Genomic DNA, 72,089 nt, shown 5'->3' on the forward strand with positions numbered 1-72,089 from the left:
AATGTCTCAAAAACCTATAAATCTCTAACAAAGACATCATTGTCAGCTTCGATGTTGTGTCTCTGTTCACTAGGATACCACTTCAGGACACACTCGATTCAATCAGTGAAAAATTTGGTGGAACTGTGTTGGACCTTTTCAAGTATTTTTAACATCGACCTATTTCCTATGTGGAGGCCAATTTTATGAACAGACTGAAGGAGTGGCGATGGGTAGTCCCTTATCTCCGGTTGTGGCAAATCTGTTTATGGAGAGATTCGAGGATGAGACACTTACAACTGCTGCCTACAAGCCGACCTGTTTCTATAGGTAGGTTGATGACATGCTTGTCATCTGGCCACATGGTTGAGAAAAACTGCACGAGTTTCTTGACTATCTGAACTCGAGACACCCCAGCATTAAGTTCACAATGGAACTAGAAAATAATGGTCAACTTCCTTTCCTGGATGTCCTGGTGAAAAGGAAGACAGATGGCACATTAGTCCATAGTGTGTATAGAAAGCCTACACAAACTGACTTATACCTACAGGCTGACAGCTGCCATCATCCAGCACAGAAGAATGGGGTGCTGAGAACACTTGTTCACCGAGCCAAAACACTGTCTGACTCAGACAGCTTGGCGGCAGAGTTAGAACACCTGCAGCAAGTGTTTGCAGACAACGGATACTCAACAAGGGACATCTGTAAGGTGCTACATCCCTCCAGACTACCTGACACTGAGGGAGAAGAACAAGAAGAAGAGACCAGGAGGGTAGCCTTTCTACCGTATGCAGGACCTATATCTGCTAAGATCAGCAGAGTACTGAAAAAGCATAACATCAAGAGTGTGTTCTGCCCACCTAATAAGATCAGGGCACTTCTTGGAATGGTTCAGGATGATCTGGGATTGAGAAAACCTGGTATCTACCATATACCATGTGAATGCAGTATGTCTTACATAGGCCAAACCACCAGGACCGTTGATTTAAGACGTAAAGAGCACCAAAGGCATACCAGGCTACGACAAGCCACTAAATTGGCAATAGCAGAACATTGCTTGGAACTTGAGCACACCATGAATTATGATAAAATGAGGATCTTATCTCAGACCCCCAAATTTTGGGACAGAATCATGACTGAATCGATCAAAATGAGGATGACAGAGAACTTGATAAACCAGGAAGCTGGATAGCAACTCAGCATGGCATGGAACCCGGCTTTGGAACTATTACAAAAACAACGTAAGAAAACACAAGACCAGAAGAATGACAAGGGTGCTGGAGAAAGTCGGAACAGTCATCAACAGCAAACGCAGCCTGTCGACACTGCGAGGTATGCTCATGGAGGGTGGGGTCCTAGTAGGGGACGCCATTGTGGTGTGCGTACTGTAAGACCTTCGGTACCCACACCATCAGATTATTTGACTTGTCGCTCTAATGAAGTAGGCGAGTATCAACAATATGTCTCGTGATCTTATCGTGACATGTTTATCTTCTGCCATTAGGTCAGACGATAGAAATACCACTTGCGTGCTTAGAGTAGCAGATTGACGGTGACCAACTTTAAACAGAACTTGATTAATTTTCACACATTTATTAAAATAATAAAAATCATTGACAATTGCGTAACTTGATTTACAATTGACATTCTGAAGTTCCTTTGGTCTTGGTACGTTAATCCTGTTCTCACATATCTCTGATACTTGACAAAGTGTCTATTCATTTCATTTCATGGCTATGTACAGGAATATGATAATCTTATTTGGCGCCGACTGAAACTTGACTACAGACTAATGCAGACTGACTAATCAGAGGTCTGTACACTCGTTATAATACCTCACGCGTTCAGGTATCACTGCGCGAGTGTGATCCACGAGGAGAAAAGGTTCTACATTAGCAGCAATCTCACTGGCAGCTTTACATATTAATATGCGGATCGGCGGAAGCAGAATTTGGTCCATCTCTATACAGCACCATCTCGTAGTGCAGAGATGGATGAGCGCTGCGCCTGTGCTGTTGTGCTAGCAGGGCGCGCTCTAGTGGGAAAGTTGTGTACGCGCTGACTACGCGGAACTATGTACACAACAGCCATGATACGGCCGCCACCGGGGAAAATGGCGGAAGCGGGCACGGACAGATGGGACATCTGGTGACCAACTGATACGGTCGCAGCAGGAGTGGGTGGCATAGGGAATGCCAGACACCATCCAGACATGAATACGGGACATGGTCAGCCTGTTGTTCAGTCACAGGAAGCACCTGATGAAGACACTGAGGTACGATGTCGAAATATTGTGTTAGATAAACACAGACCACTGGCAGTATACCAAATTCAACGAGATGTCACAAAATTGCCGGGAAAGTCTAAGAAATTATAAGTGATTCTTCGATTCATGAATAAGTGTCTTTTGTATTCGTACTGTCAATGATTCCTTAATCATCAATGAAGACTTTATTTGCTTATATGAGACCCCCAACACTGACTCATAAGTTCTGTTTAGTATTTTAAAAGATGTTTTTGTTCATCTTGATTTCCCATATATGCTTTCACCAGTCAAATTTTGAATGATCTGAATAACCGAACACCACCCATTGGGATTTTTTGTGATCTCTCAAAGGCTTTTGATTGTGTAAATCATGAAATTCTGCTAGACAAGCTCAAGTATTGTGGCATGAGTGGGACAGTGCACAAATGGTTTAATTCATACCTAACTGGAAGAGTGCAGAAAGTTGAAATAAGTAGTTCTCGTAACATGCAAAGATCAGCACATTCCTCAAACTGGGGAACTATCAAGAATGGGGTTCCACAAGGGTCAGTCTTGGGTCCTTTGTTGTTCTTATTATATATTAATGACTTGCCATTCTATATTCATGAAGAGGCAAAGTTAGTTCTCTTTGCTGATGATACAAGTATAGTAATCACACCTGAGAAACAAGAATTAACTGATGAAATTGTCAATACTGTCTTTCAGAAAATTACTAAGTGGTTCCTTGTAAACGGACTCTCACTGAATTTTGATAAGACACAGTACATACAGTTCCGTACAGTGAATGGTATGACGCCATTAATAAATATAGACCTTAATCAGAAGCATATAGCTAAGGTAGAATATTCCAAATTTTTAGGTATGTCCATTGATGAGAGATTAAATTGGAAGAAACACATTGATGATCTGCTGAAACGTTTGAGTTCAGCTACTTATGCAATAAGGGTCATTGCAAATTTTGGTGATAAACATCTTAGTAAATTAGCTTACTACGCCTATTTTCACTCATTGCTTTCATATGGCATCATATTTTGGGGTAATTCATCACTGAGGAATAAAGTATTTATTGCACAAAAGCGTGTAATCGGAATAATAGCTGGAGTTCACCCAAGATCATCCTGCAGACATTTATTTAAGGATCTAGGGATATTCACAGTAGCTTCTCAGTATATATACTCTCTTATGAAATTTGTTATTAACAACCAAACCCAATTCAAAAGTAATAGCAGTGTGCATAACTACAATACCAGGAGAAAGGACGATCTTCACTATTCAAGATTAAATCTAACTTTGGCACAGAAAGGGGTGAATTATACTGGCACTAAAGTCTTTGGTCACTTACCAAATAGTATCAAAAGTCTGACAGATAACCAACAAGTATTTAAGAAGAAATTAAAAGAATTTCTGAATGACAACTCCTTCTACTCCATAGAGGAATTTTTAGATATAAATTAAGAAAAAAAATATTAAAAGAAAAACTAAAATAAAAAATAAAGAAAAACAAAAAACACAAAAAATAAAGTTGTTATATTAACTTAAGTATGTTGTTAAATTAACCTAATTATGTCATGTATTGGAAAATTCGACTCGTTCCACATCATTACGAAATATCGTATTCATGATCCATGGAACTAGTATTAATCTAATCTAATCTAACTTAAGAGGACAGTGCTACGATGGTGCCTCGAATATGAGAGGTAAGTTCAAAGGACTAAAAATGTTAGTTTTGGATATACAACCAAAAGCGCGTTATGTGCACTGCACTGCTCACAGTTTAGACTTGGCAGATGTAGATACTCTCTGCCATCTTACGTCTATGAGGGATATTATGGCTTTAGACAAGGACTTAATAAACACTAGAAGCACACACTGTGAGAGCGCCAATGACCAAGCTGGTCTATGACCCCTCTGCCCGACTCTATGGGCTACGGGAGCTTCTAGTATCTTGAGAATATTGAAAAACTTTGAAGAACTTCTAGAGTTTTTTGAAACATTTTCTCCAGAGGACAAAACAGAGGCAGGTTACAAATGTGCAGTCTACCTTGAGGCAATGTTACAATTCAAGACTTATTTCTTTTTACGACCTTATTGCCATGCATTGAACCCAGTAGAGGATGTCAAAGAAAAAATTCAGTGCCCTCACCTAAGTGTCACTGATCTGGAAAAAAATATATGAGGGCTTGATCTGTATATTGAGTGGAAGGTGTGATAGTTTCAAAACCTTTGGGAATTGTGTTTAAAAACAATAAAAAATAAATAAATAAAAAAAACCTTCACAAGTTGATGAGCCTTCACTTCCTCAAATTCAAAATATACCAAAGAAGTATGAAAACAATGAAGGCAGCTCACCGCACACTTTCAAAACCCCAAAGGAATACTACAAAGCTATTTACATTAAAGTTTGTGAAACAGTGCAATCTTGCATTACTGAGCTGTCTGCTTCAACTGGACTCACACAGGTCATTGCAGTTGAACAAGTGTGCTTGCTTTTAGTAAACAGAGGTGAAACAAATTTGGAAAAATCAACTGAGTTTTTAAAAATGACCTAGACATTGAGAGACTGCGCTTACATTTGAATATGTTAGCCAATATCACTAATAAAAAACAACTGGTCCTAAAAAACATGCTTGATGTAAGAAAGTGCATTACACAAGAGCCTGCAGTTGGAGAAATGTTATGTGAAGTAGTGAAGTGCATTAAGCTTCTCCGAGTAGTTCCAATCACGACAGCAACAGCAGAATGGTCATTTAGCACCCTTAGACATTTGAAGTCATATCTCTGATCAACAATCGGACAGAGCGACTGAACAACTTTGCTTTACTTCATGCCCACCAAGATGTTTTGGATGAACTGGATATCCGACCAGTCATCAACAACTTCATATTCAGTAATCCAGTCAGACGGTCGACATTTGCACCTTTCCAAAGACACTCTAGTCCTAGTAATGGCATTTAGAGCAATATTAAAAATCTTTATAAAATACAGAATTAAATACATACATAATGTTAAATTTTCAGTTTCGAAATATTAGTACCAGTTTAGTACTGTGTTCTATATTACTATAACACTGTATTAGTTATTTTCAAATAATTAAATATTTTTATGGTGTAAGACCCAATTAAAACCCGCTATTTACATACTTTTTGACTGAAAGTATTAGTCATACTGTATTAATTTTATTCACTGTATTAAAGCATTAACTTTGAGATATTGTTTTTATTTAATGAACCCTGGGCCAAATTATCTATTTCAGTTATTAATCAAAGTGCTATTACTGTGTGACAGCAATACTTTATTCTTTTAATGATAGTTTAGGATTTATTTAAATATAATTTCAGTCTTTTCAGAGCTACATATTCACTGCTCTGTAATAACCTATAAGCATGATTATTACTGTAAATTAAATTAGCTTTTTATGAAAATACTATGCTTGTTTATGTTTTGTTTCTTTTTTCAAAGCCAAAAAATGTTTCGGACTTGTCGAGTTTCCCGGAGTGTCGAGTTATCAAGAGTCCAGTTTTTGGGGTTCTAATGTTGATCATATGACTCTAAAATGCTTAAAAAAAACTTTAAAACACAATTTTTCACCTAAAATTTAGGAAATTTCCCAGGGTAAGAACCTCAATATGCCCCCCCCCCCCCCCCAATATTTTTTATAAGTCGGTGCCTCTGTGAAAGTACCCATGGTGTCAAGAATGATACCTAATATGTACATAGTTCTGGAACCACTGACAATTTTCACAATTTAAAGGGCTCTATTGCTTGCTTTTCAGAAGCCATATTGGCTCCTGTGGATCTGCTACCGATTGCACAGGTGATGCTCCTGAAGCTTATCCAGAGTGTTCGACAGGCATATCAGTCTGTAGTTCTCAGGAGCAGGCAGATCCTTATCTGGATACTTGCTTAGTATTATCACTTATGATACTTTCCAGGTTGTGGGGATCCTTCCCTGTAGTAAGCCCTTATTGAAGGGAATGGTTAACAATAGGGTATATTTTGTCTGAACCTGGTGACTTACAGTTTTTTAATTTCATGAGTTCTTTAATTTCATGCTTGTATTTGCTGCCACCTCTTGTGCTAATGGTGTTATCATAGTTAGTTATAATCCAGCTCTAATGCTTCCCTGCGTCTTACATCATTGGCAGTATTAACTTCATCAGGAAGAAGCAAGCCAAGCAGAACCACTTCTGAATCTGTCAAACCTGTTGTTATATTACGATCTGCTCTTCTGATGGCAGACAGAGCTGTTGGACCCTGAGCTTACTCTGTAATCAATGTATAGGGTTGCCAACATACATCAAACAGTATTTTTCCCCACATGTATTTATACTAGTGTATCCACATTGCTTCAGACAACACTTTTATACTCTTCTTTACAGTTTTTCTGTACTACTTTCAGCTTTTCTGTTTGTGATCTACTTCTTCCTGCTTTCTGTCTTATTAAACACTGGCACATTCTCAACATTCTTCCTGAGGCCCTAAGCCTTGGCCTTAAGTGCAATGGCTCTATGCTTCACAGTGTTGTAGCCAGTATACCTACTCATTTCTTGGGGCTATAGACTTCTTCAGCATTTTGAATGTGCTGCGTGAGCAACTGTACAACCAAATCAACATGAAGTAGTATCAGTCTATCAATCTTAAAGGACAGGAACATTGACACAAAGTTATTTCCATTACTGCTTATTTTGTGGATGTAAAATAGATGCCATTCCAAAGAAAAATCCCAACAGTGCAGTCAACTAGTGAGAATAGTGTTACCCTCAACCAATGAAAACATTTGGCATAAAGTGACTGGTATTCACTTCTGAGATTTATAAAACATTTATGAGTCAGTAGAGAAAAAAAATACTCATCATGAGATGAGCTAGTCACAACTTGCACCTGCTCATATTACCCCAAAGCCTTGATTCTCCATGGCATTTAATACTTTGTGTTTGTTTGTTTGTTAATGTTTTCTGTGGAATTCATTAAATGTGTGAATATGACATAAGTGACTGGTGAAAGTTACCATCTGTGGCAGGTGACAGGATAAACATCGTGCATCAGGTATAAATACAACTGGTTGTGAAATGTGTGTACTATCTATTCATTACAGAAAGGCGTTTTACGTATCTGAAAACAAATGAATGAGGAGCTAACATTTGGCCATCAAAAAGGTGCATTGTTCGCTGATGGCATGACATCTACAACACAAATAATTTTATGTACTTTTGATGTAACAATACATTTATCAATATTTGGTGTAGCATTTTGGGCAACAATGGAGTCAATTATGAAGTTTTGTGTTTCTGTGCTAAAGTTGTGGGACTTTCCTTTAATAGCACCTATCATTAGCATACCAAGTTTTTGTATTGTTTCAATTATCTGTCCAGCTCTTGCTGTTTTATAACTCTGTACTGTAACAAAATCTCCAGTCTTGGCCAGAGTGTGCAAAACAAGAAGAGTCTACGAGATATATCATTGAGAATTCCTGGTTTATAGATCTAAACTGTTTCTGTAGCTGACACAATATGTAGGCAAGAGTCATTAAGCAAGTTTCTGGATAAATTATACTGGGTGATCAAAAAGTCAGTATAAATTTGAAAACTTAATAAACCACGGAATAATGTAGACAGAGAGGTAAAAATTGACACACAAGCTTCGAATAACATGGGGTTTTATTAGAACAAGAAAAATACAACGTTTACAAAATATTCGACAGATGGCGCTGGACAGCAAAACGTCAGGAACTGCTACCGTGACGGGTGAGAGGTACGCCGATATGTTACAGAATCGCATCATCCCCAGCCTGGCTGATAAACACCTCCTGGAACGTCCGATGTTTATGCAGGATGGCGCTCCACCCCATATTGCTAGAAGAGTGAAAGATCTCTTGCACGCATCGTTTGGTGATGATCGTGTGCTCAGCCATCATGTTCATCATGCTTGGCCTCCCAGGTCCCCAGACCTCAGTCCGTGCGATTATTGGCATTGGGATTACCTGAAGTCGCAAGTGTATAGTGATTGACCGACATCTCTAGGGATGCTGAAAGACAACATCCGACGCCAATGCCTCACCATAACTCCGGACATGCTTTACAGTGCTGTTCACAACATTATTCCTTGACTACAGCTATTGTTGAGGAATGGTGGTGGATATATTGAGCATTTCCTGTAAAGAACATCATCTTTGCTTTGTCTTACTTTGTTATGCTAATTATTGCTATTCTGATCAGATGAAGCGCCATCTGTCAGACATTTTTGAACTTTTGTATTTTTTTTTTTTTTTTTTTTTTTTTTTTTGTTCTAATAAAACCCCATGTCATTCCAAGCATGTGTGTCAATTTGTACCACTCTATCTACATTATTCCATGATTTATTCAATTTTCAAATTTATACTGACTTTTTGATCACCCGGTATATCAAAAGTATCCACAGCTCCACAGTCTGTGCCATCCTTCTTCAGATAACTTATGTTTGCTGTGTAATGTTATCTTTTACATCCCCAGTCACCCATTCTGAGATTTAATGTAAGGAAAGAAAAAGAAAAATTAATGTTATAATACTTGAGGCACAGTTCCTGCTTTTGTCACACAAAACGAACAGTTTCATGTTTCAGTTGAGGTGTGCAAGTGTCAGTCTCATCTAGGACTTATATGCTACAATAGCTTAAAAGCTTGTGACATCAGATATTTTCACTGTATACCTGTGGACCACAAATCAGTTATCTACTGGTGAGTAATTGCATGTCTTTGGTTTCTGTTTATAGTGTCAGATTATAGTAATTTGTAATTGGTTGCACATTAAGATAACAAACTAAGAACTAAGGAAAATCCGGGAAGAATGTAACAATATTATGAAAAGGACAGTTGCTACTCACCATATACTGGAGATGCTGAGTCACAGATAGACAGACAGGCCTCAGCAGCGAGAGACTGTGGTCACGTGCATGCGAGTTGCGTTTGCATCAATGAGAGAGAGAGAGAGAGAGAGAGAGAGAGAGAGAGAGAGAGAGGTTTTCTATCTCAGACAAAGACATTGTTGGCCGAACACTAATTTTCTGATGGACTTTTTGTTGTACCTATCTGCGACTCAGCATCTCTGCTATATGGTGAGTAGCAACTATCCTTTTCATAACATTGTCACAAACTAAGAACTAACAATCATCAAATGTGGGTGGAAGAATAAGTTGACTTGTTGGCAACAAGTGCAGCTTATTGAATTTTCTATTGAAAGAGAGACATCACTTGACAGAAGATTCAGATGTGTCAAAAGGAGTGTGCAGTTGAAAGATTTCATGCAACTGTAGGGTGTCAGCACTTTGCTAATTGTGTATGGTTGATCTCTTGTGGCTCCACTGAAAACTCACATAATGCATAGTTGTTTTATCAGTTGAAATGGTAACCTTGCTAATCGGTCACATATTGTACCAAAAGTCTGAAATTGATGACATACAGTTTTACAATGGCTGAAGATCCTGCTATCTAAACATTGCTTTAGAAGGAATAGTGAGCCTCTACCAGATGCCGTAACTTTGTGGGTGTCATTTTAGACCATATAGGATGAACCCTTACCATGTTTAATGTTTAGTATGGTCATAATGTTATTTTGAAAGTACTTGCTACTTAAATGATAGTCTTTATAGCTTGCAGTGTAGGTTTCTGCTTGTGATTCATACATTGTAATATGTCTGCATTGTGGAAACACAAAGTTTAAACTGATGGCAATTTATGAAAATGCAGCTTACGTTCATCAGATAACTGTAATTGTACAGTAAAAACTGTAATGGTTTCTCACCCAAATCTGATGTCATGATGGTTCTGGGGCACTGCACCTAAAGTAAATAAACCATTTATTCATCAGAAGCAAGCAGTAAGAATTCTGTGATAAATAGGTAACCGAACACCTTGCATCTACGCCTTTTCGAAGACACTGAAATTTTCGCACTCACTCACCAATATACTTACTGCATCTTGGTTATTGTTGCTGATGACAAAAATCAGTTTCAGCTGAACAGTGTTATGCACAGTCAAAATACAAGATACAAAAATAGTCTTCATGTACACATTGCCTCCTTGTCCAGGTTTACGTCTGGAGTTATATACTTTTGTGGTAAGAAATTCATTGAGTTCCCACCTGACACAAAGCAAGAATAGAGAATCTATCTGAAATCTAGATTCAGGGATTGAAAATATCTGTTAGATATTAGCTATATATCTGTTAGATATACAGCAAGTAGCAGTGTTCGTTATAAAGCTGTATAACAAATAGTAATGTTTTACATATGTAAAAAATATTTTGATCTAAAAATACCATTGTAATTATGTAAGTATTAAGATCAAAAATATGCAGACATCTCAAGATGTTCCAAAGCAGTTTGGCAACACATGGCGTAAGGTGTACGCTACGTTGTGATGAAACAAGTGCTATATCATTGAGAGAGATACAGAGGCAAGCAAGTGTGTCAGGACTTACCCAGTTCACTTTTACTAGTGCCATGTCATCATAACATGCCAGAGCATAGCATACAAAGTATTGCACCATAATCTACGAGTGAAATTAAAAATTGAAATAGCTTTTCCTAACTTTGTCAGTATATGCTTCAGTTTATATACTTCAGAATGATAAGATATATAAATTTTGCTAAATATGTGATTTTAAGAAAAAAATAGGTGGCACTAAATAATGTTGCTAGAAAGCTAAAAATTGTTCAGAATGTGCAAATGTATGTCACAATCAAAAGCTCAACTTGACCGGTTCAATATTTTGGTCGAAATTGGTATTTTTATGAAAAATTGAAGGCACCAAATATTAAACTCAGAAAGATGAAAATTTGTATGTAGCCTCAGTTTCATATAAAAAACATTAACTCAATAGTTTTCAAATTATTTGCTAAAATAAGCGCGTGACTGCGTGTGAGATTGCTCTCTAAGTTTTCATATATTTTTAGGTTTCAGATATAAATTTTAATGGTTTTTGTGATAATATTTACTGTATAAGTGACTTATTAGTGGTTTCTTCATTCACCTCTGCCTTTCTCGTGTTGTGACCTGATATTTGTGAGTGTTTCGTATCGAGCAACTTAACCTCTTACCCGTGTTTACATTCCGCGCTGACCAGTTGCAGCTGTAGCAGCGCATCGAGAGCTAAGTACTAATTAATTGTTTGTGTATAGTGGTTTACTTAGGAACTTTAGTAGTCTTCAAACGGTGTTCTTGGTGTTTTCTGGTGAAATAATTTCAGAAGAAATTTTTGAGAACTGCTTTCAGTTTCATTACTGTGTCATTAGACGTTTGATTTTCTTTCTGTGTTAGTCTTTTGTTATACTCTCATTTGTTGCTGATTAATACTGTCAATAATAGTAGTTACTTCCCTTATAGAGCAAGTTTGTGATTATTGTAGTCAGTTTTTAACATCTTATTATTGTAGTAGCAGAACTTAGATAAAGTTGTTTTCTTGTTTCAATAGCTGTAAAATTTTACCATGAGTGAGAAGTGTGGGCTTTGCCGTAGGTTCGTGAGTAGTGGATTGCAGTGTGAGACTTGTTCGAAGTATTTTCACTGGGAGGGGGGGGGGGGGGGAGGAATGCAGTGGGGAAGCCATTGGGCATCCTCTCCTGGAACTGCAGGTTATGTATCAAGAGTAAGTTGATAGAGGGGCAGGAGCATAAGATCTGTGCCCTTCAGGTGTAGTTGAAAAACACACAGGAGAAGTTAGATAGAATGAGGAGGGAGAAGGGGGTTGGGGAATGGGAGCTGGCTGTTAGCAAGAGATCTGCTAGGAGAAGGAGATTTGCAGATAGTTTTACTATTGGTGTTTGCAATAGATATGACCAACTGTCAGAGTCTAGTGGAGAGGAATCTCTAGTAGCTCTAGATGTAGGAAGTGTGCAGCAGACCTCAGCAGTTGCGGTGGCTAGGACAGTTGCAAAGTCTAAGAGAAAGAAGAAGGTTCTGCTGTTAGGTAGTTCTCATGGTAGAGGTGTAGGCCAGCAGTTGCAGGAAGTGTTGGGGAGTGAGTACCAGGTCACCAGCATTGTGAAGCCTAATGCAGGATTGGCTCAGGTGACTGTTAACATAGGGAGGTTATGTAGGGATTTTACTAAAGAGGATCAGGTAGTGATTGTGGGTGGGGCAGGTAATAGTATTGACAGGGATGGGGAGTATGATATAGATGGTGACCTGGAAAAGATAGCCACTCAGACTGGCAACACGAATGTGCATTTTGTGGAACTGTTTCAGCATCATGATCGGCCTCATCTTAATACAGCCATCAGGCGTAATAACATGAGACTTGGGGGCGCGCTGATGACAGAAGGCATGAGTCACATTTCAGTGGTGTCGGTGGAGTCTATCAGCAGGATGGGTTTCACTAGACATGGCCTGCACCTCAACAGGTATGGAAAGGGGAGGTAGGCAAAGCTTATAGGTGACAGCATAGGTGGGGGTGGTGGGATCACTCATGGGAAAATTCCGGTAGTTGTGGGTGTTACAGCTGTACCTTTTTTAGATTGAAGTTAGCTGACAGGTATTCCTGCTTAAGGGAAGTCTCTCTAACAAAGAAACCACTTTCGACAAGGCTTAGGTATCCGGTAAATGAGGGAATTAGTATATTTCATCAAAATATACAAGGTATCAGAGATAAAGTTAGTGAACTGCTTATAGATGTTGACTCTGAAATTATTGGTATATCTGAACACTTCTTAACTAAGGAGATAATTCAGAGGCTTCCTTTACCAGGATACAGGTTGGCTGGCAGCTTTTCTAGGAGCTCTTTGCGGTGTGGGGAATAGCCATGTATGTGAAAAACGGTATCCCATTTGAGTCAATTGATGTTTCAAAGTACTGCACTGAAAAGGTGTTTGAATGTTGTGCAGGTGTGGTTAAATTTAGTGGAGCTAATCTTCTTACTGTTGTTATTTATAGATCCCCGGACTCTGATTTCACAACACTTTTGCTACAGCTAGAGGAGGTTCTTCGTTCACTTTATAGGAAATACAAAAAGTTAGTTATATGTGGTGACTTCAATATTAATTGTATAAGTGATTGTGCAAGGAAAAGGATGCTGGTAGACCTTCTTAATTCATATAATCTTATGCAAACCGTATTCTTTCCAACGAGAGTGCAAGGGAACAGTAGAACAACCATAGATAACATTTTTGTTCATTCCTCATTACTAGAAGGACATTCTGTTGGCAAAAAGGTGAATGGCCTTTCAGATCATGATGCACAAATTTTAACTCTAAAAGATTTTTGTGCTGCAACACATGTTAAATATAGTTATCAACTTTTTAGGAAAGCTGATCCAGTTGCTATAGAGACCTTTGTAAACCTTATCAAGGAACAAGAGCGGCAAGATGTTTATAGTGCTGATACAGTAGATGATAAATATAATGCTTTCCTCAAGACTTTTCTCATGCTCTTTGAAAGTTGCTTTCCATTAAAACGTTCAAAACAGGGTACTAGCAGAAACAGGCAGCCGGAGTGGCTGACTAAAGGGATAAGAATATCTTGTAGAACAAAGTGGCAATTATATCAGAACATTAGAAATAGTCACAATCTAAATGCAGCAGCCCATTACAAACAGTATTGTAAGGTGCTTAAAAAAGTTATTAGGAAGGCAAAAAGTATGTGGTATGCAGATAGAATAGCTAAGTCTCAGGGTAAAATTAAAACCATATGGTCAGTCATAAAGGAAGTGGCTGGTCTACAGAGACAGGTCGAGGACATAGAATCAGTGCATAGTGGGAATGTCCGTGTTAATGATAAGTCACATATATGTACAGTATTTAATAATCACTTTCTGAATATAGCAGGTGAACTAAATAGAAACCTAGTCCCAACAGGGAATCATATAGCGCTCGTAGAAAAAAGTGTTCCGAGACTGTTACCTGAAATGCTCCTCCATGATACTGACAAGAGGGAGACTGAGTTAATAATTAAATCACTAAAGACCAAGAACTCTCATGGATCTGACAGGATATCTAGCAGAATACTGAAGTACTGTTCTATGTATGTTAGCCCAGTACTTAGCCATATCTGTAACTTTTCCTTTAGAAGTGGTCGGTTTCCTGACCGATTAAAGTACTCGGTAGTGAAGCCACTTTATAAAAAGGGAGACAGGGATAATGTTGACAATTATAGACCTATTTCTATGCCATTGGTTTTCGCTAAAGTTATCGAGAGGGTTGTATATACAAGGTTACTGGAGCATTTAAATTCACATAATTTGATGTCAAATGTACAGTTTGGTTTCAGAAATGGCTTAACAACTGAAAATGCTATATTCTCTTTTCTCGGTGAGGTTCTGGACGGATTAAATAAAAGGTTGTGAATGTTAGGTGTTTTCTTTGATTTAACGAAGGCTTCTGACTGTGTTGACCACAAAATATTACTGCAGAAGTTGAACCATTATGGAGTAAGGGGAGTAGCTTACAATTGGTTCGCCTCTTACTTTAAGAATAGAAAGCAGAAGGTAATTCTCCACAATATTGAGAGTGGTAGTGATGTTCAGTCCCAATGGGGCACTGTTAAGTGGGGTGTTCCCCAAGGGTCGGTGCTGGGGCCACTGCTGTTTCTTATTTATATGAATGATATGCCTTCTATTATTACAGGTGATTCCAAAATATTTCTGTTTGCTGATGACACCAGCTTGGTAGTGAAGGATCTTGTGTGTAATACTGAAACAGTATCAAATAATGTAGTTCATGAAATAAGTTCGTGGCTTGTGGAAAATAATTTGATGCTAAATCACAGTAAGACTCAGTTTTTACAGTTTCTAACTCACAATTCAACAAGAACCAATATTTTGATCAGACAGAATGGGCATATTATAAGCAAGATGGATCAGTTCAAGTTCCTAGGCGTTCGTATGGATAGTAAGCTGTTGTGAAAAGCCCATGTTCAGGATCTTGTTCAGAAACTAAATCTGCTTTATTTACTATTAGAACATTATCTGAAATAAGTGACAGTTCAACACGAAAAGTAGTCTACTTCGCATATTTTCATACGCTTATGTCATATGGTATTATTTTTTGGGGTAATTCTTCTGATTCAAAAAGGGTATTTTTGGCTCAAAAACGGGCTGTTCAAGCTGTGTGTGGTGTAAGTTCGAGAACCTCTTGTTGACCCCTATTCAATAGTCTGGGAATTCTGACATTGCCCTCACAGTATATATTTTCTTTAATGTCGTTTGTTGTTAGCAATATTAGCTTATTCCCAAGAGCTAGCAGCTTTCACTCAGTTAATACTAGGCAGAAATCAAATCTGCATGTGGAATGCAGTTCCTTGACTCTTGTGCAGAAAGGAGTGCAGTATTCTGCTGCATCCATTTTCAATAAGCTACCACAAGAACTCAAAAACCTTAGCAGTAACCCAAACACTTTTAAGTCTAAACTGAAGAGTTTCCTCATGGCTCACTCCTCCTATTCTGTCGAGGAGCTCCTGGAAGAGCTGAAAAATTAAGCAAATTCCAGTGTTACATTGTTGATTTTCTTTATTTAAACTTACGAATTGTCACCTGAATGTGTTTCTCGCATTTCATTTCATCTGTGTTTACTATCGTGTTATAATTTCATGTATTGACTTGTTCCATGACCATGGAGACTTCTCCTTAATTTGGTCCCACAGAACAATAAATAAAATAAAATCCAAATCTGGAACAGAAATATCCATATTCATATTAGATTAAGTATCATTTGTAATTGTTAAAGAAATTTATAATAACAGAATTCAATTACATTAAGGAAATAACACATCTGTACAAAGTTTCAAGACTTTAGTGTACATAACAATCAATACAAGGACTCTCAAAAAGGTAGTTCAGAGGTCATGTTCTACTGTCGGTTCTGTTCTAAAAATTCTAGCTGGCAGAGTTTAAATGCAGTCAAGCTGAAACATTTTCCGTACCTAAAGCCAACTTAACTTTAATTATATAAAAATTTTGAAGATTGTAAATTGTTACACAAATGATATTAAATAATACGTGTCCAAGAAAATGGTCGTTTAGATGCTGCTACCTGTGCCTGCAGTGACTTACAGCAGATGTTCTGTTGGACAGTCCACCCATATATAAATATATGGCCAGAGAGGCAGTAAGAGGATATACTTTGCACTGAGCTACGAATCTGTCCTCGCCAGTCAAATGCCAGTATATGCTCTACCTCAGATTACATCAGAGCTAGACATCTACCAAACACACGTTTTCAGTAAAAGTAGGAAGTGAACTCGCAAGGACTGTGCACTGTCCTGGATCACTTAGATTTCACAGAAGTAACTGTTTGTGTGCCACTTGTGGTGCTGACAAAACCATGTGACAAGTGGTGAGATTATTTTCCACTTTTATGGTGAGCAATTAACTTTGATCATTAGAAGTCAGGCTGTTAGACCATTTTACTTGGAAATCACCATAGAGGTTGCCTCTGAACTGCCAATAGTGCTGTTTATAATAGGGACATTATTATTATAAGGCATATGTATTATTATGCTTGTGCATGAGTACTTTTACTGACTACATTAATCAGTTAAAACTCAAAACTTTTATTTATAGTCATAGTTCCTGATACTGCTGAGTAAATAACTAGTCAGAACATTTCCTTTCAATGAGCACAAGAAGAATGTGGACTTGCAGACTGGAAATTATGGTCAGTACGTTCTCCACTGCTTTCTGGCTGACTGCAAAAATAGTTTTCAGGCTCTTGTAAAAGTGGTGACAATGTAATCATATAAATGCACCTGCCATTCCACAATATGTAGGAAGAAAACTTATAAGAAGACAAAAAATACCTTATTGCTGGATAGCAGTCTCAATAGGGGAATGTTATACATAGTTAAGAGCTCTTTGAGGAGTAATTACCAGGTAAATAGTATTTGTAAGCCAAATGCAGGACTCAGTGATGTCAAAAATGATTTAGGTAGAGCTTAGAAAAGACAAATGTGTAGTAATAGTAGGGTGCGTGCATTACTATTTGGACTCTAATCTCTATTTTACAAGTGAGGATGACATCAGTCAACCACATTGTTCAGAATGCTCCCCACACTTGTGTGAAGAGAGAGTCACTGTATGACAAAAATGATAAGCCATGGACAAAGTGTTCTGTAGAACATGTTAAAGCAGAGCTTGGAAAATCACTCAAGGCAGAGTGACATTCACATGCATCCATTCTGACCAAAGCAGCATCCATCCTATATTAGTGATTTCAAATGTGTTCACTAGGCCTTTTTTAAGGTAAGTTCAGCTGAAAGGTAGAGCTGCAGAATAAATCTAGGTACAGTTAACACAGCTATCCAGCACAACAAAATACTGCAACTTGGACTATGTTCGAGGTATTTGTCCACTCAAGACAGAGGATCAGTGCTAAGAGGGAAATGTGAAAAATTTTATACTACTTGGAGCACAGATAACTACATTTCATGCCTGTGTAATGACCTTCTCCACATAGTCTGATTAATTTGTGGTAAACGCTGCTGCAGTGCAACACATTGTTTCGGGTGTCAGTTTAAACACATCTACTTTGTGCTGAGTGTATTATAAGAAAACCTTTGAGATGGGGTACCAGTAAGCTTTGGTCTTTATAACAGGAGTCAGTATGAAGAGAGATGTAAAGCCATCAAGTTCCTGTTGTGTCAAATCCCAAACTCACCTCCGATGGACACTAGGCATAAGTACTTGCTTTGCACTATGGATCTCAGGGGGATTAAATTCTTTTTACTCACTCTGACAGTTAATTTTTTTTAATATTCTCATGGTCATAAGTCAGTAATGTAAATTTGTAACAGTTTCAAGAAATGGCCCTACATTTGTCACTAATCACTTCCTTGTGTTTGATTGAACAGTGAATCTACCTGACTTATTTACTGAATATTGTTAAAAAGGTTTACAAGAAGTAGCTTTAGCATTAAAATTTTATTATGTAGTAATGTGAAAGTAAGGAAATTGTGCAACATGTATACAGTGCATTAACTTCATTACTAAGAAAATTGGAAATAAAAAAAAAAGTTTTATACCTGCACTATGCTGAATGAGATACATTACTTCAGAAATGAGATTAATGGATGAATGTTGTATCGCCACTCGTGCACTGTGCAATAACGCAAATGCTTGTGTATTTTGCAGCCTCACACTATAAACGAACAACAGGAAAGAAAAACAAGCTACATAGAAAAGTTACTCTGAAATATGGGCTTTCAGCAGTAACTGGTGACATGGGAAACAATAAAAAAAAATAGTTCTGCAATTTACTCCAATTTTACTGTTGCAGAAACACCACTTTTAAAGTCATTTTCAAATGTTTCTGTAAAATTGATGCAAGTCTATGCAAGTTGGACAAAGTCTCTCATATTCCAAAGAAAACAACAATTTTTAAAACAGACATTCTCTACATATTACAAACAAAAATGACATTTCTCCCTAAGAACCCATACTTTTGAACTTTCTCACAATATGCATTTTTGGTGTGGCATTAGCCAGGATGAAAGAAAATTTATAAAAATAAACCAAAAGGTACAGTTTCACCAAAGATTTTCAGAAATTCTCAAATATTCTCCTCCATGTCCTTGCAAATACATTTTAATAGTAAAATTATAATGAAATGTTGGTTTACACTTTGGAGATCAAGCCCAAGCATAGCTCGGGCCACAACTCTGTGTTGAAAGACTGCACTCAATATAGGTTGGACCATGATTTTCTCAATGCATGAGCCATGTGTTGTCTGAAAATGGGCTCATTGTGTATGAGAACATTGTGTGGATATCTCACTACCTGTTCCTTGACTGGTACTGCCTTCTGTTGTCAGTTTCTAGAATTATTTTGAAAGCAACATTAGCTGACTTCACAGCTGCTGTCACAAATGGCTGGGACAATATGATAGCACTGATGTAATTTCATGTATGTACTCATTAGGCTTCACAGTTTGCTGTAATTCTGTCACAAATATGTCATGTTTGTTGAGTGAGCACGAAATTTTGGAAGCTCAAGAGGAAGAAATTACTCAGTAATCTTGCACTTTTTTCTTGGGACAATAATTACAGTTTCTGTCATCATTATTTTAAAATTTGTAATCTATCAAAAAACGGAAGTAAATATGAAAAATAAATCTCAAAGTTTGGTCCTTTTTTAGTATGTATGACTCTTGAGAATACATCAATTACATGTGTGCCAGTAATACTTTAAGAAACAGAAAAATGGCCTATTTCCCAGGACAGGTCCTGTTCTAAGTGTCCAATCTCCAAAGTGTTAATTAACTATATGGCATCCAAAAATACTGCAACACAGCATTTCCCAAACAACTTGATCGTTTTCAGTCAAATTTGGCACACATGCTGCTTGCTATACAAGAATCAGCATTGTGTGGTTAGAACCTCCAAGATCTGATAGGAGCAAAGATACTGGCAAAAAGTGTTCTCTACCCCTTTCATATTGACTGCACCACTGTGTGACAGAAGTGTCATGGCACCAAGTATCAGCATGGCTTTCAGGAGTTACATGTTTAAAAGGGCATGGCTGAGCACAGAGAGGGGCAGGACTTGGATAGTGAAAAAGGAGGAGAATGAGGTGGACAGAGAAAGGAGGAAGTAGGAAATGGGCATACAGAGAGGCAGAATATGAGTTGGAAAGAGGGAGAGAGAGGGGGGAAAAGAAGATGGAAAAACAGAGCATTTCCAGAGGATTTCCTTGCAAATGCCTGGATAGATTTTGACCAAATTTAGTATGTATACTGTTTGTCCCACAAGAATCAGCACTGTGATGATTAGACCATCCTAGTTCCCATAGGGATGGAGATCAGGTAAAAAAAAAATGGGTTTCCAACCCCTGCTGTGTAGGTTACCATGTACAACAGGTGGCTAAGGTGGGGATAGTAGTGGCATGTTCTATCAGACTGAGTTTTTTTCACATCTGGCACTGTGCATCTTGTGTGCTAGATTTTACCATGCTGCATCAGTCCACAGTCATCTCACATTGTTACAAGAGAAGGATTTCATGCCAGGTAATAACCAGCAGATTATGTACATTTTCTGGGTCCACCATTGCAGTCTACATCTACATCTACATCCATACTCCGCAAGCCACCTGACGGTGTGTGGCGGAGGGTACCCTGAGTACCTGTATCGGTTCTCCCTTCTATTCCAGTCTCATATTGTTCGTGGAAAGAAGGATTGTCGGTATGCTTCTGTGTGGGCTTTAATCTCTCTGATTTTATCCTCATGGTCTCTTCGCGAGATATACGTAGGAGGGAGCAATATACTGCTTGACTCTTCGGTGAAGGTATGTTCTCGAAACTTTAACAAAAGCCCGTACTGAGCTACTGAGCCTCTCTCCTGCAGAGTCTTCCACTGGAGTTTATCTATCACCTCCGTAATGCTTTCGCGATTACTAAATGATCCTGTAACGAAGCGCGCTGCTCTCCGTTGGATCTTCTCTATCTCTTCTATCAACCCTATCTGCTACGGATCCCACACTGCTGAGCAGTATTCAAGCAGTGGGCAAACAAGCGTACTGTAACCTACTTCCTTTGTTTTCGGATTGCATTTCCTTAGGATTCTTCCAATGAATCTCAGTCTGGCATCTGCTTTACCAACAATCAACTTTATATGATAATTCCATTTTAAATCACTCCTAATGCGTACTCCCAGATAATTTATGGAATTAACTGCTTCCAGTTGCCAACCTGCTATTTTGTAGTTAAATGATAAGGGATCTATCTTTCTATGTATTCACAGCACATTACACTTGCCTACATTGAGATTCAATTGCCATTCCCTGAACCATGTGTCAATTCACTGCAGATCCTCCTGCATTTCAGTACAATTTTCCATTGTTACAACCTCTCGATACACCACAGCATCATCTGCAAAAAGCCTCAGTGAACTTCCGATGTCATCCACAAGGTCATTTATGTATATTGTGAATAGCAACGGTTCTACGACACTCCCCTGCGGCACACCTGAAATCACTCTTACTTCGGAAGACTTCTCTCCATTGAGAATGACATGCTGCGTTCTCTTATCTAGGAACTCTTCAATCCAATCACACAATTGGTCTGATAGTCCATATGCTCTTACTTTGTTCATTAAACGACTGTGGGGAACTGTATCGAACGCCTTGCGGAAGTCAAGAAACACGGCATCTACCTGTGAACCCGTGTCTATGGCCCTCTGAGTCTCATGGACGAATAGCGCGAGCTGGGTTTCACACGACCGTCTTTTTCGAAACCCATGCTGATTCCTACAGAGTAGATGTCTAGTCTCCACAAAAGTCATTATACTCGAACATAATACGTGTTCCAAAATTCTACAACTGATCGACGTTAGAGATATAGGTCTATAGTTCTGCACATCTGTTCGACGTCCCGTCCTGAAAACGGGGATGACCTGTACCCTTTTCCAATCCTTTGGAACGCTAAGCTCTTCTAGAGACCTACGGTACACCGCTGCAAGAAGGGGGGCAAGTTCCTTCGCGTACTCTGTGTAAAATCGAACTGGTATCCCATCAGGTCCAGCAGCCTTTCCTCTTTAGAGCGATTTTAATTGTTTCTCTATCCCTCTGTCGTCTACTTCAATATCTACCATTTTGTCATCTGTACGACAATGACAATCTAGAGAAGGAACTACAGTGCAGGCTTCCTCTGTGAAACAGCTTTGGAAAAAAAAAATTTAGTATTTTGGCCTTTTAGTTGTCATCCTCTGTTTCAGTACCATTTTGGTCACACAGTGTCTGGACATTTTGTTTTAATCCACCTACCACTTTGACATAAGACCAAAATTTCTTAGGATTTTCTGCCAAGTCAGTACATAGAACTTTACTTTCGAATTCATTGAACGCCTCTCGCATAGCCCTCCTCATACTACATTTCACTTCGCATAATTTTTGTTTGTCTGCAAGGCTTTGGCTATGTTTATGTTTGCTGTGAAGTTCCCTTTGCTTCCGCAGCAGTTTTCTAAATCGGTTGTTGTACCACGGTGGCTCTTTTCCATCTCTTACGATCTTGCTTGGCACATACTCATCTAACACATATTGTACGATGGTTTTGAACTTTCCCCAGTGATCCTCAACACTATCTGTACCTATACAATTGCTGTAGCAGCTTGACATACTTGTGAGAGTATTTAGCCAGAAGCAGGGGAAACTATTTGGTATTTTAACAAAAGGCATGTTTTGAGATGATGCAATGTTGGATGTACATGACTGAATGGCAGAAGCAAGAACTACCACATTCAGATAATTTATTGTGGTTGGTGAACAAACAAGTCTGGATTCCACACAAGATCCTGAACTTCTCAGATTGGTAAAAAAGCATGTGAATCATGGTCCATGTGGCAATATACCCATTTTCAATGTGTATGATGGTTAATAACTGCACCCAGAAACATCTGTGAATAATGAACAAGGAAACGCAAACTGAAAATGATGAGCATCCCCTGTACTGATGTCAATGACAGGAAGGTGGAACATTCACAATGACACTGCATACACACAGCCACATACAAGTGCAGCTTAACAGAAAATGGCCCAAGAGTTTACTTCAACAAAGGCAATAACTCACCACATACAATGTTGTCAGAGTTTTTTCAACTATGTCACATGGCCTCATTTGTGACAATTTTACGTATTCATAGGTGCCTAAGTATTACACATAGTACACACCAAGGAAAGTTTTCTGCAGCAGAAAAGTTGTCCAAGGTGACCCTGGACATAGTACAGTCAGTAGTGATGCTTTGAGTGGGATAAACACAGTGCATCCAAATACCACAGAGTGATACTTCCTCACAATGCTTCTGCATGTGGTTCACAGACTATTACTTTCATGCAGTTGGAAACAGCGAGGTGTGCACAACATTTAGAGAGGCATGTCATGAGTTCGGGTAACTTGAAGGAGACACACACTGTGATAACACATTGCAAGACACTAAATTGGTCTCTTGCCTCAGCACATTAAGAATCTTTTTGCTGTATAATTCGACACACATGATGCAAAAATCGCAGGCTGATGAAAATATTTTGAAGTTAGATTTACATGATGTTCTGGAGAGAAGAGCTGGTGGCCAGGATTTCTATTGTCAGCACTGAGCAAGCAGTGAGAAAGGGAGGATTAACTCATATACTAAACTACTAAACAGTAGCAAACAAAGAAGAGGTATCAGCAGCTCATCCATTCTGAAGTACTGAATCTGGACTCTGGCAAGAATTTAAGACTTACAAAAGGTGGGCATTGTTAAATACATTTATGATGTGTACAGATTCAATAAAAATAAAAAGTCAACTAAAATTTTATCAATAAAACGTAAAAGTTAGAAATTACAGCATAACTAATAACTAGAGATTGGATATTATGCATCATAAAAACTTTCAAATATGCATGCAGATATGCATAAAAAACGCATGAAAAGTGTCAAAATATGCAAGATCAAATAATAAAAAAACAAAACATGGTAGTTACTGTGTGTGCCGCGAGGTCTAAGGTGTCTTGTCACGGTCTACGCGGCTCCCCCCCGTCTGAGGTTCGAGTCTTCCCTCGGGCGTGTGTGTGTGTGTGTGTGTGTGTGTGTGTGTGTGTGTGTGTGTGCGCACTAATGACCTCAGCAGTTTGGTCCCATAAGACCTTACCACAAATTTCCATTTACTGTGTGCATTGTACCTCAAAGTCAAACCTGTGCATATCGATTATGAGGAAGAGCTCTGGTCATGTGAAAAATGGGTACATTTAGAACACTGATATCATTTACTGAATACTTTCTGGTAGAGGTTAGGAAGGGGGCCTTTCTGGGATTATTTTCTACAAATCTGCAAAATAGGGACACATACCATGTTTCTAGAATTGTTCCTTCTTTGCTATTGTTGTTGGTAAAAAGCAGAGGCGATGTGAGTGAGCCACAGCAAAACAATCAATATGTACAGGACCAACTTCGAGGAACAAAGTTTCACTTTGATGTCACGCTACAGGCGACATAGTACTTTTTAATCTACTGATGTGATAAGAAAGTTTTTTGACTTCCATTCTTGGGAATCAGAGATGCAGTCTTCCACCTAGTAATATTCAGCTACAAGTGGGACTTGCAACTTTCGAACAACCAGTGAATTGTTAAATGATTGGAGACTCTGCCACCATTCATGCTACATTTGATGCAAAAGTGACTGCTATTTAATATTTATTATTCTATAATATTGTTTAAGTATATTTTGTAGGACAATCATTTCTGAATAAATTTTCAGACTTGCGCAACTCCAAAAATGTGGTACTGCTTACATTAATTTGCAAAAAATTTCAAATTTCATTATTTGTGATCATTGCTTGTAACTGCAATTTATTATTATTAATTAATTCACTCAACTTGCCCGTGCTTAATGTATTAGATCATAAGGTCACAGTTTAGAACAGATTAGTTATCTATCTTAGTTACTGGGCTTAGAGCATACGTGGATGCATATAGCTTAACTCTTTGACATCAGCAAGGCACATTTTCAAATGGAGCCATACATATCCCAATACTAATTCTTACTGCTAACTAGCACCACTGAGTGTGTAGGAAGAGTAAGAAAGTAAGTTGCAGCTATAATATTAACAACATGCTGCCCTGACAATCAGGATATACTGTGAGAAAAGTACAAGGAGGCATCAATTGATGACACTTTTGCCACCCATTGGGGAGAGAATCCGACTGTGACCATTATGTTTGGGAAGGACATTTTCAACCAAGCACTGATTGTAATTGAGGACCAATATGTGGGCACGATCAACAAAACAAAACATTACCTCAATTTGGCCTACCAGCTACAAAATGTGATCACAAACAAATACTTCAGGTGGAGCACATACGCGAAAGAAATTACAATGTCGACAACTTGTGTGCATACATAGCAACCGAGAGGCAGCAACTGAATGAGGACTGGGCACAGACATATCATGTGATCGGGGTGGCACAATTTTTCTTGATGTATCCAGAGGCATGAGGAAAATTATTTTACTAAATTTAATTCTGCCCAAAGTCAGTGCACAGAACGAGGTTGCTCTCGCTGTCACCACCTCAGGCATTTCAGTGATGTTACTTGAGGGCAAAAGGACTGCCCATACTGTACATAAGCTACCACTTGACATATTGTGACACAGGTATTCATGATGTAAGGCCAGTGGTTGGGTACTGCTGCTCAGGACATGTAAATCGTAAAGTAGCTGTGTGGGATGAGTGCACAGTATGCACAAGGGTGTCATTGAGGCGCTGGATATAACTTTGACAAATATTAGAGGTAACAAGAACATGATGGGTGACACAGTGGTATTCCTCTATGCAGACTTTCAAGAATTTATGCCACTCATCACAAAGTCTATGTCTGCAACACTTGTGTAAGAAATTCATTTCTGTGGAGTCAAGTGCAGAAAGTGTTACTGAAACAAAACATGGTAGTGTGTCTATGGGATGTTCTTGGAACAGTTACTAGCAGCTGGAGAAGAAAGAATGCCTGTCAACATAACTGGCACTGTACACCTGACATCCAGTCTTCGCACTGTGGTAACTTCCATTGCAGAGCTCATAGATGGTGTTACCCAGATATTGTGAATAACCTTCACTCTATGCAATGGTTGGGAGAGAAGGCAATTCTTGCACCCAGTAATGACAGTCAAAGATGTAAAGAGTTACAGAATACATGTTGTTGGTGCTGCAGTGGATGTCAACAAGACTATGCTGTTTCTGGTGGAGTTTCTGAACTCACTTGATCCTGCTCGTCTGCCGCCACACTGTGTTTCACTCAAAGCGGGCACACCTATCACATTTCTTTGAAACCTGGATGCTCTGCACCATTGTAGCTGAACACAGCTGAGTGTTGGGACGACACTGGCCAATGTGGTTGAGGCTACCATCTTAATAACAAAGGGGAAGAGCAAAACTGAGCACATCCTATGTACACTACTCATTACAACAGACTTCCCCTTCACCTTCTCAGACTGCAATTTCCTGTACAACTTGCATCTTTGATCACAATAAATAAGGTTCTCAGGAGCAGACTGTTCAATACAGTGGAGTGGATTTGTTGCTGTTATGTTTCTCCTACAGACTGCATGTTGTGTGATCTAGGGTGAGCTCATCCCACAACTTGTACATCATAACACCTAGAGATTAAAACATAACACCTTTCATGGTTACCTAACTGGATACTTAACTTAATTTTGTAACTGAGTGTGTATCTTTTCACTGCAATTTATCTCCTTGTGGAAGAAAGTTTGCACTCTTCATATGTCAGGATCAACATGGCATGTTAATCAAATGTAATAAACAATATGACATCATCATCATCATCATCATTTAAGACTGATTATGCCTTTCAGCGTTCAGTCTGGAGCACAGTCCCCCTTATAAAATTCCTCCATGATCCCCTATTCAGTGCTAACATTGGTGCCTCTTCTGATGTTAAACCTATTACTTCAAAATCATTCTTAACCGAATCCAGGTACCTTCTCCTTGGTCTGCCCCGACTCCTCCTACCCTCTACTGCTGAACCCATGAGTCTCTTGGGTAACCTTGCTTCTCCCATGCGTGTAACATGACCCCACCATCTAAGCCTGTTCGCCCTGACTGCTACATCTATAGAGTTCATTCCCAGTTTTTCTTTGATTTCCTCATTGTGGACACCCTCCTGCCATTGTTCCCATCTACTAGTACCTGCAATCATCCTAGCTACTTTCATATCCGTAACCTCAACCTTATTGATAAGGTAACCTGAATCCACCCAGCTTTCGCTCCCATACAACAAAGTTGGTCGAAAAATTGAACGGTGCACAGATAACTTAGTCTTGGTACTGACTTCCTTCTTGCAGAAGAGAGTAGATCGTAGCTGAGGGCTCACTGCATTAGCCTTGCTACACCACGCTTCCAGTTCTTTCACTATGTTGCCATCCTGTGAGAATATGCATCCTAAGTACTTGAAACAGTCCACCTGTTCTAACTTTGTTCCTCCTATTTGGCACTCAATCCGTTTATATTTCTTTCCCACTGACATTACTTTCGTTTTGGAGATGCTAATCTTCATACCATAGTCCTTACATTTCTAATCTAGCTCTGAAATATTACTCTGCAAACTTTCATTCGAATCTGCCATCACAACTAAGTCATCCGCATATGCAAGACTGCTTATTTTGTGTTCACATATCTTAATCTCACCCAGCCAGTCTATTGTTTTCAACATATGATCCATAAATAATATGAACAACAGTGGAGACAGGTTGCAGCCTTGTCTTACCCCTGAAACTACTCTGAACCATGAACTCAGTTTACCGTCAACTCTAACTGCTGCCTGACTATCCATCTAAAGACCTTTAATTGCTTGCAGAAGTTTGCCTCCTATTCCATAATCTCGTAGAACAGACAATAACTTCCTCCTAGGAACCCGGTCATATGCCTTTTCTAGATCTATAAAGCATAGATACAATTCCCTGTTCCACTCATAACACTTCTCCATTATTTGCCGTAACCTAAAGATCTGGTCCTGACAACCTCTAAGAGGCCTAAACCCACACTGATTTTCATCCAATTGGTCCTCAACTAATACTCACACTTTCCTTTCAACAATACCTGAGAAGATTTTACCCACAACGCTGATTAAAGAGATACCTCTGTAGTTGTTACAATCTTTTCTGTTTCCATGTTTAAAGATTGGTGTGATTACTGCTTTTGTCCAGTCTGATGGAACCTGTCCCGACTCCCAGGCCATTTCAATTATCCTGTGTAGCCATTTAAGACCTGACATTCCACTGTACTTGATGAGTTCCGACTTAATTTCATCCACCCGAGCTGCTTTATTGCACTGCTATCTATTGACCATTTTCTCCACTTCCTCAAACGTGATCCTATTTCCATCATCATTCCTATCCCATTCTACCTCGAAATCTGAAACATTACTGATCGTATTTTCACCTACATTGAGCAACTCTTCAAAATATTCCCTCCATCTGCCCAAGGCATCCACAGGATTCACCACCAGTTTTCCTGACCTGTCCAAAATACTTGTCATTTCCTTCTTACCTCCCTTTCGAAGACTGCTAATTACACTCCAGAATGGTTTTCCAGCAGCTTGACCCAGTGTCTCCAACCTGTTTCCAAAGTCTTCCCAAGATTTCTTCTTGGATGCTGCAATTATCTGTTTGGCTTTGTTTCTTTCTTCAACATAACTTTCTCTGTCTACCTGAGTTCTAGTATGTAGCCATTTTTTATACGCCTTCTTTTTCCTTTTACAGGCTGCCTTGACTGTGTCATTCCACCAAGCTGTTTGCTTCCTCCTACTTTTACACACTACTGTTCCAAGACATTCTTTAGCCACTTCTAGTACTGTGTCCCTGTACCTTGTCCATTCCTTTTCCAATGACTGTAATTGACTACATTCAACTAACTGGTACCTTTCTGAGATCGCTGTTATGTACTTGTGCCTGATTTCCTTATCCTGAAGTTTCTCCACTCTTATCCTCCTACATATGGACCTGACCTCCTGCACTTTCGGCCTCGCAATCCCAATTTCACTGCAGATTAAATAATGAGCAGTGTCATGAAAGAATCCCCTGAATACACGTGTGTCCCTCACAGCCTTCCTGAATTCCTGATCTGTTATTATATAGTCAATGACAGATCTGGTTCCCCTGCTTTCCCAAGTATACCGGTGAATGTTCTTATGTTTAAAAAAGGAGTTTGTGATTACTAAGCCCATACTGGCACAGAAATCCAAGAGTTGCTGCCCGTTCCTGTTGGCCTCCATATCCTCTCCAAATTTACCCATAACCTTTTCATACCCTCCTGTTCAATTTCCAATCCTGGCGTTAAAATCACTCATGAGCAGAACGCTGTCCTTGTCCTTTACTCTGACAACTACATCACTGAGTGCCTCATAAAAACTATCCATCTTATCTCGATCAGTCCCTTCACAATGCGAATATACTGACACAATCCTAATTTTCTTGCTAGACACTGTCAAATCTATCCACATCAGTCGTTCGTTTACATACCTTATTGCAACTACGCTGGGTTCCATTTCTTTCCTGATGTAAAGCCCTACACCCCATTGTGCTATTCCTGCTTTGACTCCTGACAAGTAGACCTTGTATTCTCCCACTTCTTCTTCTTTCTCACCCCTTACCCGAATGTCACTAACAGCTAAAACGTCCAGCCCCATCTTACTTGCAGCCTCTGCCAGCTCTACCTTCTTCCAAGAGTAGCCCCCATTGATATTAATAGCTCCCCATCTCATTACCATTTGTTTGCCAAGTCGTATCTTAGGAGTCCCTGGTTTGTCAGTTAGAGGTGGGACTCCGTCACCTCCAAAGGTCCGAGGCATTTTGCTCTGATTGTTGCCAGCATCATATTTAAAGTACCAGGGAAGCAGGTTGCTAGCCTTACTTGCCCCGAGTCCCATTGGGTTTTACCCCTAACGACTGAGGGACAAACCGGTGGATTTGGTAGTCTTTGCCGTATGAGCACAAAGGTGACCACGACTCAGAATATGTCCGAGATGCCCAGCCTTATTCCAAAGTAACTGGTATCCCGACTGTCGGGACCACTTACTTGGCCACTCATACGTTGCCCGTGGTTCATGAACTAGGACATGACTACAGGAACCCACACCATGAACCACAACAACAATATGACAAAAATATAAATTTACTTAATAGCTTGTTTATTTGCACCACAAAGATGAAGTAACACTGAGCCTACAAAATCTGAGACAATACTAGCCACACCATGGATATTTTCACTGGTCCTTATATATGTTTTAACAATCAAAATATGAATACATTCTTTGTTTCAAACTATAATTTTGACATTTACAATTAAAATTTGATTGTTTTTCTAAATCAAGTTACAGAATTTAGATTTACAATTTGCTACAACCTTCCCAGAAAAATCACATGCCAAAATATTACAGTTATCATCGCTAAATTATATGAAATATTTTTCCACAATAATATTTGATTTCAAAATTCTAATTACTTTTCAAATACATGTTTGATTTTGACATTAACATGAATCCTGCATCTTTACATTTAGCCAAATAATAATTATGATCAGATTTCTGTTTACGAATGTTGTAAGTACCAGTTTCAATACTTGTTGTACTGATGTTTGAATAGTAGTTAATTTCATCATAACTGTGTTCCAGGTACCCTAATTACATCAATATATTGAATTTATACTGTTACAAAGCATGCTCATGTGTTCGTACTATTGTACATAAATGTCATAGTATTGAGCACTTCGATAAAATCAGAATCACAGTTTTCTTTTAGAGCCATCCCATTCTGCTACTTTACAAGATGTAACAGAGAACACGATGTGCAAGCATATCTTGTTTTACACAAATATCACTTTTAAATATGTGTACTGTGTACTTCCCTCAATATGGATGATGTACCTACTGTAGGGGGCATCCGCTGCTGGCTGGAAAGCCCTGCTGTTTTATCAGGATACAGACTAGGGGCCTGTGTGGTATCATTAGATACAATAAAATAGTATTCAAGATTATTCTATTTATTACACAGAATTGAAGTCACTGCCATGTCTCTTGTGATGACTGGTGGCTACGTAATCCAGAGAGGAATCTGCTGACTAACAACAGATTCAAGGCTGCCAAGGACACTGCATCAGCTCAGAGTGAAAGTTGATGACACACTTGTGCAGCAGTTAGGCCACCCCCTGGCAAAGTGGGCACACCCCATCAGTAGCTCTGCTTGGAGGCGGCAGTGACTGCAACGTGTATGTTTATTCAGGCCCCATTTCAGGGAGTACTCAATCCCTGCCCTCATTGTCCCATAAGATGGACCATGATGTCAGATGCCATGCTGAATGCTAAACCTTACTCACCAGTATGGTAGGCCATTGGACTCGTGCAACACTGGAGATTTAGGGCAGCTTCTTCCCTGGATCAGAGCCTTGTTGATAGACCTGTGGACTACCCTCAGTGCTGGCTGTTGTGCTAACATCATTACTGGATGCTGGACTTTATCACCCATGGCTACAGATCACTGATTTTCTCATAATGCAGCAAGTGTAATACCAACACTAGAACAATCTCACACACTAGATGTTGCCCTACCATAACAAGTTAACTGAATGTGAATGACACAAATGCCATTGACTCTACTGATCAACTCCTGTAGACCAAGTGCATGAGGCTAGTAGGGGAGGAGTATATGTGTCGCTGAGGGGAGGTTCCACTCTGCGACGTCATCTGTAATTACCAAATTGGTTCTGTTCTTCTTGAGTCATCAGCGGTCTTGAGTTCCACTACATTTGCTGAAGGAATTTCTTACAGATTCTTTACTTCTTGGTCAAACCCCTGCCAGGCAATATTGTGCCCTACCTAGTGTTTCTTACATAACATTATGAAGGCAACTTCCTGGCAGATTAAAACTGTGTGCCCGACCAAGACTCGAACTCGGGACCTCTGCCTTTCGCGGGCAAGTGCTCTACCAACTGAGCTACCGAAGCACGACTCACGCCCGGTACCCACAGCTTTACTTCTGCCAGTATCTTGTCCCATACCTTCCAAACTTTACAGAAGTTCGCAGGAGAACTTCTGTAAAGTTTGGAAGGTAGGAGACGAGATACTGGCAGAAGTAAAGCTGTGGGTACCGGGTGTGAGTCGTGCTTCGGTAGCTCAGTTGGTAGAGCACTTGCCCGCGAAAGGCAAAGGTCCCGAGTTCGAGTCTCGGTCGGGCACACAGTTTTAATCTGCCAGGAAGTTTCATATCAGCGCACACTCCACTGCAGAGTGAAAACCTCATTCTGGAAACATCCCCCAGGCTGTGGCTAAGCCATGTCTCCGCTATATCCTTTCTTTCAGGAGTGCTAGTTCTGCAGGTTCGCAGGAGAACTTCTGTAAAGTTTGGAAGGTAGGAGACGAGATACTGGCAGAAGTAAAGCTGTGGGTACCGGGCGTGAGTCGTGCTTCGGTAGCTCAGTTGGTAGAGCACTTGCCCGCGAAAGGCAAAGGTCCCGAGTTCGAGTCTCGGTCGGGCACACAGTTTTAATCTGCCAGGAAGTTTCATATCAGCGCACATTCCGCTGCAGAGTGAAAACCTCATTCTGGAAACATCCCCCAGGCTGTGGCTAAGCCATGTCTCCGCTATATCCTTTCTTTCAGGAGTGCTAGTTCTGCAAGGTTCGCAGGAGAACTTCTGTAAAGTTTGGAAGGTAGGAGACGAGATACTGGCAGAAGTAAAGCTGTGGGTACCGGGCGTGAGTCGTGCTTCGGTAGCTCAGTTGGTAGAGCACTTGCCCGCGAAAGGCAAAGGTCCCGAGTTCGAGTCTCGGTCGGGCACACAGTTTTGATCTGCCAGGAAGTTTCATATCAGCGCACACTCCGCTGCAGAGTGAAAACCTCATTCTGGATTATGAAGGCAGTTCAGTCTGCACTCTTCTAATGATCTCCTGCTCAGCTAACTTGCAGTCTCATTCGGTACTGTCAAGATTCCTGTCTTCCTCACAGGGTAATGGTGATGCTTCCTGGCTGGTAGCTGTTGATACTTCCACATGGTTGAATAACACCAGATGTTCAAACAGAAAATTTTACTTTCCTGTTTCCTTACTAATTTGTCATGTAACACTACATATCTCCTTTTCTAGTTATTAATATTTCTTTCATTAATTTGTAATGTCTGCACTGCATTCTACATTCCATTGGAGTGACATTATCTCAGTGAGGTACTAAAAGCACCATGATGCATGAAGTTATTAACAGTTACATAAAGACAGTGGGAAGAAGAGGTGAACAGAGGGAGTGTGGGGATGTCGACAGGTGTGTAACATAAATGTCAAATGTGTATGAAGGTGAAGTCATGCGGAAAAGGCTCTGATTTGTACAAACATTTGACAGCATTCTGTCATCAAATAAAAGAGTTTTATATTTGATTTTCTGGAGTTAGTTTCTTTTAAATATTTATATGTGCAATTCCAACCAAAGTAGCTTTAATATTGAGAGACAAATACTGTGGAGGTAAATTAATCTTAGAGCTTGTAGAGAACGTTATCAGCACCTCACTATGTTTGAACAAGGTCATGTAATAGGGCTACAAGAAACTAGGTGTTCCTTCTGCGATACTGCAGAAAGACTTGGCAGGAATGTAGCCACTGTACATGATTGCTGCCAGCAGTGGTCACAAGAATATGCATTCATAGCGAGAGCAGGCTCTGGACAGCCACATGGCACTACCAAGAGAGAAGACCATCATGTTTGCCATATGGGTCTGGTGCATCACATCACAGTGACACAATGAACTGTTACAAAGCTGTTACTTCAAGGACAGCTCTGAACCACGCACCCTGTTAGTGTGCATTCCACTGACCCCAAACCACCACCATTTATGGTTTATGTGATGTCAAGCAAGAGCTTATTGGTGGGCAGGGTGGAGATCTGCTGTGTTTTCTCGTGGCATCTGGCTCTTCTTTGGTGCTGGTGATGGATATGTATTGGTTAGGAGGAGGCCTGTTGAGGGCCTGCATTCAACACGTCTGTGTGCTAGACACACTGGACCTATACTTGAGAGTTACTGTCTGCAATGCAATTCATATGACAGTAGGAGCACTCTTGTAGTTACATCACACACCCTGACTGCAAATTTGTATGTCAGTGTGGTGATTCAACCTGTTGAGCTGCCATTCATGAACGGCATTCCAGGGGGTCTTTTCCAACAGTACAACACTCACCCACATAACACTGGTATCACCCAACATGCTTTAAAGAACATCAGCACATTGCCCTGGCCTTCTCAATCACCAGATCTGTATCTAATCGAGCACGTGTGTGACATCATCGAACGACAGTGCCAGCATCTTCTACAAACAGCAGTAACTGTCCCTGTATTTACCAACCATGTGCAACAGACATGGAACTCAATCCTACAAACTGACATCCAGCACTTGTACAACACAATGCATGCACGTCTGCACGCTTGCATTCAAAATACCAGCATTTCGCATTTGTAATGGCTTATCTCACACATACATTAACTTGCAATGTTAGTCATTTACACATGTTACCTAGACAAAAGTATTCCTGAAATTTCATTACTCTACATTAATTATATTTTGGTGCTGCAGTTTTTTTCCATCAAAGTATTTTGAAATGTTAACTAAGCTTTTCCCCATTCAAGGCATTATTGTCAGTGTATGATTCTGATGATGCTACTAATTTTATGGACAATCCGTTAACAACAAGGAATAAGTAACTGAACTTTTAACTACACTTTGATATGGCATTTTTTGTGTGAGCTAGTATGTATTTATGTATGGACTTTGTGACAACTCATTATAGAGAGTAGCCATCCAATTTTGCATTTGTGTACTTTAATTTCTGTGAAACTAATTAGCTTGTGAGGTAATTAATGTTAAAATTCAGCAGTAAGTATATTTGCCTTTGTAGATTTTGCCTCTAAGCTTCCTGTCTTTTGATCTCTACCATTATACTTCAGTTGACCTAATTTTTACGCATGGGACGATTAAGTTGTTAACTAAGATTTTGCTTAATTCATCACAATTTTCAATATGGGAGTTGTACTCATAAAAGCAGATCCCCAACATAGATGCATAAAATGGTTCTATAAACTTTGATAATTTTCTAGACCACCACGTACTCCATAAACGAAGTTAGTGATAAGAGTTATAGCCCATCCTATGTGGCAAAATACAACCTAGCCATTCTTCAAATTTAAAATATGTTCATACACCAATCTTTACAAGGCCAAACCCTCCCAGCCTCCTCCCCTAAAACAATCAGTCCCAGTCTAACAAGTAAATGAGCAACACATATATCAGAAGTGTCTAGGAGCTGCTAGAACTCGTGCAGCATCCATGCAAGATTTCAAGACACTGCAGTTAGTCTAAATGTTTAAAGTTGATTTTTGGCATTTTGTGTTCTAACTCTACAACGTTGACATTCACACCAGTATTGACTAATCGTAAAATTCACATTTAATGCTCCTGTGAAAACTACTGTACAGTGTAAATACTAGCAGCATGTGTGCGTGGATCATCTGACGTACTTTTATCAAGTAGTGACTGTGTTAAGGCTTTTGAACTGATGAATGTGTTATACTTTGGACTATTATCATTTATGTACATGATGTTCAATTATCTCGGCGACTGTCTCAGAACTGACACGCATGCATTGTTCATACAACTTAGAACCAGTGTGTGCTGAAAATATTGTGTATAAAAAAATGTAAATTCAAATAGTGTTTGTATTTCCAACTGTGGTACTGTGTCGCAGGGGAGCACAGGTTACTTGCATAGAATCATTTGATCTGCAATCAAATCAGGTCATGGTGGTAAAAAAAAAAAACCACCACACTGCTTGGAGATCTATGTTGAGTACATCACTTGCACAATTTCTAGAAATCATTATGTTTATATGCAAATTGAAGTGATGAATGGAAACTTGTACCAAAGCTGGGATTTGAATCTGGGTCTCCTGCCCACTAGACAGATGCATTTCCCTCCTCAAATTATCCCATTCACACCTAGCCCATTTCATTTTATTCTAGAAATCAGTTTACAACTACACTCCTGGAAATTGAAATAAGAACACCGTGAATTCATTGTCCCAGGAAGGGGAAACTTTATTGACACATTCCTGGGGTCAGATACATCACATGATCACACTGACAGAACCACAGGCACATACACACAGGCAACAGAGCATGCACAATGTCGGCACTAGTACAGTGTATATCCACCTTTCGCAGCAATGCAGGCTGCTATTCTCCCATGGAGACGATCGTAGAGATGCTGGATGTAGTCCTGTGGAACGGCTTGCCATGCCATTTCCACCTGGCGCCTCAGTTGGACCAGCGTTCGTGCTGGACGTGCAGACCGCGTGAGACGACGCTTCATCCAGTCCCAAACATGCTCAATGGGGGACAGATCCGGAGATCTTGCTGGCCAGGGTAGTTGACTTACACCTTCTAGAGCACGTTGGGTGGCACGGAATACATGCGGACATGCATTGTCCTGTTGGAACAGCAAGTTCCCTTGCCGGTCTAGGAATGGTAGAACGATGGGTTCGATGACGGTTTGGATGTACCGTGCACTATTCAGTGCCCCCTCGACGATCACCAGTGGTGTACGGCCAGTGTAGGAGATCGCTCCCCACACCATGATGCCGGGTGTTGGCCCTGTGTGCCTCGGTCGTATGCAGTCCTGATTGTGGCGCTCACCTGCACGGCGCCAAACACGCATACGACCACCATTGGCACCAAGGCAGAAGCGACTCTCATCGCTGAAGACGACACGTCTCCATTCGTCCCTCCATTCACGCCTGTCGCGACACCACTGGAGGCGGGCTGCACGATGTTGGGGCGTGAGCGGAAGACGGCCTAACGGTGTGCGGGACCGTAGCCCAGCTTCATGGAGACAGTTGCGAATGGTCCTCGCCGATACCCCAGGAGCAACAGTGTCCCTAATTTGCTGGGAAGTGGCGGTGCGGTCCCCTACGGCACTGCGTAGGATCCTACGGTCTTGGCGTGCATCCGTGCGTCGCTGCGGTCTGGTCCCAGGTCGACGGGCACGTGCACCTTCCGCCGACCACTGGCGACAACATCGATGTACTGTGGAGACCTCACGCCCCACGTGTTGAGCAATTCGGCGGTACGTCCACCCGGCCTCCCGCATGCCCACTATACGCCCTCGCTCAAAGTCCGTCAACTGCACATACGGTTCACGTCCACGCTGTCGCGGCATGCTACCAGTGTTAAAGACTGCGATGGAGCTCCGTATGCCACGGCAAACTGGCTGACACTGACGGCGGTGGTGCACAAATTCTGCGCAGCTAGCGCCATTCGACGGCCAACACCGCGGTTCCTGGTGTGTCCGCTGTGCCGTGCGTGTGATCATTGCTTGTACAGCCCTCTCGCAGTGTCCGGAGCAAGTATGGTGGGTCTGACACACCGGTGTCAATGTGTTCTTTTTTCCATTTCCAGGAGTGTATTTTATAAGGCTCTGATTATTGAGACTCTGAGGGGTTAATGGATCAAGCAGGTATGCACTGTCACAATGTAATCATGCCTCTGCAATAATTGGGGCATTTCAGTCAACTTCTTATGCATATCACTTCCTATTTGGAGAAACACTCAGTGGGATAGGCTCTCTTAAGGGTGCAGGTGTGAAAGAACAGTAGGTAAGTGTAACTCCTGAACATCCAGAGAAATCTCTACCCAACTTTGTGCACATATGACATACTACTTGGTGAAAATACGATTAGGATAAAACACTCATAGAATCATCAGAGGTAGTGGTGGTTGATTTGGGAAGGAGGAAAACCATAGCTTTTGGGTGTCATTATGCTGATATGCGTTAGATACACTGGGGTCTGCTTCCAGCAGCAATTAACACATCCCTAGTCTCAGGTTTGATGCCAGTTGCATTCTGAATAAAAATCATCAGCAATGATGGCTAAAGACGTCCAGTGTAAAGAGTCATCCTTGTTCTGATGAAAGCCTTGTTAAATAAGACATACAAAAATTCTGGGCATCCTCTTACCTTCAGGAAAGATGGAAGAATCAGCACTGAACGATGGAATATGGATGCAAAAGGCCATGAAAACTGCTGCATTAAAGGCACTAATGTGTATCCACAGAGCATGTGGCCTACAATTGATGTCATGATGATCTCTCTATTGGTAAACATTCCGGATTAACCCCTCATTCAGGTCTCCAGAAAGGGGCTGCCGAAGGGAAGCAACCATGAGAAAAAGATTCAATAACCACCTAAAGTGTAACATTCTATAGAGTGTCTCAGAGATTGTCAGAGGAGAAGAATTCAGGGTGGCATGCAAGAAACCAGTTAGAAGAATGAAGACTGGAGAAAAAAAGAAAGGCTGGTAATTGACGCTTCTGGTAACATTGCATACCTCAGGGGGAAGAGGGCCTGGCAAGCATATGAGGTGTAAATGTGTAAAGGTGATGAAATGTGACAGACAGTGTTGTACATTGTTTTTGACATTGCTACTATGACTGGTGACAGCCTGATGTTGATGAGGGTGTAACATATAGAACTTAACTGTGGAATACCTGCAAAGACTTCAACAAAACATGATACTCATGACTTACTCTTCTGAAACTAATACTGTGGGACGCAAATCAAAACTGAAGAACTGCTGATTTAGGGACCATCATACAATTTTCAGGACTTTCAGTTGTTTGGTGACATTAATTCATTCCTTCATCATGTTCTGTGATTCCCATCATCGAGAGCCTACAGGGCTGTGGAATGCGTCAAGATATAAATTAAAATATAATGATAAACTATCACTACACTGCTTAATGCTGTTAACACTTATGCTATCTAAATTAGATTGAACATATTATTAAGAAGGCTGCTACTTTGATTTAAAAAAAGCTGTTGCCTTCTTACTTTTATTATATAGCTACTGTTTACCAATTATCAGCAGCTTAATATTTAGCTGATTGAAAACCTAAATCATGATGGCCAGACACAGGAGTGAACCGTCGTCCTCCCAAATGCAAGTCCAGTGTGCTAACCACTGTGCCACCTTGTATCCAGCTGGTCTCCAAAGAATTTTATTCACTTTGCTTCATTCAGAGTATGGACATAAATGTCTACTTCTGGTACTAAAAAATAATCATTGCATGTCTGAAATTGCACAGTAGGAGTCTCTGTGAGACTGAGTTAAAAGTGTTTGCTATGAACTACTTGTAAGCCTGTTCAGGTTTCATCTGAAATTTATTTGCTAGGTGTGAGTTTGAAAATTCAATTAGTATACTTATGTGAGCAGAAACATGATTTTTTTGAATTTCTCTTTAAAGTCACTGGAAGACCATTTACATAGGTTAGAAAGAAGAATTGGCCCCAGACTGATCCCTGTGGAACTCCATTGTTATATTCCCCCATTATGATGTTATTTTCATGCCTGAGAGACAGTATGTTAACAAGATGGAGGGATGCATGAGTGGATAGATTTAAAACTGTTAGGTGCTAGACACCATGATCATCAGCATCGTTTCACAAAATCATGCTATTGGTGAATAATTAGTATTCTTGTTATAACAAAAAGCAAAGGCTAATAACGATAGCCACAGAAATAGAAAATGTCATGTACAATTTCCAGCAGATATGGTTGTATTGTTGATGGAAGGTAAGTATCTCGGCTTCCCTCATCTCAGCATAAAAAAGACAGGACGTTAAAACATAGTGCACTACGAGTGTGACGTCATAAACACTACATTCCAGTGAGTCATCTTGCCATGAAAGATAAGTATGCACCTTTGAGCAGCGTCTGACACGAAGGCAAGCAAGAACCACTTTGTACCTTTGTGGAGTTTGTGAGGAAGTGCGCCATGGACAAATAGTCGGTTTAACTGACTGCAGCTTGGTGTTGGCCTCTTCTAGCCATTGTCTTTCCCATTCAGCCAAAATCTCTTTGCCACCCACAACATGACATCCTGTAGGGGGACATGAAGTTGAAGTGCAGTATTTTCCTGGTAGGCTGCTTTCACTGCTCTGTCAGCTTCCTCATTCCCCTCAATTCCTGTGTGCCCAGGCACCCAGCTGAAGACCACCTCTTTCTCTTGTCTCTACTGTGTGTGGATAGTATCCTGGATGATCTGAACTATCCTATCTGCTAGGAACATTTGCTGAATAGCCTGGAGGGGCACTAGGAGAGTCTGTTTAGAGAAGAAACTTCCCTGCACCAGGAAGTTTCATGTGTCCCACTACCTTCTTCACTACCCACAGGTCTGCATAGTAAACTGAGAAGTGGTTTGGTAGCAGAGTTTAATTAAAACTAAAGATGGAGTGTGAGATTGCTGTGTTCTCCATCATACCAAGTTAAGAGTGGGCCTGTCAATCATCCACAGAGGGGATTTCCCCCATTTGTGTTTAAGAATTGGTATGTCTGCTACACCAAGTTGCTCGAGACACTCCTTCGCATGGATGTGAAAGGCTTAGTAGCCAGGCAACCAATAAACCTTTGTTACATGAATTATTCAACTCCAATACCAACAACAAAATGGTCAGAGATGGTCCACACTTTGCTTATGTGTTCCACCATGAGGAGTTCTTGCTGGATGGTAAGAGGTAGCTCATCAGCCTCTGCACAGAGGCTAGGAATTGACTAGTTCAGTAGGCCGCAGTGACCAGAAGACCCTCTACTTTATGTTACGGAAGTACGATTCCATCAGTACTAGATGGATGCCATTAATGCCGTAACACTTGGGTTTACTAAATAAAATTTTGTGAACCACGCAATCAAAGGCTTTGGCAGCAGGGTACATTTTTATGTTTAGCTCTGTTAACATTTAATTTGTGAGATCACCTACTTCTTAGCGTGTAAAGAGTTCTTTGCAAAATCCAAACTGGAAAGAGGTTATGAAGTTCTGCTCATTTAACTGGGTCAGTATTCTATCATAGTCCACTTTCAGAGATACATATTGGAAGTAGTGATGTAGGTCTGTAATTAAAGGCACTTTCCTTATCTCCAATTTCACAGATTGGTGTAACTACAGCATATTTAAGTCTATCAGGAAATAAACCCTGAGTCATTAACTGATTGCAAAGATATCTTAATGGTAATGTTATCATGTTAGTGGATGACTTTGATATTCTGCTAGAAACACCAACATAGTCAACAGAATTACCACTTTTTTAGTTATCTGTGAATTCTGTAATCTCCTTAGGGGTTGTACTTTTGAAACTGGATTTGTTAGTGGAGCATGTAGTGTCTGTGGAAGTACATTTAATGCACCTGCATTTGGCTGATCATTAATAGGTGTGGTGTTAGCAGCCACAGTGAGGAAGTAATCACTGAATCTAGTGCCAACAATCTGAAAGTGTCACAGTTTCTGCCCAACATATTTTCGGGGAGCTCAGTTTCATTTGGATCAACACTTTGTTTGTTTCTTATTCAATCATTTTCCAAAAGCTTTTGCCCTGTTCTTAGAGAGTTTTATTTTTAGAACACAGTACACGAGTTTTGCTGTCTTTATAACAGAGTGGAGTGTTTGACAATACTGATGGTAATGGAGTTTCAGTACTACTCTACATCTTGTTCTCTGAATTACGTAGGCCACTCTGTTCCTAGCACAAGATACTTTCCCAGAAATTTTCCATCTCTTATCATTGCTTCTGCTCAATTTTGCTTTTATTTGTCTTAGACACAACAAGACTCAAAACACTGTAGGAATATGTTTAAGAAAGAGTTAAATTCTCTGTCAACACTACGTGGTTTATAAATTTCTCTCCAGCATTCTTTCTGTAATTTCTCTCTAAATACTGGGATTGAGTCATTGTTTATGATTTTACAATTCAGCACTTTTCTTCTCGGATATGTACGTAACTGGTCAGTAAATCTCACTGTTAATGTTTTACTGGAACAGTGAGATAAATTGTTGAATAATTGATTTTACAGCTAAATCACTACTGGGGTTTGGTTCCAAAAACAATTTGTCAATAGCTGTTGCACCATGACCTTCAGTCCTCAAAGAGAATTTCACTGTGGAAAGTAATCATGAGCTCTACAATGACAACATTAGGGCCTTCCCTCAGTCAGTACTATTAGGCAGAATATCAACTTACATTTAACTCTCCACACACAAAAATTTTACAGTTAAGCATTCTTCCCATAATTTCTCTCTAAATACTATGACAGTTATTGTTTATGATTCTGCGATACAACACTGTACTTTTAGGATATGTACCTAACTGGTCAGTATATTTTACTGCTAACATTTTACCATAATAGTCACATAAACTGTTGACTAATTGGTTTTACAGCTAAATCACTGCAGGTTGTCAGTTCCAAAAACAATTTGTCAATAGCTGTTGCACTATGACCTTCAGTCCCCGAAGAGAATTTTTCTGTGTAAAATAATCAAAAGCTGAACACTAACAAGCTTCTTAGGTCCTCCCATCGGTCTGCACTATTAGACAGAATACCAACATTTAATTCCCCACATAGAATGACCTTACAGTTAAAACAGCATAACCCTATTAAAGCTGTTTTTAACAACTTTATAATGTTTAAGACATCCTGCCTATGTGTGTTTCCTGATCCACTATAGAGTCACAGCATTCAAAAAGCTGTTCAATACAATATCCTTCAACCTGAATGGCTTGGGGCTGAATACCATTTTCTTGAGTATATAGCCACTCCCCCTTGTTTATTGGTTCTACAGTAATATGATATTATCTTGTATTCATCAAGATGAATTTGTGCAATTTAAGTAAATTCCACCTGATATTCCAATATATAAAACAGCACAGCTACAGCTAACCTATGTGTGACGCACAAACACTCAACATAAAACAGAATTCACACTACCTTTTACGCTCTTGCTCTTTCTCCAACAAAAGTACACACATTCAGACACGCAACCACACAGACACCCAAATGTACACACCCACAGTGAGATTGATTTTCTGAATAAATCTGCTGAAATTACCGCTAACTTCCCATTTTCCTAAATGAGTATTAGAAGGTTTTCTTTAGATGAAGAAACAAGCCATCTTGGTTGTAGCTTTAAAATTTTTAACACTGCAACCAAGACTCCTTGTTTCTTCATATCATGCATACTGGTTGCTGGACCAACCACATTATGAACTGGAAAAAGTTAATTATTAGGTATTCTCGAGTTTTTATGGAAGACATTAAATGCATTTTCTTTAACATCCTTAGTTTTGTCCAAACTGCAGTATTTTGTTCCACTAATAACTGCCTCAACTGTTCCCATATTTATTCTACAGCTCTGCCTTTAAGATGACTCTACATGAAAAAAAGGCATAGTGAACACAGTGGATATTGCTGGGATATGACATACACTGCTTTGCTTTGTTCACACTGGATGCACACAGCTTCTCGCCAGAAGCATTCAGACTGCAAACAGTGCTATGTTATTATGTGACTGAGTGAGGGACAATGCATCACTTACACCCATATGTGAGCATCCCTCTGCCCTGAGAGATTTTCCAAGCCCTGCATAAGCATGTTCTACAGAACACTTCATCCAGAGCTTATCATTTTCCTCAAAGGAGTGATTCTCTTTTCACACTAGTGTGGAGAGCATTCTGAGCAGGGGCACCCTTACCCAGTGAAAAGGGGTGCTGCCCCTTCCTCACCCCCTGCCCCCCACCACAGCTCTCAGGTATAGGGAAAGTATAGTATAGTCAGGTTTTTTCTTTCAAGGAAATGATGTATAAATTGGCATTATGCAGGTTTTTAAGAGAATCAGAACTGGAACTTCTTATGGTTACTTACAAGTCACTATTAATTTTCCAAAATATTAGAAGTACTCTATACCCCCAGGTCTAGCCCCTGCCCCCTACAAATTACACTATGGGCACCCATGATTCTGAGCTACAGGGCTGACTGATGTCATCCTCATTTGTACAATAGAAATTAGAGTAAAAACTGTAACCCACATGCCCTAATATTGTTAACTGTGACATTACAGGGCCCTGCACGCGGCTCCAAATTACTAGTTACCTGGTAATCACTTCCCAATGAGCTCTGAACTAGTCCTAACATTCCCGTATTGAGACAGCTAATTGCACCTTATGCCAATGTGCTGCCAGACTGCTTTGAAAACTCTTGGGATGTCTGCATGCTTCAGATCTTAATACTTAAGTAATTAGAGTGGTATTTGAAAAAAAAATTGACTTGTGTAAATACTGAGTCCTATTTACAGTACATTTCTACTTGTCATATAGCTTTATAACGAACACTGCCACTTGGTGTGTATCTAACAGATATCTTGCAAGATGTACAGATAGCTGTTTATAACAATATTCTTACTGCTTGCTTCTGATGAATGATGGTGTGGTCTTTAATCCAGAGACTGGTTAGGTACAGCTCTCCATGCTGCTCTATCCTGTGCAAGCTTATTCCTCTCCAATAACTATTGTAACTTACATCCTTCTGAATCTGCTAACTGTATTCATCCCTTGGTCACCCTCTATGATTTTTATCCCACACACTTCCCTCTAAAAGTAAACTAGTGATCCCTTGATGCTCAGAATGTGTCCTGTCAACTAATCCCTTCTTTTAGTCAAGCTGTGCCACAAATTTCTTGTCTCCCCAGTTCCATTCAGCAACTCCTCATAGTTACACAATCCACTCATATAATCTTCAGCATTCTTCAGTAGCACCACATTTCAAAAACTTCTATTCTCTTCTTGTCTAAACTGTTTTATTGTCCATGTTTCACTTCCATACCTGTCTACATTGCAAACATCTCCAGAAAGGACTTCCTAAAACTCTAATCTATATTTGATGTTAACAAATTTCTCTGCTTCAAAAATGCTTTTCTTGCCATTGTCAGTCTACATTTTATATCACCCTAACTTCGTCCATCATCGGTTATTTTCTTGCCCAAATAACAATACTCATCTACTACTGTAAGTGTCTTGTTTCCTAATCTAGTTCCCTCAGCATCACCTAAATTCTATTATCCACATTTTGCTTTTGTCGATGTTCTTATATCTTCCTTTCAACACACTGTCCATTCTGTTCAACTACACTTCCAAGTCCTTTGCTGTCTCTGACAGAACTACAATGTCATTCACAAACCTCCAAGATTTTGCTTCTTCTCCCTCAACTTTAATGCTTACTTCAAATTTTTCTTTGGTCTCCTTTATTGCTTGCTCAATGTTAAGATTGAATAACATCAGGGATGGGCTACAACGCTGTCTCTCTCCTTTCTCAACCACTGCTTCCCTGTCACGTGCCTAAACTCTTATAATTGCCACCTGCAGAAGTTGTAAATAGCCTTCTACTCCCTGCTTTTTTCCATGCTACCTCCAGAATTTCAAAGAGTTTCTTGTAGTCAACATCATCAAAAGTTTTCTCTAAGTCTACAGATGCTATAATCGTAGGTTTGCCTCTCCTTAACCTATCTTCTAAGAGAGGGTTAGTATTGCCTCAATCATTCCTACGGTATCCAAAGTGACCTTCCCTGATGTCAACTTCTACCAGTTTTTCCATTCTTCCATAAAGAATTCGTGTTGGTATTTTGCTAGCATAATTTATTAAATTTATCCCAAAGAAAGCAGGTGTTGACAAATGTGAAAATTACCGAACTATCAGTTTAATAAGTCACAGCTGCAAAATACTAACGCGGATTCTTTACAGACGAATGGAAAAACTAGTAGAAGCTGACCTCGGGAAAGATGTTTGGATTCCGTAGAAATGTTGGAACACATGAGGCAATATTGACCCTACGACTTATCTTAGAAGCTAGATTAAGAAAAGGCAAACCTACGTTTCTAGCATTTGTAGACTTGGAGAAAGCTTTTGACAATGTTGACTGGAATACACTCTTTCAAATTCTGAAGGTGGCAGGGGTAAAATACAGGGAGCAAAAGGCTATTTACAATTTGTACAGAAACCAGATGGCAGTTATAAGAATAGAGGGATATGAAAGGGAAGCAGTGGTTGGGAAGGGAGTGAGACAGGGTTGTAGTCTCTCCTCGATGTTATTCAATCTGTATATTGAGCAAGCAGTGAAGGTAACAAAAGAAAAATTCGGAGTAGGTATTAAAATCCATGGAGAAGAAATAAAAACTTTGAGGTTCGCCGATGACATTGTAATTCTGTCAGAGACAGCAAAGGACTTGGAAGAGCAGTTGAATGGAATGGATAGTGTGTTGAAATCAGGGTATAAGATGAACATTAACAAAAGCAAAATGAGGATAATGGAATGTAGTCGAATTAAGTTGGGTGATGCTGAGGGAATTAGATTAGGAAATGTGACACTTAAAGTAGTAAGGGAGTTTTGCTATTTGGGGAGCAAAATAACTGATGATGGTCGAAGTAGAGAGGATATAAAATGTAGACTGGCAATGGCAAGGAAAGCGTTTCTGAAGAAGAGAAATTTGTTAACATCGAGTATAGACTTAAGTGTCAGGAAGTCATTTCTGAAAGTATTTGTATGGAGTGTGGCCTTGTATGGAAGTGAAACATGGACGATAAATAGTTTGGACAAGAAGAGAATAGAAGCTTTTGAAATGTGGTGCTACAGAAGAATGCTGAAGATTAGATGGGTAGATCACATAACTAATGAGGAAGTATTGAATAGGCTTGGGGAGAAGAGAAGTTTGTGGCACAACTTGACTAGAAGAAGGGATCGGTTGGTAGGACATATTCTGAGGCATCAAAGGATCACCAATTTAGTATTGGAGGGCAGTGTGGAGGGTAAAAATCGTAGAGGGAGACCAAGAGATGAATACACTAAGCAAATTCAGAAGGATGTAGGTTGCAGTAGGTACTGGGAGATGAAGAAGCTTGCACAGGATGGAGTAGCATGGAGAGCTGCATCAAACCAGTCGCAGGACTGAAGACCACAACAACAACAATTTATTAAACTGATAGTTTGGTAACATTCATACCTGTCAGCAACAGAATTATAACATTCTTCTTTAAGTCTGAGGGTATTTCATCTGTCTCGTACATCTTGCACAGCAGATGGAAGAGTTTGTCATGGCTGGTTCTCCCAAGGCTACCAGCATTTCTGACGGAATGCCATCTATTCCAGGAGCCTTGTTTCGACTTAAGATCTTTCAGTGTCCTGTCGAATTCTTCTCACATCTCCCCTCTCGTTTTCATCTACGTCCTCTGCCCTTTATATAATATTGCCTTCAAATTCATTCCCTTTTCCCTTCTTTGCTTAGTATTGGTTTTCGATCTGAGCTCTTGATATCCATACAGCTGCTTCTCTTGTCTCCAAAGGGTTCTTTAATTATCCTGTAGGTGGCATCTATCTTTCCCCTAGTAAAATATACTTCTAAAGCCTTAGTTACATTTGCCCTCCAGCCATTCCTGCTTAGCAAGTTTGCTCTTCTTGTCAATCATATTTTTTATACGTTTGTATTCCCTTTCACCCACTTCATTTGCTGCAGTCTTTATATTTTCTCCATCCATCAATTACAGTCAATCTCTCTTGTGATATCCAAGGATCTCTACTAGACCTTGTCCTTTTATTTATTTGATGCACTACTACCTTCACTATTCCATCTCTCAAAGCTAGCCATTCATATTCTATTGTATTTCTTTCCCCATTCTAGTCCATCACTGCTAAATGCTCCCCCTGAAACTCTCAACCATCTCTCATTCTTTCAACTTGTCCAGGTCCCACCTACTTCATAGTGAACCTTTTTGCAATTTCTTCAGCTTTAATCTACAGTTCATAATCAATAATTTGTTGTCAAGAGTCCACATCTGACACTGGAAATAACCTACAATTTAAAATCTGATTCTGAAATCTCTGTCTTACCATCATATAATCAATCTCAAACTTCCAGTATCTCCAAGTCTCTTCCACATACAACCTCCGTTCATTTTTCTTAAACCAAGTGTTAGCAATGTTTAAATTATGCTCTGTGCAAAATTCTACAGGTGGCTTCCTCTTCCATTCCTTTCCCCCTTTCCATATTCATCGACTATTTCCCCTCCTCTTTCTTTTCCTACTATTGAATTCCAGTCCCCCACCACATTTAAATTTTCATCTCTCTCAACTATCTGAGTAGTTTCTTTTATCTTATCATACATTTCTTCATTCTCTTGTCCATCCAGCATATACACTTGAACTGCTGCGGCAGGTGTGGCTTCGCGTCTGTCTTAGCTACGATAATACATTCACTGTGCTGATCACAGCAGCTTACCCACATTCCTATTTCCTTATCCATTATCAAGCCTACTACTACATTACCCCTATTTGATTTTGTATTTATATCCCTGTTTCCACATGACCAGAAGTTCTTTCCTGCTGCCACCAAACTTCACTAATGCCCACTATATCTAACTTCAACCTACCCATTTCCCTTTTTAAATTTTCTATCCTATCTATCCTATTGAAGAAGAAAATAATTATTCCAATCCCAAAGAAAGCAAGTTTTGACAGATGTGAAAATTACCGAACTATCAGTTTAATAAGTCACAGCTGCAAAATACTAACATGAATTCTTTACAGACAAATGGAAAGTGGTAGAAACCGACCTCGCGGAAGATCAGTTTGGATTCCACAGAAATATTGGAACACGTGAGGCAATACTGACCTTACGACTTATCTTAGAAGAAAGATTAAGGAAAGGCAAACCTACGTTTCTAGCATTTGTAGACTTAGAGAAAGCTTTCGACAATGTTGACTGGAATACTCTCTTTTAAATTCTGAAGGTGGCAGGGGTAAAATACAGGGAGCGAAAAGCTATTTACAATTTGTACAGAAACCAGATGACAGTTATAAGAGTCGAGGGGCATGAAAGGGAAGCAGTGGTTGGGAAGGGAGTGAGACAGGGTTGTAGCCTCTCCTCAATGTTATTCAATCTGTATATTGAGCAAGCTGTAAAGGAAACAAAAGAAAAATTCAGAGTAGGTATTAAAATCCATGGAGAAGAAATATAAACTTTGAGGTTCGCCAATGAAATTGTAATTCTGTCAGAGACAGCAAAGGACCTGGAAGAGCAGCTAAACGGAATGGACAGTGTCTTGAAAGGAGCATACAAGATGAACATCAACAAAAGCAAAATGAGGATAATGGAATGTTCTTGAATTAAATCGGATGATGCTGAGGGTATTAGATTATGAAATGAGTAAAGAAGTTTTGGTATTTGGGGAGCAAAATAACTGACGATGGTCGAAGTAGAGAAGATATAAAATGTAGACTGGCAATGGCAAGGAAAGCGTTTCTGAAGAAGAGAAATTTGTTAACATCGAATATAGATTTAAGTGTCAGGTGTCAGGAAGTTGTTTTTGAAAGTATTTGTACGGAGTGTAGCCATGTATGGAAGTGAAACATGGACGATAAATAGTTTGGACAAGAAGAGAATAGAAGCTTTCGAAATGTGGTGCTACAGAAGAATGCTGAAGATTAGATGGGTAGATCACATAACTAATGAGGAAGTATTGAATAGAATTGGGGAGAAGAGGAGTTTGTGGCAGAATAGACAAGAAGGGATCGGTTGGTAGGACATGTCCTGAGGCATCATGGGATCACAAATTTAGTTTTGGAGAGCAGCATGGAGGGTAAAAATCGTAGAGGGAGACCAAGAGATGAATACACTAAGCAGATTCAGAAGGATGTAGTTTGCAATAAGTACTGAGAGATGAAGAAGCTTGTACGGGATAGGGTAGCATGGAGAGCTGCATCAAACCAGTCTCAGGACTGAAGACAACAACAATAACAACAACAACAACAATCCAGTTAGGGATCTAACATTCTATGCTCCGATCCATAGAATGCCACTTTAGTTTCTCCTGATGACAACACCCTCCTGAGTGCTCCCCACCCAGACATCCATTTGCTGGACTATTGTACCTGTGGAATATCTTACCCAAAAGGATGCCATCATCATTTAATCATTCATTAGAGCTGCATACCCTCGGGAAAAATTATGGCTATAGTTTTCCCTTGCTTTCAGCTGTTCACAGCACCAGGATGGCAAGGCCATTTTGGTTGAGGTTACAAAGCCAGATTAGTCAGTCATCAGACTGTTGCCCCTGCAACTACTGACAGGTTGCTGACCTCCTTCAGGAACACGTTTCTCTGGTCCCTCAACAGAAAGCCGTTTGTTATGGTTGCATTTATGGTACAGCTATCTGCATCGCCAAGGCACGCAAGCCACACCACCAATGGCAAGGTCCATGGTTCATGAAGTGGGGAGGGGGGGGGGGGTTCCGATGAATAAAACACTTTGTACTGAGATGACACAAGCCACGGGATAACCCCTAATGTTGTGCTGGGCCTCCTTTTGCCTGGCATAGGGCAAATGCTTGACGTAGCATGGACCCAAGTTGTTAGAGGTCCCATGCAGAAATATTGAGCCATGCCGCCTCTACAGCCTTCAATAATTGCGAAAGCGTTGCCGGTGCTGATTTTGTGCGTGAACTGACCTATTGATTATGTTCCATAAATGATCAATGTGATTCATATTGGGCAATCTCGATGGCCAAATAATTCGCTTGAATTATCCAGAATGTTCTTCAAACCAGTCGTGAACAATATTTAGATCAGCACAAAAGGAGACGCTTCTATGGGCATAACACACTGAACTGTCTTCCTTGATTATTTTATGTGTATGGAGGCACCTTTTAAAAATATTATCCAGCTGGACTCCTATGAATTTCACACAGTGTTTCATTCAGCATATGACTTACATACACTTCCCATACTAAAAAGTTCTTATTGCTCATTTGATATTGAACAGCAGAAGTCAATGAGAGATTAAGAATTAAACTATTCATTGTGAATCACTTGTAGACTTGCCGACCTGTCATTTGACCTCTGTCTGCTACGGTTGAGTTTGGACTTCTGATTAGTAAGCCTATGTTACCAGCGTACAGTGCAGTTTTTGAACTGACCTTCCAAGAAATCAGACGTCATTTATATAGGTTAGAAACAACAGAGGGCACAGTCCCAAACCTTGTAGCACTCTAGAAGTTATGTTTCCCAATTCTACGATTATTTTTGTACCTGAGATAAGTTTCTGTTAACAAGACCATCTACAGTTGCAATATGTATGTCAAAAGCTGGTCACATGAAATACAATGCTCTGAAAAAAAAAATTGCAGAAAGAACTGAATATGCAAGACATTTTTTGATTCAAAATTCTTCTGAAACAAATCATTCATATTCATAAAACGCTGAAATACACACACACACACACACACACACACACACACACACACACACACACACACACACTTTTTAACTGGATATGTGAAAGGCTAAAATAATTGAAAAATACTGAGAAGACACTGTTGAGGAGCAGCTGGAGAGGGGGGGAGGGAAGATACTTATCTCAAGCACCACCACACAATTATCTAGTTACTTTTACAATGTACACAAAATTTTGTTTCATTCCTGTTCTGCATAAAAAGGTGGCACCAAGTAAAGTACCATCAAGTCATTTTCTGTCCACTGCATACAGTGAATCACCTTCATTACTTTCAGCATCTTGTGGTTTGACAAGTGTTGTGTAACTAATTTCTTTTGTAAAACATAACTGAACTGTTTCCCTATGTTGACCTCTTACATTTCTGTAGCTTCCAAATGGCAGGCTCACTCAGGGAACAAACTGCTTACTATTTGCATACTTTCAATCTCCGGAGCTATATTCTGCTTTCTCATGTAAAGGCCTTCTTGTACATGTTTGCATAGACTGGTCTTTGACTGGCCACTAGAACAGCTACAGCATTACTTTGGGTAGTTTCATTTACTCTGTGAATGCCAAGCCACAAAATTTCAGAGGTGTTTTGTAACCAGTAGCATACGATGGCCTGTCTGATTGTAAAACAGACTAACCAGCATAATATGTACAAGCTACTGTTTATAGACTTTCTGAAACTGGTCATTATCCTAACACTACTGTCACCTGAGACTTTCCAGCTGGCATTATTCATAACCCTTTACATTACAAGGAATTTCAGTAACCTACTACAAAATTTGAACAGTACAATTATCTGTAATAATATTTTTTTTTGTGAACACAAAAAACTTAAAGCTTTCTCACACATTTGTGAGGTAAGGGATATAGTAATTTCTACGCTAAACTTCATGATAGTATGTGCTTTTTCCTATGGGAGAAAATTTATTAGGATCTCAAGATCAAGTTCTAGATTAGATTTGTATTTCTTTTTCAATTACAACTACATAATGAGATAAACTGGGCATGCATTGCCACCAGTTTAAAGTTTGTTTCCACAACTCTGACATATTACAACACAAGTACAATAAGAAAAACCCTACACTGCATGCTATAAGGGCTATCACTGAAGTATGTGGTTACTTTCAAAATAATATTATGACCACACTAAATACCAAGCTTATGGCATATGCTAGAAGTTCACTGTTCCTTCTAAAGCAATATTTGTAGCGCAGGATTTTTAGCCGTTGTAAAACTGTATCAGCAGTTTCATACTTTTGGCACAATATGTGACATATGGTTAGCAAGGTTACCATTTCAGCTGACAAAAAAACTATGTTACATGAACTTTTCAGAGCAGCCACATAGGATCAACCAAGTACAGTCGTAAAGTGCTGACAACCTACAATTGCATGCACTCTCGCACCTGTATACACCATGTGACATCTGAATCTGCTGCCAAGTGATACTTCCCATTCAGTAGGAAATAGAAAGGCCTGCACTTATCGCCAACATATTGACTTATTCTTGCACCAACATGTGATGACTGTTGGATCTTAGTCTCCTATCTAAATGTGCAACCAATAACAAAGTATTACAATTTGACATTCGTGATTCATTGGCATACAAAATAAAGTACCTGATGTCACAAACTTTAAAGCTATTGGCATTTTTATAGCATGTACTTCCTAGATGAGATAATACCTGCACACCTCCACAGAAACTGTTCGTTTTGTGTGACAAAAGCAGCAACTGTGTGTCAAGTACTATAAAATTCCCTTACATTAAATCTCAGAATATGTGAATGCGGATGTAATCCATAAAAGGCAGTCGTCCAAACACTTCAGAAGTTTCAGGATGTTCTATAGAATATGCCATTACACCCTTACGTCACGGGTCAAGGTAGACGGGTGGAATCGGACGCTTCCATTGACCATTTGTTTTTGTGGGGATATAAATTTGCATTTCGTTGTTTACATGTTCACATATCCCTCGCCGCAGAAGATAACTTTCACCGGACATATATCTCATATTCACAGATCTAATGAATTCCACATGACAACAACAGCACATATTATATGTCATAGAGTACCAGGCCTTATTGGGATCAGAAGACGCACGCCACAAAGTTCCCCCACTCGCCGAACAAATAAGAATTGTGAATTCTAGGAGAATTGCCAGCCCAGTCGGGCCGAACATTTTCATTGGTTAATGAACTCTATTCTCATTGGTTGACAGAACTGTCGAGATTTTTCTTTGAAAGAACTGTTGGGATTTATCTTTGGCCGGTATTACACGTTACCACGCACGTGGAGCGCTTGCATCGCTGCAGCGGTCTGTCATGTGTAGTGTTTTCATTGACATTGCCGGTAAATACAATTGGCGTGTACCGACAACTACAAAATTAATAGAGATGTATGAAGCTGATGAGGCGTTGTACAACGTGAGGCACGCTGAATACAAAAAAAGATTAAGAAGATTGGAAACGAGACCTAACCTAACTCCTATAGCAAGGCATCGGAGTGTTACAGTGAGCCTGTCTTCCGCAGCTATAGCAGTTCTTCAGTGAGTATTGTGCTTTGTGATACACTTCACTGAGCACATACAGTAATGTATGCTCATCCATGCTTAAGAAATTGATGTACGACTTGACGTCCTCCACTATAAGCTCACGTAACAAGTTTTGTTGTATGCTTTTATCGTGCCTTTGTAAACCCCACGGCTTCACCCAGGTACGTTTCCTTTTTCCCCCCACTTCTCGTCCACATGTGCACACAGTGCAATTGTAGTACATACAAGAAGTAGTTGTTGTCAACCATCTTGAACTTTGACGAAAAATGTGATGACAGTGTAATACCACAGTCAAATATATACAGTCGTGACACTCACTGCTGTGAAATTTGTTACCATTTGACAGTTCAAGTCACACTAGAGCCCCTAACGGCCAGAAAGCTCGCCTTCCTCTAACGTCAGATGCGACGTATAAATAATGTTTGTTTTTAATTCGTTTTGTACGTAATTTACAAAATAGTTAGTATATTTTTGCGTCATAAGTGTTAGGAGAACAGCGAGAGACATAAATGATCGTGAAATATAAGTAAACAGAGCACGAACTATTGAATTAAGCGTCATAAGCTGCAACAAATTCTTGAAGAAATACTTAAGAAGTAGCATACAATCGCACTTATTGCACTGTAAGTAAGCGAATACACACTGTATATCCCACATATGAAGTATATAGATGCTCTTCCTTGTGTAAAAATGAAGCGACCCATCACTTTTCATTATGTTCTGCTTTCCAGGAAGTCTGCTTCCAAAAATACAATTTCCATCTTATCCTTTTGCTAAAAGGTTATTTCAATAAAAAGCATTACTGTTTTAAAACTTTATTATATCCCATTGATACATGTAACGAAAATAAAATTAAATGAATGAGTCAGACCTAACACTTAAGCAACCCAAATGAGCCAGCTTCATCACTTTTTTATTTCTTCTCTTGCTCCTACAGACTAAGTCTGGATTCCTGAATTTAATAATGTAAAAGACCCTCCCTTTCACAAAAAGTCTTATTAACATCAACTTGGTTTCAGCACAGCACCCAGGTGGAAAATTGGGGATCTCCATCAACATGTTCACAAAGAAGGCACCACAATTACTTGTTGTTGTTGTGGTCTTCAGTCCTGAGACTGGTTTGATGCAGCTCTCCATGCTACTCTATCCTGTACAAGCTTCTTCATCTCCCAGTACCTACTGCGACCTACATCCTTCTGAATCTGCTTAGTGTATTCATCTCTTGGTCTCCCTCTACGATTTTTACCCTCCACGCTGCCTTCCAATACTAAATTGGTGATCCCTTGATGCCTCAGAACATGTCCTACCAATCGATCCCTTCTTCTAGTCAAGTTGTGCCACAAATTTCTCTTCTCCCCAATCCTATTCAATACCTCCTCAGTAGTTATGTGATCTACCCATATAATCTTCAGCATTCTTCTGTAGCACCACATTTCAAAAGCTTCTATTCTCTTCTTGTCCAAACTATTTATCGTCCATGTTTCACTTCCATACATGGCTACACTCCACACAAATACTTTCAGAAACGACTTCCTGACACTAAAACTATACTCTATGTTAACAAATTTCTCTTTTTCAGAAACGCTTTCCTTGCCATTGCCAGTCTACATTTTAAATCTTCTCTACTTCGACCATCATCAGTTATTTTGCTTCCCAAATAGCAAAACTCCTTCACTACTTTAAGTGTCTCATTTCCTAATCTAATAGCCCCAGCATCACCTGACTTAATCCGACTACATTCCATTATCCTCGTTTTGCTTTTGTTGATGTTCATCTTGTATCCTCCTTTCAAGACACTATCCATTCCATTCAACTGCTCTTCCAAGTCCTTTGCTGTCTCTGACTGAATTACAATGTCATCGGCGAGCCTCAAAGTTTATATTTCTTCTCCATGGATTTTAATACCTACTCCGAAATTTTCTTTTGTTTCCTTCACTGCTTGCTCAATATACAGATTGAATAACATTGGGGAGAGGCTACACCCCTGTCTCACTCCCTTCCCAACCACTGCTTCCCTTTCTTGCCCCTCAACTCTTATAACTGCCATTTGGTTTCTATACAAATTGTAAATAGCCTTTCGCTCCCTGTATTTTACCCCTGCCACCTTCAGAATTTGAAAGAGAGTATTCCAGTCAACATTGTCAAAAGCTTTCTCTAAGTCTACAAATGCTAGAAATGTAGGTTTTCCTTTCCTTAAACTAGCCTCTAAGGTAAGTCGTAGGGTCAGTATTGCCTCACGTGTTCCAATATTTCTACGGAATCCAAACTGATCTTCCCCGAGGTTGGCTTCTACTAGTTTTTCCATTTGCCTGTACAGAATTCGCATTAGTATTTTGCAGCCATCTGGCGAGCAAAATGTATGAGACAGGCGAAATACCATCAGATTTCAAGAAGAAAATAATAATTCCAATCCCAAAGAAAGCAGGTGTTGACAGATGTGAAAATTACCACAATTACTCATGTGAGCATATTCATCAAAAGTAGAAGAAAAGAAGGAGAAAAAGAAGAACTCTCACAATGAGTTAAAAATTCTTTGACATCTTCTGTACAGATAAAAAGGCTTCCAAAGATGCCTTCATAACTTTTAAAATGACAATAAACTTTGTCATTTGCATCTAAGTCTTGGCTGCCATCTACAAGTAATGTCCTACATTTATAACAGTCATGAATTGTAAGCAGTTTCTTTAATACAAAACCAAACACGTATCTCATGGTGTTTGCCTCTCTGAGGTCTGTCTGGACTTCTGCATTTGGCAGTCTGATCAATGAACTCGTGTCATTGATGTCCAACAGTGGTGAAACAAGTAATTTGGGCACTGCTTTGATATCCACTATTGTCTGACCTCAGATGATCCCCTCACAATTGGAGGTAGCAACACTGTGTGTGTTAATTAATTTGCTTAAAGCACAATTATTAAATGCAGCACAAAACTGTCATGGTGATGGGTTGCTACAAAAACCACCTTTATGCCTTATCAGTGAGAAAACGTTTTCTAGTGGATCTCGACTATTTTTGCGTGTTAATAAATGTAACTTGGTTCCATCCAAAACATCATCAACAAACATTTTCAAAGCGCTTATGTTACCCAGAACTCCTTTAACACACTTAATCCTAGATGAAAAATCTTTCCCATCAACATCTACAAGTTTCCATGACTGTATACATGGCTTCAGTGTCTTAATATTTCCAAATGCCTTGAGGCACTTGTAATGCAGTTCCTTAAGGATATAGGCCCTTTGACACTTTATGCATTAAATATGTCAAAAATATCGTTTACTTTTTGCCAAAAATCTGCAGTAGCAGTAGCAGACGATGATATGGTGCCAGAAGTAACAAGTCTCTCAATGCCTGCTGCTACTGTATGACTCAACACACAAACTGCAGTGCTTACCTTCATTTTTGAAATGCTGGCAGTTGGACAGCTCTTTTAGTGAGCTTGGGGGCCAACTTGTACTTCCTTTCACAATCACTTGAGAACAACTGACAAATGTCCTTCCATGAAGCAGTGCCAATCCATCCTTCATCTGTTGTGTGGATAATGTTATACCTGAAAAAATCATTATGTATTCTTTTTATCAAGTGTGGGCTGTCATTAAAAAAGTAGATCTTACTCCCTTTGTGTACTAAGTATGGATTACCTGGTGTGATACCCAGTCTGTGCCTCCACTTCACAAAATTCGTGCCTTGGTCAGTCACACATGTTTTTACAACCAAACCAATCTCTGTGAGTTTTATGACAACTTCAGAAAATATGTGCATCAGATGGGTGGCTCTTACTGGCGCTTTGGAGAAATAATATATTAATGGCTGTTTAAAATTTGAGAAGATGCCATTAATCATTATAACTAATGCAGTATTGGCAACCACAGATGTACGTATGAAACCCATGTCTTCAAATCCAATAATACAATCCCTAGAGCTGTTATATATCAAATTTCCATTAGTGACATGTCATCCATAGACAAATGAACAATTATATCAGTTTCTGGTAACTGCTGCACTTTCTGCTTTAAAAGATGAAATATGTTACTACTTATCCCACAGTTTAATTGTATATCTTCCACATACCCTTGTAAGGTACGAACTGGTGGAAGGCTAAAACAGTTTGATAAAAAACTGGGGTATAGTGTAGCAGGGGATACAACCCGTCGGCTTTGGACAATGACGTCACAAGTCGCCAGAGAGCAGTTTACCATTTTCGCTTTTGCTGTTATGTTTCAGTTTCGTTTTTTTACTGATTGCTTAATAAAGTGGATCTGTTTATTCTATCTCGTGAGATTTTTTAAAAAAAGCCAAAAAACACTAATCAGCTACTGAAGGGAGCTACAACACTAAGAAGAATCACTTCTCGTTTGGCGACTTGTGACGTCATTGTCCAAAGGCGACGGGTTGTATCCCCTGCTACACTAGTCCCAAAAACTGTATACCTGAGTACTACAATACAACAAATTAAGTGCAAATAATTTAGTTTCATCTTTCCATCTCGCACCACGTTTTCCATTCAATGGTATATTGATTTGGCTTATCAATAAATCGAGAGCATCTTTCTTCAAGTACTTGGAACCAATACTTTTTAAAATGAGCTTGTCCTTTTGTACTTGTGCCCTGTGACGTTGTGGTTGCAGTTTATTCGTACGATGGGCACTTTCCTTGTCACGTAGTAACTTTGTACGAAGTCTAATGATTTGCACGTTTTTACATTTCACACGATTTTCCAACACGCGAATAATTTCACGTAATCTAAGCATTTCATCTTCAAAAGATGTCTGTGTTGCAGATTCCATTGATAGTGATTTTATATTGTCTCTCGTGTAGGGACACTTGTGGTAGCTGTTTATTCTGTGTCAGGAGTCAGTTTGATTGTTTTTGCAGTAACGCTTTCACGATTGTATGGCAATTTTCTCTTCATCGTCACTAGTTGTGGCTTATTCGGCACGTCAAATAATGTAGGAACTGCATTCCATACCAATCTCTTCTTTTCCACGCTCATGAACTGGTTTGACTCGAAATGTAATGCACAAAACTTCACGTTATTGTGCAAATAAAGGACATCTTTTTGCAACAAGTCCTGTCTTCTACTATTTATTAACCATTTCTTGCTCCTAAAAAAGAAAAACAAACTCAGTAATTCAATACAGTTTAGAAAAAAATCGTAAATAAAGAGTGCTCTAATGTGATGTTTCATACCTCTCAGGGTCCTTAGGAAACCTGAAGAATGACAAATGTGGTGTCTTCTTCCTATTATTACTGCAATTGATTGCGCTACATACGCTGCCTTTCGTAAAAACCATGTTAAAATGAATATAAACGATATTGTTTAGATTTACTGAATACCGTATTCAGCAGCGTAGCTTCTCCACCGCTTGGGGCGCTGTTGTCGCGGTGTATAACAAAAATCAGCGAGAGATAATCAAGATGGCGCCGATAGAAAAGTGTAGTGGCACTGTGCTCTCGTCCAAAAGGCAAAAAATAAGCAGTTCGTGTAAAGAATGTGAAAAGCAAGCTATGAAAGGTATTTGGTGTGTCAAGTGCAACTATTGGTTACACGAAAAGTGTGCAAAAATAAACTTAAAATACATCAGTGAAGATTTTCTGTGGACGTGTCACGCTTGTTTACGTAACGAAACGGCCGATCTTGCAACTATAGTGGACTCCAAAAATGAAATTATAAAATTACTTCAAAATGACATTCAGGCATTAAAAACTGAAATACTATGTTTAAAGGAAGAAAATTCTAGATTAATACTTGAAAAACAGTCCGATGTGGGTGAAATACATAAAACAAAACAGCAACAAGAATTGAAAACCACGTGTGAAAGTGCAACTGCAAATGCAAGTAGTGTCACCAAAACTACAAAAAGTAGTCCTAAGGTTAAACAAGCTCAATTTCAGTGTAAAAAGAATGTTAAAATTTACGGAGATAGTCATGCACGCAATATTTCAGATTGTATGTCTAACTCGACCACAGAAAACGTGCGCATTTCATCCGTTATTAAACCTGGGGCGAAGTTTGTTGATGTAACAAGCTCTATAAACAACGACTGCACCGATTTTACAGAAAGTGATGTCGTTGTTATTATAGCAGGTTCAAACGACGTTTATTGCAACGAGGCCAGTTCATTTATTAAAAAGTTGATTGTTATGTTAATGATGTTGTCCCATACAAATGTGATCTTGTCAAATATTCCGGCGAGATTTGATCTGACTGACTGGTCGTGTGTGAACCGAGAAATCCGATCTACAAATAAAAAATTAAAACATTTCTGCTCCAAGTTAAAAAATGTGAGACTGTTGGACCTTAACAGTTATCAAAGAAGCAGCTTCTCTGTACATGGACTACATCTTAACGTCTGGGCAAGAATACTCTAGCAACTGACAGCAACAGAGCTATTGAGGAAACAAAATGCGATAATTCAAATGTGATACCTTGTACCTCAGATGTCATACACACGAAAGACGGAAGTGATAATTATATATGCCTGCAGAGCAAGCAAACCGAAATAATTCCTCACTGCAGTGTCAAGACTGTTGATTTTTTAGGATAAAAAAGTCCCTCAGTGTTCCCAATTTAGAAACTATCAATTTGTGTGATAATGTTAACCTTGAGAAGGATATATACTCTCATGATTGTACTAATGTATCATTTTTACATTATAATGTTGAGGGCTTGGGTAACAAAATCGATGTATTTGAGGCCTTAGTTACAGATCTAGCTCCACATGTAATCGTGGTTACAGAGCATCAAAAAGCTAACCATAATATTCAGTATTATAAGTTACAGGAGTATAATCTTACATCGTTTTTTTGTAGAACAGAACATAAAGGAGGGGGTGTTGCTACTTACGTAAGGAAATGCAACCTAATAGGTTCTGTAGAAAAAGTATCATGGGTTAAGGATTATTGTATCGCGAAAGACTTTGAATCAGTGATAATTAAGTTAATGATTGTATCCGTCCCACTTATTGTGCTAGGTATATATCGAGCCCCTTCTGGTAATCTCGAGGTTTTCCTGGAAGCACTGGATAGTGTATTGGGGAAGCTAAGCAAGGGTGGCAATACAGTAAATATTGTAATGTTAGGAGACTTTAATATAAACACACTAAGCAACAGCCAGGAATGCAAAGGTTTACAAGACTGCATAAGATCCTATGATATTAAAGATCTACTTGGTCATGTGCCCACTAGAATAACTGAGTCAAGCAGCAGTTCCATAGATCATGTGATGACCAATTATGAAAGTGTTGTTTCGGCACAGACTGTAAACGGGCACATATCTGATCATCTAGGACAATTATTAGTGATTGGTTGTCTTAATAAACTTAAACAAAACAAAAAATTTGAGAATAGAAGATTATTTTCTGAATACATCATCACCTTGCTAAAGAATACTTTGGGTCAAGAATCTTGGAAATCAGTTTATAGAGTAAGGGGAGTTGACAGCAAATGGGAAGTATTTTTAAAAATTTTAACTAGACATATTGATATTACTATCCCGGCAAAGAAGATGAATGTAAATAAAAATAAACCTCCAGTAGTCAAACGTGTAAAACTTGATGAAAAAACGAAAAGACTCAAAGAAGGAATGGAGTATATGTATAAGCTACACAGAGAAATCAGTCTTGATTCATATAAAGAGGATTATAAAAAATATAAATATGAGTATCACAAGGAAGTAAGGAGAAGGAAAGTAGAACATATTAGTAAACACATCCGAAATTCTGACTGTGTCTCAAAGTCGTGCTGGGCAGTAGTTAATGATATGAGGAACACTGATTCAAAAACTAAAATTAATAATATAGAGTTAAGTATACATAATGATAATTTTTCTGATCCTTATATAGTTAGCAATATATTTAATGATTACTTTATAGATGCTATTGAAAATGATACTTGCATGATACAGGAGAGGCCATTTAAATATAATAAGGAAAAGGAAAGAGACTCTTGTATGCTACCTACAGTAACCATCAAGGACGTAACAGAGCTAATTGACAACCTAAAAAATAAAAGATCAGCTGGATGGGATGAATTCTCTCCTTTTCTACTGAAAAAATGCAAGGGTGAGTTAGCCAGACTGTTAGTCCATCTAATAATTTGTGTACTTGAAGAAGGTGTGTTTCCGAAGAAACTGAAACTTGCTTTAGTTAAACCTTTATATAAAAAAGGGGAAAGAAAACAACCACAGAACTACAGACCAGTTGCCTTAACGTTAGTGTTTGGTAAATTAATTGAAAAAATAATGCTAGAAATCCTAATTGAGCACTATAATATAAATAACTTAATAGGAGATTTCCAACACGGCTTTAGAAGTGGTCGGAGCATCATATCTGCAGCAGTACAGTTTGTACACTGTCTGATGGAGAAAATAAATGAGGGATACGAAACGGCAGGAGTGTTTTTAGATCTTTCCAAAGCGTTTGACAGAGTCCATCATTGCGCTCTTTTAAGTAAACTTGCTTATAATGGTGTCAGTGGGAAACTGTTGCTTTTAATAGAATCTTACCTTAAAGATAGACAACAATGCACAGAAGTTGTGTATGATAATGGAGAGGTAATTGCAAAAAGAAGATCAAAGATAAGGAACATAAATTTTGGTGTGCCACAAGGCTCTATCTTGGGCCCCTTCTTGTTTATTTGCTACGTGAATGATTTCCCAAAAGTATTAGACACCAGTCATCGTATTACTATGTATGCTGATGACACCTCTGGGGTTTGCCGGGCACGTAGTAATGATGACCTAAATACAGTGGTACACAATTTTGTTGAAAAAGCCCAAACACATTTTGAAAAAGAAAACCTGAGGGTCAATATTAGCAAAACTAATTTAATTTATTTTAAGACAAGTAGTTCAAATAAAAATACTGTTCTAAATGAGGACATTCAGGAAAATACCTGTTCAGAATGTAAATTTCTGGGGATATATATAGATGACAGACTTTCATGGAATCAGCAAATAGATCATGTCTGTGGTAAAATAACATATAGTCTGTATTTAATAAGGAGATTAGTTCAATATTTAGATAGCAAAGCACTAAAAATAGCGTATTTTGGCTTGGTGTATCCCCATCTATCTTATGGAATTGTATTGTGGGGTGGGTGTAGCCAATACAATATAAAATGGGTATTTGTATTGCAGAAAAGAGTAATAAGAACTATGGCAAAAGTAAAACCCAAAACTTCATGTAAAAACCTGTTTATTAAATTTAATATTATGACTATCTATGCAGTATATATGTTTCAATCAATATTATTAGTGAAAAAAGACAAAAAAGTGACAAACAGGAATATGGAAATCCATGATTACAATACAAGACAAAAATCAGACTTTCATATGGTGAGCAGACGATTGAATCTAACGACAAATACCCCATTCATTAAGGGAGCAATATTTTATAATTCTCTGCCAAACAACCTGAAACAGCTTTCTGATAGAATTTTTAAAAACGAGTTAAAAAAATGGTTTGTATTGAAGTGCCCATACAGTATGGTGCTGACATGATTTGACCTCAGGAATGCTATATTAAATATACTTCAATGATATTTTACTTAGTAGCATGTAATATATTTATATTGTGTATCAATAATCTGAATGTAATTATTATAACATTGCCCATGCATGTTAAATACATGTTTCGAGCTGTAAGCTAAATAAAACTGTATATATTAGAAAGAGGTAATACCCCATTTTAGCGCCACGTCAAAGGTCTTTGTCAAATATATTTTACGAATATCTGATCACGTCTTCGATCAAATCTTTGACAAAGAAATATAATAAAATAATACTGGCCTTTGGAATTGAAAGTATTTTGACATCACTTCCAAGTGGTTCTGGACCACAATGTTGTGTGTATTACAACAGCAAAGAAGAAATTGTAAACCACACAAGGAACCTCATCTGAACGGCCAGAAGACTCTAATCGAATTTCGGAATAATAAGAACTAGCATTGTGTACAGGAGATCGGTGAGTGACAGCTATGTGCAGAGAATAAACGGCAATATTAAAGAACAGTGCGATAAACTAGGAGTTGTTTTTATTGATCCCAACAAATTTCTAAGTGCAAACTGTCTTACCAAAGATGGTCTACATCGGAACAGGTTGGGCTCAAAAATAAACAGTAAGATGTTCATAGATACTCGCCAGGTCATAAAAAATAAGGGAAGCTCTAAGTAGTGATGGGGCTGAAAAAACTTGTGTGGCATTAAGAAAGACAAAACCAAACCATTACCTGGCAAGAAATGTGCTAAAGCCTATAACTAATAGTCAAAGCAGGTATGTTACCCACTGGAATATAAATGGTTTAAACACTGATGCTTCTAACAATAAAAGCTCCAAAATAGATTAATTGCAAATCATTCTGTCAGAATGTTCAAATATTAAAGTTGTTTGCTTAAATGCACAATTAAAATACTAAACAAAATAGGGAACTTGAGATTAGCAAGTAGCTTTTGCAGAAGAAAAAAGTCATGTAGTGGCTCACGTATACAGAAGTATATATTATGAGACCAGAAACTGTTTTAATTATTTAAATGAAGAATGTGTGTTTGAGAGCTGTTGTGTAGAAATAGTGGACTCTCAAGCAAATGTTATAATAATCTCAGTATACAGAATTCCAGGGACATCAAAAACAGAACTATTTTTATCTAAGTTTCAAATTAGCAAATGTTATAATAATCTCGATATACAGAATTCCAGGGACGTCAACAACAGAAGTATTCTTATGTAAGCTTCAAATTATGCTATAAGACCTTTGTAGAGAAAAAAATATTAGTAGCTGCTGATTTTAATATTGATATCACATGTGATAGTAGCCACACTTCAAGATTCACTGACTTCGTAAAGAAATATGGTTTCCAATTGGGTTTCTTTGAATGTACCAGTTGCAATCAGCAACATGTATTGATAATGTTCTAATTATATATATGAAGATGTGTATAAATTTTGTCTAGATCTAGGTATTTCATATCATTGTGCATTGTTCTTTGAGCTGCCACAGACAGACAGGAACATTTCATGTGTGAGAACCCATACAAGCAGGAACTTTAGCAAAGAAAACTTGCTAATATTTAGTGAGAAGCTAAAAGAGAAAACATGGCCTTTTGCTCATTGTAACTCAAGTGATGAAAACTTTGAGAAATTCCTAAATAGTTTTCTTGGTGTCTTTAATGAAACACTTCCACCTAGACTCTGCAGCAATAACATAACAAATAAAGTAAAGTGGATTACCCAGGGCATAAAAATTTCCAGTGTAAGGAAAAGGCAACTGCACAGAGAACTAAAATATAATAAAGATATTGATTTCACTAAAAATTTTAGACTCTGTAAAACCGTATTTAAAAGAGTCGTCAGAGCAGCAAAATAACTGGCAAATAACAGGTTAATATTAAATCATAAAAATAAAAATTAACCTGACATTCTATGTGATGGCTACAGTCATCAGTTTACATATAATGTCAGCACAACCTGTCCTAACTGGTCCCAATATGAAGTAAAGATACATGCTGGTCGGGACTGAATCGTAACTGAGATGAGAAAATAGTTAGTAAGTCACTCTGTTGTAATGAATGGCAATAAACTTTATGCCAAGAGATGGGCTTATTGTTCTGTAGCTAGGTTAATTGAAAATGTTACGATTAAGGCACAGGGAATCTATGTGGAACAAAATGCTACAGACTATAAAATGTTAAACCATTGGATCACTGCAATGTTAGTTCAGGTTCTAGGAAACAAGACTCTTAATACTGTGAATAAATGAAGTTCATTAGACAGTGATGAATACTTCAAGGTAATGGCCACACGTTCCAAGCTCGTACTGTGTCACAGAGTGTTTTGAACTGCAAAACAAACTGAAAAAAGACACTGGCAGCATACACTTGCAATAACATGTGGTACCCATCAGTGACGTACTCAGCAATGGGTCGTCTGCTGCAGGTGTGGCTCAAGCTTTATGATAATGTTGTACAGTGTGAAGCGCGATGTCTGCTTGCACAGTGTGGAAACGCTCACACTGGTGGATGCACTCTTACAATGCACAAGAGTTGGCAACCAGGACTATACCTACCTGCTGCTGTGCTTAGCTCTCGCGCAGATTGTCACTATGAACACTCAGCATACCGGCATTTTGAAATAGAAGTACACATTTTGAAAACTAAAAGCACTTTCTGATGAAGACGTAAAATAAGTGTGGGTTACAGGCATTAAATAAAACGATGATTTTACTTCAAGGAATCGTTCACCACAAACTTCTGTAACTGAATGCTGTGTAAATAAAACTGATATTTTAGAAAGTTTTAAGTATAAAAGAATATTCTTCACCCCAAGCAAAACCTGATATATTGTATGTGCCAAGAATTCATATGATTACTGTGCATTATGTAAAAAGAAACTGTTACTTATAATCTAGTGAGATGTTCTTTTGGTGTAACCTGCGTAAGTTTGCCTCTACATAGAAGTAATCCAAATTTACGATTGTTCATGTGATCCATTGATGTGACACTGTATGAGGCAAACACGAGAGACCAAAAACTCTGCATGATCTATCACACCTACTGTTCAATGGTGAACTTCCCTGCCAAAGCATCTCATCTGATACCATCACTTCAACCAAACCCTCGGTCTGTCACATCTGATTATTCTTCGATAACCTTCGACCTACAACCAGAGAATAACCAGCAGGAACTGTTCAACCACGAATTTGTAAAGCAAGAATGAAATTAATACTATGCAACCTTTTTAATCGCCGACATAATGATATTGACGAGCATTTTTAAAATTAGAGAACTTTTCCCAAATGACAACTTGTTTCATAAACTATAATTCTCCAACCACTATCTAATTAAACTGTCAGGAGCATATTGAATTCTAGTTCTTAAGGCAAGAGCTAAATATATGATGTGTTAGTAATGGAAATGCTAAAATGTGTATAGTACTAACTGAACTGAAAGTAGTTATTCAGCAGAATACCATCTGTACCAGTTGTTTCATACTTTTCATGTTAATATAAGAAACATAGAAGATAGTGTGATTTCCTAATGAGTGAAATATGACAATGCAACAACTGTTACAACTTGTATGTTCCATATTACATGAAAGTAGCCCCCCCTCCAAGAGATTACTGTTGAATGGTTGCTTCCTTATTGATACCAGCAAGGGAGCAGTGTAAAGAACTATTGATGTCAAAACACAGATATTGCTATTGTATTTCTACAGCAGTCACTGATGCGAATTACAACATTCTTCTATATGTAAGATAGGCATAAATGCGCCTTCTACCTTTTGTCTGTTCTTCCTCTCCATTAGCCTTCTTACTCGTAGCACCTTTGAATTTAAGTATCTTTGTACTAAGGTTTAAGGAACTGAATGATAATAATTGTAATTTATACCTTTGTCAATATTTCCTTGTCAAAGTACGGTGATGAACCTTGTCAACAGTTGCAATAAGATTTATTTTCTTCAGTGTAACTGAAGCTGGAAACCGATAAGTTTGGTGATGTGTCGATTTGTGTGCCAACCACATGTTATTATGTGCAGATTCGCATACTTCACAAATGTTGAACCTTTGTAATCTAAATTTACTTCAAGAAACATTGAACCTTTACAGTCTAAATTTACTTCAAGAAGTCTGATCTATTTTTATTCCACATAAATCTTGTAATGTGTGTTCAATTTCCTCTCTGTTGTTGGCTGTTGTCATCTTGACTAATGAAATGCCACCAGCCTTCGTAGGCAAAGCACTAGAAGACTAGCAAAACACATATTTAGCTTTCCTGTTTGTATTCATAATTTAATTCTATGCATATTTCTATGTACTTGCATAGTTTAATTCTGAAATTCATGACATACTTTTATATTTGAGACATGTAGTATTGCCTTTTAATAATAGTAACATGTACATTCATGCAGTCTGTAGTGTACTAGTTATTTGTTTGTGCATTTGTTTGTGATGACCAGTGGAAATTTAGACAACCAACATTTGAGGCTGATTGCCAAATGAGTCTACTGCCACCAACATTAATTTCATGTAAGGACCATGAAGACCAGATGAGGGAAATCAGGGCTTGTGCAGAGCCTCATAGACAGTCGGTTTTCGCTCACTCTATTAGAAAGTGGAACAGGAAAGGAAGTGACTTGTAGTAGCATGTGGTATCCGCCACCATGCATCATGTGGTGGCTTATGGAGTATGCAGATAATGTCATGTCTACCCAATAGAAATAACAGTTTCGCTCTTTCCATATTCTTATTTTTTTAAATTATTTTTCTGCATAATCTTCATTCTATCTTCTGACATTCATTCAAAGAAAATTCCTGTTTCATTTATTAGATTCTTAAACCTCTTGCCTTCTCTGTAGTAGGTGACTGTTTTGTAAAAGAAAGTTGGTCCAAAAGTCTTGCAAGAATATTTTTAGGAAAGAATTTAATTTTTTGTTGATTGTTTAACTTTCAAAAGTGTTTTCTCATTGTTTGTCCTATAAATCCTCTCTGAACAGTGTGGCTGAGACAACAGGCATGATTCATAGTTGAATCAGTTTAATAAAACTCACCTGATGAACATAGTCAAACAAAACATTTATTATGGGGTTCTGGAAAAAGTGTTCGATGATATAAAATGGTGTAAGCTGTTCGAGATTCTGAAAAAAGTAGGGGTAAGCTATAGGGAGAGATGGGTCATATACAATATGTACAACAACCAAGAGCGAATAATAAGAGTGGACGATCAAGAACGAAGTGCTCGTATTAAGAAGGGTGTAAGACAAGGCTGTAGCCTTTCGCCCCTACTCTTCAATCTGTACATCGAGGAAGCAATGATGGAAATAAAAGAAAGGTTCAGGAGTGGAATTAAAATACAGGGTGAAAGGATATCAATGATACGATTCGTTGATGACATTGCTATCCTGAGTGAAAGTGAAGAAGAATTAAATGATCTGCTGAACGGAATGAACAGTCTAATAAGTACACAGTATGGTTGAGAGTAAATCGGAGAAAGACGAAGGTAATGAGAAGTAGTTGAAATGAGAACAGCGAGAAACTTAACATCAGGATTGATGGTCACGAAGTCAATGAAGTTAAGGAATTCTGCTACCTAGGCAGTAAAATAACCAATGACGGACGGAGCAAGGAGGAAATCAAAAGCAGACTCGCTATGACAAAAAAGGCATTTCAGGCCAAGAGAAGTCTACTAATATCAAATACTGGCCTTAATTTGAGGAAGAAATTTCTGAGGATGTACGTCTGGAGTACAGCATTGTATGGCAGTGAAACATGGACTGTGCGAAAACCGGAACAGAAGAGAATCGAAGCATTTGAGATGTGGTGCTATAGACGAATGTTGAAAATTAGGTGGACTGATAAGGTAAGGAATGAGGAGGTTCTATGCAGAATCGGAGAGGAAAGGAATATGTGGAAAAAGACATAAAGAGAAGGGACAGGATGATAGGACATCTGCTAAGACATGAGGGAATGACTTCCATGGTACTAGAGGGAGCTGTAGAGGGCAAAAACTGTAGAGGAAGACAGAGATAGGAATACGTCAAGGAAATAATTGAGGATGTAGATTGCAAGTGCTACTCTGAGATGAAGAGGTTAGCACAGGAAAGGAGTTTGTGGTGGGCCACATCAAACCAGTCAGTAGACTGTTGACCAAAAAAAAAATACATTCCATATTAGACAGTTAAATTTCGAAATAAATATGACATTTTTGCACTATGTTTATTCACTAAACTTCCCATCATCAACCATGTAAGATTAAACAACCTACAGAAAACTTTGCGAAAATAAACATTAATCAGAAAAATGAATTCCCAACAAGTACCAAAAATTGCCAAAAGTATGCCACAAAATTATGATGTTTTAATTACTCATGAACAAAGCACTCTTGCAAAAGCCAAGGGCTCTCAGCCCACCTCTTTGTTATGTGCATCACGCAAGCTATTCCATTTTTTATTATTATTAAGTGTGACTTCTTTACCAATCAAGTGATAATAATGATGGACAGCAGGTATGAGAGTTATACCTAAAATATAGTTTTACATATTCAGTAGTTTCAGTTGGTTACCTAGCTAATAATTACTTGGAATTTATAGATGTGTGTCAGGAAAGTTAACTGTAAAAGTAATATCTTTCTTTATAGCGTTGATAGAAGGTTTTTCTCACAGTCCGCTTCATGCATGAAATATTCGACACAACATCTTTCGCATGTCAATAATTAAAAATGCCTAGGTTCAACTGTCAGCGACTCATGTATGATATTCATCCAATAGCTCATGTAGCTTAAATTTGGGTTTCTGTAGAAACTATTTAGCATGGTCCTACTCAGTTAGCACATCACTAATATCACTATTACAGACTGTTAACAAAATTTTGATGAATTTAGGTCTTCTTTGCTATTAGTTATGTGCTAAATTTGCGCCCATTACACTCCATGGAATACAGATAACTAGATGTGTAGCTCGAAGTTAAACAAGAAGATGTGCTGCTTGCCTTCAAAACAACAAGAATGGTCACGCAGTGACGCGGTTGTCGATTTCGGCAAACTTTCACAGGAGAGAACACTCCTTGCTTAGTTTCACGCCTGACTTCTTCCACAATTCCGCTGTGATGCATTTCGTCACAGAGAAACTTATTTTTGAAGTAGAAAATCTGCAGCCTAGTGGAATATGAAGGTGAACGAATATAGCGACAGAATCGTATAAGCTGTGGGAAGAGGTAATAGACACATTTGAAGGAAGAAAATTGCCACAAGATGAAAAGAAAAAGCAACATAAGATGATCGTATCATTAAATTTTTATTACATGTGTTTGAATCTGGTGCATCTGATGTTAATCGAATCGATCTTGTCATTTAGTCGATTGACATATACAAAGTAATCTGCTAGTGCATCTCTGTTGTGAATATCTCATCGATTTCCTCTCTGATAACCTGTTCCTTTTTCAATATCATCCAAACTTTTTTGTGGCATTTATAAAATATGATCGAAACATACTTTAACAACGTTTTTTGCCAAGTTCATGTTAACTTTTAAAGGTCGATAATATCCGCCATTTATTAGCCAAAAATACCAAAAGTGTGTGGCGACTATCGATAAATGAAAATTGTGTTTTGCCTGTGAACTACTATCTTTGGAAAGTCCGATGCCTTCTTTCTCATGTGATGAAACACTCAAGTTTCCTGCTGTATTGTGTCTAGTTATTTAGTGTTTAACAAATGTATTCCCATGAAAATGTGTGTTATTAGCGATGTACCTTACCTTAACTGCATTAATAACCATCGAGGTGACCCCGAGAACCGCTAGTAACGTTAAAAACTGGGATTTGTATCGCCTTTGTTTCAAGTGCTTCAGTTCCCATTGTTCACCATAAATATGAACTAATTATCCCTTCGTTTTTGGACTTCTCCATGCATACAGTGAAGGCTGACTGAATCTGCTACCATACCTACCTTGCCACTCAGGGCTAAGGCAGAACTATGTGACTTCATTTCAAGGGTTTCCGAGGCCACCAAGTGTTCTTACAACCCGCTTCGACAACGTCTGGCTCTGTGCCGCGACGAATTTTCGGCGACGCTGCCACACCGGATGCCTTGCTTTCGTACCTTCCACACAGATTCTTGTCGCACCGACCTACGACACCCATACTCTGCTTGTGCCTGTTTCAGATGCACCAGCCCACAACATCGCACCATCCTTCGTGCTCAACTCGCTTACACCCACTCCTGCTGCTATGTACTCTAAAGTCCCTTCCATGTTTGGGCCCACATCGGTAACGCCTGCTGCCTCCGATTAAGGCGCTGCTGCCTCATCTGCACCTGCTCTGCTCACCACTGCTGCCCAAATGGCAAGCCCTGCTGTTGTGGACTTCGCAACCCCTGCTCTGACTGCAGTTGCTCCTGCTGTGGTGCACTCCAATGCCTCTTTGGTGCACCTGTTTCGACCATGACTTTTCCAGACATCAGCAGACTTCAACATGCATCTAACTTCAAGCCAGGCCAGGCTTCAAAAGCTGCAGTCAGCAGTCCAGTAACAACTCTTGAGCTGCTCGATCATCATTTCACAGCACGGGCCAGTACAGCTCCCCTGCCTCAGTGCACTTCGCCTGATTCCTCGACAATTCATAATACTAGTCCTCTGTGGTTTCCCAAGCTGCCAGCCTGGCAAAAAGATGTGGTTTGCCCTAGTGGATATCCTCGATTTACACAGTATCTCACCACAAGATTCATTTGCTTAATCAGTCATCTGCATGACAGTATCAAACTCATCAGTGACCTACAGCTTTCGCCACCTAAGGACTGCAAATACACATCAGCTAAAAATTTCCTCATTGAGCTCCTCTCCTGTCTTCCAACAGAGAGCATACGCCATATTATTCATGATGAGATAGTAGGCAAGCGCACGCCGTCCCAGCTCTGGTGGCACATTTGCTTCCAAATCTGTAGTGAAGTTATGCCTGACATCACTCTTTGAACACTTTGACCTCTTGAACTTCCTTACAAAGTCAGGAACATGTCACATATCGTCATTCATGGCTCTGTCAGGATATCACTCGGTCTTTTCCACAATAAACTTTTTCCATAGACTTTTTACATGGCAGAAATCGATGAACCCATCACAGGGTTGGACTTACTTCACCACTATGACCTCTCGCCTGACGTTCAAGCCTCTTCAGATGTTTTGATCACCTGTGGTGC

At 39.0% G+C, this 72,089-nt stretch overlaps 1 long non-coding RNA gene across 1 annotated transcript; it reads right to left on the reverse strand.

Annotated features, from left to right (window-relative positions):
* Nucleotides 1–15,822: 15,822 nt before the first annotated feature.
* LOC124789535 lies at nt 15,823–53,064 on the reverse strand. The gene is made up of 3 exons (XR_007016131.1): nt 52,931–53,064; nt 38,298–38,450; nt 15,823–15,878 (listed from the first exon to the last, which is right to left on the reverse strand). It is a non-coding gene; the product is annotated as an uncharacterized LOC124789535 (long non-coding RNA).
* Between the last annotated feature and the right edge of the window lie 19,025 nt (nt 53,065–72,089).

This window comes from Schistocerca piceifrons, chromosome 3, assembly GCF_021461385.2.
Source record: "Schistocerca piceifrons isolate TAMUIC-IGC-003096 chromosome 3, iqSchPice1.1, whole genome shotgun sequence".
Lineage (NCBI taxonomy): Eukaryota > Metazoa > Arthropoda > Insecta > Orthoptera > Acrididae > Schistocerca > Schistocerca piceifrons.